Source organism: Curcuma longa, unplaced genomic scaffold (assembly GCF_044706935.1).
Source record: "Curcuma longa cultivar G26 ecotype Majalengka, Jawa Barat unplaced genomic scaffold, ITB_CL_G26_1.1 contig_23441, whole genome shotgun sequence".
Taxonomy (NCBI): domain Eukaryota; kingdom Viridiplantae; phylum Streptophyta; class Magnoliopsida; order Zingiberales; family Zingiberaceae; genus Curcuma; species Curcuma longa.
In genome coordinates this window covers 1-56,635 of record NW_027432166.1, presented here as the reverse complement: position 1 = coordinate 56,635, position 56,635 = coordinate 1, and the positions used below count along the sequence as shown (strand labels likewise).

Sequence of the window (56,635 nt, the reverse complement as noted above, 5' to 3'; positions counted from 1 at the left end):
AAATATCTTATAATTTATTGTAGTTGGGATTCAAACCATCAATATTGGGGGCAAATCAGGTGCACCCTTGCAGCACAATACACTAGGAATTTGATGCATGGAATGGTGATCGGATATCAATTAATGACCTTAGCTGCATTTTGATGTAGTAAAAGGAAAAGGCTAAAATTCTATCAAGAAAGGTCAACCAACATAGCTTCTTATTTTGAACTATATTGCTTATCATGAAATCTTGTCCATTTAACGGTAGCATCATGACGAGAATGACAGCATCTTGGATCATGCAAATCCAAGCACTGTCTCTGCTGTGCATGTCAACCTCATCCTCTTTGTATCTTCAAGGTCATAGCTTGTCAGTGGATGGGTCGCCTTCTGTCTGCATATCGAAAGAGAAGTTCCCAGGTATTAAGCCAACCCAAAAGTATTGACACCTTAAGGAAATGGATGGAACCATGACTTGTGTTCCTCACCTACAGTGGCCATGAAGATACTAGAGCAGCTTAGGAGGCCTCATGACGGTGGCTAGAATGATTAAAATCCAGTTATAATGGTTTTATGGTTGTAGATAGCAGTTGGCCCCTACTAGCCATCCTAATGGCTTTGGGGACTTGGGGTTCAACAGCCGGCATGATTGGAGTCCTTCAAAGTCCAAATTGAGTTCATGAAAGAAAAAACATAAAGGAAAAGAACTTGTATTTTGTATTCAAATGAGATGGCTTGTGTCATTTCAGGATGGCTCAATACTCTCACAAATTCCAAATTTGAGTCTGGTCAGATAAATGTTTAAGTTTTAGTTGTTAATTGCTACACTACAAAAATAAAATGAAATAGCGACGGACCATTTCCGTCGCTATTCGATCGCTAATCGAGGTTAATGACCGATTAGCGACGGAAATCGTCCGTTGCGTAAAATTCGGTCGCTAAATAGCGACTGAATTTTAACTTCGGTCGCAAATTTGTGACCGAAAAATTTTCGATCGCTAAATAGCGACTGAATTTACAATTCGATCGCTAAATAGTGATCAAAAAAATTCGGTCGCTATTTTAGCAACCGAAAAAATTTCGATCGCTAAATAGCTACTGAATTTTAACTTCGGTCGCAAATTTGTGACCGAAAAATTTTCGATCGCTAAATAGCGACTGAATTTACAATTCGATCGCTAAATAGTGATCAAAAAAATTCAGTCGCTATTTTAGCGATCGAAAACCGAAAAAATTTTGGTCGCTAAATAGCGACTGAATTTATAATTCGATCGCTAAATAGTGATCAAAAAAATTCAGTCGCTATTTTAGCGATCGAAAACCGAAAAAATTTCGGTCGCTAAATAGCGACTGAATTTACAATTCGATTGCTAAATAGTGACCAAAAAATTCAATCGCTATTTTAGCGACCGAAAAAATTTCGATCGCTAAATTCGTCGCTAATCATGGGTTTTTTTGTAGTATGCAAAGTATTGTTTGGAAGTTGCTGATACACAAAAGGAACTTGCTGAAGCTGGGGCAGCTGCTGATATCGTCAAAGATCAATTCCTCATAACTGAGGAGAAGATTAATCAATATCTGAATACCGAACGTCAATACTTTCAAGATCAATATAGGCTACTTAGAGATAAGCTTGAAGTTTTTACAATCCAACGTAAGAAAGTTGATAGAGTATTTCGTATGGTATCGGTGGCGGTAAGTGTCGTTGCGGTAATGTTTTGGATGGTTTACTTGCGAGAATAGTCTCTTTTTTTTTTTTCAAATCACGCTGGAGGAGGAGATTGGAGAGATCGGCTAGAGGAGAGACACAGCAGAGGAGAGACGCAGCGAAGAGAAAGTGAAGATCGGGACAACAACGTGTGTTTAGAGTTCGGGAGGAAGTAAAGGAAAAAAATGGGTTAAGAAAATAATTTAGTGACCGAATCGGAGTTCAGTCGCTAATTTAGCGATCGAACACTGGTTCAGTCACTAATTAGCAACCGAACTAATGGTTTGTCGCTAATTTAGTGATCGAACATCGGTTCGATCGCTAATTATACAAGTGGTGTTTTTGAAGTTGAGCCTCATCAATGCCCAGGTTTTAAGTTTAGGAAATCCATATTCATGGGACTTTCTCCTCTCGATACATAAAACCGACTTCCAAAACCTAAAACTAGTTCTTCTTAATGACCTTATAACCGACACTAAAGCCGGCGAGGACCCCAAGAACAAAGATTAAGGCCATAGTCCTAAAACCTCCGATGCTCACAGAAACCTGGACTTTGCGTTCGGCGGCTAAAATCTTAGTCATTTCCAGCTCATTGACAGCAGCGACAGCAACATTGCGTTGATTGTCGAGTTCCTCCTTCATGCGTCGAGTCTCAGTATGAAGATGCGCAACGTAGGCTTCCATACGCTCCTTGTAGGTTGCGGAAGACTCACCCTCAATATCGGGGAAATTGGGAAAATCGATAAACACGGCCATGGCGAAGGAATGATTGGATGGCCAGCTCACCGCAGCTGTGGGAATGCAAAGGAAACAAGATCCAAGAAGAATGAGAGCTATCCAACCAATTCAACCCAAGAAATTGGACAACCACCTCCTCCTTCGGTTTGGCACCGTTATTGGAGCTCGATCCAACGGCGTCGGCCAGTGCTTGCTCAGCTTCGACGACGAGACGAGGAAGAGCGACGTGATCGGGAATAAGGAAGGAGAAATCGCGATTTAAGGTGTACAGTGTCGGATCCCTTAACAGCTCCTTAACGGGTCAAGATCCATATCCAATAAGCCCCTATCCACTAACCCTTTAATAGCGACGCGTTAATTGGTGTATAGCTTCTCCATTACTAAAAAAAGCCCACAAATAGCGACGGATTTAGCGATCGATTATGTTTCGGTCACTATTTTAGCGATCGATTTTTAACTTCGATTGCTATTTAGTGATCGAATTACAATCGGTTGCTAAATTAGCGATCGAAATTTATTCAGTCGCTATTTTAGCGATAGAAATTTAATCGGTCGCAAATTTGCGATCGAAGTTAAAATTCAAATGAAATGTCGGTCGTTAAAATAGCGATCGAAATTTAATTGGGTTGCTAATCTTAGAATTGGACGACATGGGAAGAATTTAGCGATCGAATTTCGATTCGATCGTTAATATTTAGCGATCGAACTTCGGTTCGATCGCTAATTTTATTTCCTAAAATTAGCGACTTCTTTTTCTCTACTCCCTCCTGAACCCTAAACACGCTGATAGGATCCCTGGATAGACTAAACTAATTCTTACCGACTTTCTCCTCTCGACTAATTCCTGTCACAGGACGCCAAAACTACATAAAACCAACTTCAAAAACTAAAACAATTTCTTACCGACTTTAATGCCGACTTCAAAGCCAGCTTTAAAGCCGGTGAGGACTCCAAGGACAAACACAAACGTCATAGTTGGAAAACCTCCGACGCTCACAGCAACTTGGACGTTGCGGTCGGCGGCGAGCATCTTAGTCGTTTACAGTTCATTGACAGCAGCATCTCGTTCTTTGAGAGCAGCATCTCATTCTTTGAGAGCAGTATCACGTTCTTTGATAGCAGCATCGCGTTGATTGATGTATAGCACGTCCATCACTAAAAAAAGCTTACAAATAGCGACGGATTTAACGACCGATTATGTTTCGGTCGCTATTTTAGCAATCGATTTTTAACTTCGGTTGCTATTTAGCGACCGAATTACAATCAGTTGCTAAATTAGCAATTGAAATTTATTCAGCCGCTATTTTAGCGATGAAAATTTAATCGGTCGTAAATTTATGATAGAAGTTAAAATTCAAATGAAATGTCGGTCGTTAAAATAGCGATCGAAATTTAATTGGGTTGGTAATCTTAGAATTGGACGACACGGGAAAAATTTAGCGATCGAATTTCGATTTGGTCGTTAATATTTAGCGATCGAACTTTGGTTCGGTCGCTAATTTTATTTCCTAAAATTAGCGACTTCTTTTTCTCTACTCCCTCCCGAACCCTAAACACGCTGATAGGATCCCTAGATAGACTTAAACTAATTCTTACCGACTTTCTCCTCTCGACTAATTCCTGTCACAGGACGCCAAAACTACATAAAACCAACTTCAAAAACTAAAACAAATTCTTACCGACTTTAAAGCCGACTTCAAAGCCAACTTTAAAGCCGGTGTGGACTCCAAGGACAAACACAAACGCCATAGTTGGAAAACCTCCGACGCTCATAGCAACCTGGACGTCGCGGTCGGCGGCGAGCATCTTAGTCGTTTGCAGTTCATTGACAGTAGCATCTCCTTCTTTGATAGCAGTATCGCGTTCTTTGATAGTAACATCGCGTTGATTGGTGTATAGCTCCTCCATCACTACAAAAAGCCCACAAATAGCGACGGATTTAACGACCGATTATGTTTCGATTGCTATTTTAGCGATCGATTTTTAACTTCGATCGCTATTTAGCGACCGAATTACAATCGACCCCTAAATTAGCGATCGAAATTTATTCAGTCGTTATTTTAGCGACGGAAATTTAATCGGTCATAAATTTGCAACCGAAGTTAAAATTCGATCGCTATTTAGCGATCGAAATGAAATGTCGGTCGTTAAAATAGCAACCGAAATTTAATTGGGTCAGTAATCTTAAAATTGGACGACACGGAAAGAATTTAGCAATCGAATTTTGATTTGGTCGTTAATATTTAGTGACCGAACTCCGGTTCGATCGCTAATTTTATTTCCTAAAATTAGCGACTTCTTTTTCTCTACTCCCTCCTGAACCCTAAACATGCTTATAGAATCCCTTTAAAAACTAAAACTAATTCTTATCGACTTTCTCTGTAAGATACCGGAAAATTTTGCCATGGATACGAAAAGATTCGTCTCGCGAAGACGAACCAAACGAAACTTGTTTGGACCAGATCGGAGATCGTTTGACCCCTGAACCAAGTGAACCAAACTTGGGTTGGTTTGCTACAGTACCGGTTCATATCAGATTTGGTTCGGTTTGGGTTCAGCTGATTTAGGCTGGCTCGACCAGATCAGTTGAGTTGGGTTTAAAGGAGTAACGGGTTATTGGATCCTACCCTACTCGTTAAGCTAAAGCCGTCCTATAAGAATGCTACAGTGGGATTTCCGCCCTCTTCCGATCGCGAGCTCGCGGGGCTTCCTCTTCCGAACGCCTCCCTTCCTCCTTCCTCCGCCGACGCCAACTGAAGGAGGTGCCAACGCCGGTGCTAGATTTGAAGAGGATCGCCGGCGATCGGAGCTGTGATTGGTTGGTCGTTGTTCGAGCGGAGGTGCACCAGCAAACCGAGGCAGATCGGGCAGGGCGGCAGCAAATCGAAAGGGAAGAAGCCGAATCGGTAAGGATTGAAACTAGGTTTCGGTTGGTGGTTGATTTCTGAGCTTAGATTTAGGTTTTCTGATCTTCAGATCTTGATCTAGATCTTGAATCCAGAGCTTGAATTGGATTGGCCGGCGGTGGGATTTGGGTTGCGATCGGTCTCAAACAGGAAGAAGAAAACCGAATAGGTAAGGGAGGTAAACTAGGTTTTCTTGCTGCGATTTTCTTGAGTTGAGATGGTTTTCTTCTCCACAGCTTGTTGCTGTGATTAGAACGAGCTTGATCTTGAGCAGCTTGAAATCGGAGCATTGTTCTAGAGCTCAGATCTGAAGAGTTAGGGCACTATTTTGAGGTTAGTTCTTGTCATTGGATCTGATGCTTGTTTTGATATGTTTTGGTGAGATGGATCTGTTGAATGTTAGGATGGGTGGGTAAGTATTGTATTGTTGGTTATTCTAATTACAGGATCTTGATTGGTTGCGGTTATTTAGATTTCCTTACGATTACACGCAACCTATCTTGGCAGGCGGGTACCTTGATTTATCTTTTATAGATATGTCTTTATTGATATGTGTATTGCATGCTATCAGTAATTCATGATCTTGTTTGTATCTATCTTACTTGATACCATGATCTGCTTTCTATACCAGTCATTAGTGCTATTTGATAGTATTAGATACTTACTCATATTGTGGTTATCAGTTACCTACTCCTTCTGAGATCATCTGATACCCTTGCCATGTTTGTTTATCTGATACTTATTGAGTTTGATACCACCTGATACCTGTTCACATGTCTTAGCTTGGTTTATTTTATTCTGTATCGGTGTTTGTGATAGACCTGAGACTTTACCTCATTATGGTTATTAGAGCATAGAACATGGACTGGTAGTTGGATAGGTGGTGCATGGACTATATTTATGGATTTGTTGTTGGATATATGCTGCATGGACTAGTGTCATACATCATGCTTGCATATATTGCATACTGACGTGCGGGATTCCATTATTGTTGAGTCCGGCGTCAGTTACATGCGGGCTACCAACCAAAGGGTGTATGTAATTGCATGTCTTGTGATCATCTGCTCCTGCTCCTATTTTAGTCGAGTCGCTCCTATTATAGTGGTAGCACAGTTTGAGCCCGTATATGATTTACACACACACTCCACTCATGGGTTAGTGGAAACCTTTAGGTTGGTGCATACTTGCCCTGATCGGAGCTCCGCTAGGCCACCCAGGATAATGGTTTCATAGCGTGGTAGCATTCCAGGGATCCCTCCTCTGTCATTGTGACCAGGAGATGAGAGCTTGCTCGCCCACTTATGATTTGGGTACCAGGATAGGTGTACACCTTGAGGACATCCTGTCCACTCGGTCACGCAGGAGCCGACAGAGTGCACAGAGGTCACAGCCCTACCCACTCGACGACTTCACCACTGTGGATGAGTACTCAGACGGGTTTTGACTCCCACGCGACCTCACCACTAGAGGGGTGACTGATCCGACTGGCGTCAGGGGTGACCAGGACATGCATTGCACCATGTGCATACTGCACTATTGCATTTGTTTGTGATTGCTGCACTTGTTTGATGCACTTGGATGACATGCATGCACAGGATACCTATGTATTGATATGAGGACTACTTTTAACCTTGTCACTTGATTATCAGAATCTGGTATGTACAGTTCTACTGTTGTTCAGTTTTCATATCTATTTACCTTTCAGTAAACTGTACAGCATGATATTACTGTTGATAGCTTTATACACATATCTGCAAGATACTCGCTGAGTTACTTTTGGAACTCACCCCGTTTACTTATATGTTGTTTCAGGTTGATGCCGTCTGGAGAGCTGCACTGTTAGTCCCGAACCATGTTTTGGTTTATTTTACTTTACAGTTTACATGTACTTGGACATGTTGGACTTTTGGATGTGACATGGACGACGGCGAGACAATATATAATTAGTACAAAATTGAGTTCATGCACGCACACAATCGGCCGGTGCTAATCTAAAGTTACAACACACGCTAGCTACAACCTAATGACAAAAAGAAAAATAAGAAAAAAATGCTACATCCTGAAAGCAAGTTATTTTGAAGTTAATTTGAAGTTGTCACCTTTCCGAAGCCATGAATACTTTAATCTTTCGAGGATATACTCAAAGCGGTGTTTTCAAACTGCCACCTTTTTTCAGTTAATCTTTTTGGTATGTATCTAAGAGATTGTTTCTATGTTCCTAGACCGCTACGTTTTCGAAACCATAAATCTCTTCTAAGATATACCTAAAGAGATTGCCCCAAACTATCATCTTTTTAACGCCACGAACACTTAATCGGAAAGTATCCAAAGTTGTTCCCAAATCAAGCCATGAGCGCTTAGTCTTGAGGAAGTTCGATTTGGATTGCAACTAGGAGGCCAAGATGAGGAGGAGGCGACGAGTGGAATCGAAGAAAGAAGAGAGAATGGCGCGAACCGACGAGAGTTGCGAAGGGAATGGGAGTATGCGTTCGTCCGCTTTGACAGCAGATGCCATCTCTTAAGGCTCTGTTTCTTTGGAGGCGTTGATGGACGAAGGAAAGGAAACCTCGTGGAAACAAATCCGCAGAGCGGAGGGAAAGAAAAGAAAAGAAGAGAAAAGAATCACTGCGGAAGGGAAACCTTCTTCCGTCCTCCTCAGACCCGCGACAGCACTTCAGCAGATGGAAAAAAGCCAAAAAAAAAAAAAATTAAATTAAATGGGAAACCCTCTTCCGTCCTCCTCAGGCCCGCGACAGCGCCTTCAGCAGATGGAAAAAAGCCAAAAAATGTTAAATGTATTTAATGAAAAATATTTTCGAGCTGAATCTTCAATGGAGTTCCTTTTCAATGGATCTTCAAATTGTTGAACTGTCTTATCCCAAGTGGTAAGCATGGAGACATCTGTTGCTTGAGGTTTCGAGTTCGAATCCTCTTAGCAACATATATTTGTTGACTGAGGTACTGTGCGATTTAAGTCTTAGTTCGGCTAAGGTGCTGTTTAGGCAGGGCCATTTCAACGGTAGGACATCCGGATTGTAACTCAGGAACCCGCGGTTCGATCCCCAGCTACGACGTATTTGTAGGAATTTTTCTCCAAATGGGGAACACAATCAAAGGATGCTGGGCATCTAGATTGGCCGCCGTATGTGCTTCCCGATTTACCCTGCCCATGTTTCCGTGGGACCGAACCGACCACCCCAACGATGTGGCTAATGGGATTATCAATTTTTTTTTTCAAATTGTTGTCATGCCGATGTCGTAATGGATGCTTCTTATACAGCACTAGCGCCCAGTGCTACATAGCAAGCGCAAGCGAAGCAAGTGATTATGCTTAAAGTATTCCTAATCCAATGGAGTTCTCCTTTTCTTCTGCAAAAAAAAAAAAAAAAAAACGAAATTCACCACTCAGTTCTCTTTGGATGTAAGATGTTGTAGCGTTGGTATAAAAGATTCTTTTCATGTGTTGTCCTGATATGTAAGCTTGATGTAGGAAATAGGGCATTTTTGAAAAATCGAGAGGTGTATATAAGCTGGTTAAATCTATGATTAGTGGAATGACTATTTGACAACAACAAAAAAATGCTGTGAATTCTTTAGATCTGTTTATTAATTCCATGCCAAATTTATTAATTCCAAATTACATGATAATTCCAAATTACATGCCAAATTTATTAATTTACCTTAATAAAACTTAAGAGCGAAAGAAATCGTGTTTTTGAAAATTATTTTTTTTTAAAAAAAAAGTGGTTATAGGTATAAATAGAAAAGTGTTTACATTCATTTGAAGGTCAAATCTTTCTAACTGAAATCGTATCGTGCTGCCGTGGGGTTTCCTTTTCGCGAATTGCGTCGGCGCAATAAACCCTAGGCGCAAATTTGGTGCGGTGAATAGATCAGTCGATCCTCGTCGAAGTTCCCTGCGGCTGACAACTCCTCGTCGAAGTCCCTTGCACTTACTTGATCCAAATCTCGTTCCGGATCGAAGGGCCCATGGCAGCGTCCTTTGATAAGAAGACCCCCAAGCTCCCTGTTCCAGGACTCCGGAATATCCTCATCACTAGCGCCTTGCCCTACGTTAACAACGTTCCACACCTCGGCAACATCATCGGATGTAACCTGCTTCATATAATCTAAACTTTCTTTGTTCTTATGGATTGAAGATAGAAAGTTGACAGCTTTTTTTTGTTTGATGAAGGCGTTTTGAGCGCGGATGTATTTGCCAGATACTGCCGGCTGCGGGGGTACAACACTATATATATGTGTGGAACAGATGAGTATGGGACGGCTACGGAGACGAAAGCTATGGAGGAGAAATGTTCTCCGAAGGAGATATGTGACAAGTGAGTTAAATGTGATGTATTTATTGACTTTGAAATTATGAAGTTAAGTTTTATATCATCTTATCTTTTATATATGCTAATTTGCATTTGTGCGCATGGTCCTGTTCTGTTCCTGCTTTCCTCTTATAAAGTATTACCATTATAATGCCTTCTTTTTATTGGAAAATTATGGATTCTTAAATATCTGTTAGTTATAAACAAAACGATCGTCTAAATTCTAAAGACAACAGTAAGTGTCAGTTCAACTCCAGGATATTCTGATTTTGGATACACTGCACATGGAGTTGATCTCATAATAATTATGCCATGTGTGGAAAAAGAAAATTTCAAACGAGAGCACTTGATAGATCATTATATGTTTCAGGATAGGTTATTACTCATGTTAAGATTTCTCCTTTGAAGAGTTAGGTGGCTGTGTGCACTGAACTTTGCCACCACAAACTGGCTGCAATTTGTTCATTATCATTTCAGAAAGAATCATTTGAAGCTAAATAATTATTTGATATGTCACATTCATTCATTTAAGAACTTATTTAACCGATAGGTAAAATTAAATAGCTTCTTGATCAGCATCACTTTATGATATAATTAAAGATGAGTAGTAGTTCAAATGCTAGATAAGTAAAAAGGTAAATGACTCTTGAAGCTTGACTTGTTTACAAATTTATGTATCCAATTACTACTTGTGTTGAGACTGTATAGCATTACACTAAGCATCTGATTATCTGATACACATATATGGTTAAATACATTTGCATAAATACCTATAACCTTAACATCTTGTTGGATTGTGTTTAAGCATTTCTTGTTCTTCATTTTGTGTCTGTCCATTGCTTCTTCCTGTAAATAAACTTCCACTGCCCGCTACAAAGATTTTATCTTTGTTTCAAAATGATAAGCAATGTGAATAAAAAGAGGTTTAGTAGTTAAGTCCTAAACAAGCACTTCCTGACTTCTATTTTTTCCGCATTTTCTAGGTATCATGCAATTCATAGGGAAGTATACAAGTGGTTTGATATAAGCTTTGATGAGTTTGGACGTACATCCACTCCTCAGCAGACGGAAGTGTGCCAAGCAATTTTCCAGAAACTTATGGACAATAACTGGCTCTCAGAAAACATCATGCAACAGGTTTGTTTATGAATTGTAATTAAAGTACTTGAATGACAAGTTATTCCTTCATGTGGTTGTTTCTTTTTTTTTTAAAAAAAAAAGACATCACATTTTGAGAGCATACACAGTTATATTGTGACACATGCCAACGCTTCTTGGCGGATCGTCTTGTTGAGGGTACATGCCCTACATTGAACTGCAACTACGAATCGGCACGAGGTGATCAATGTGAAAATTGTGGGAAACTATTGAATCCAACTGAACTGAGAGATCCAAAATGCAAGGTGATATCTTTTTCCATAATTCAATTTTAACTCTTGGTTTCATCAGATTCCTATCAACCATTCTATGGACTCTGAAATTTGTATTACTGCAAACCTGAATTTTAATTATTGTCATATCAGGCATGCCACAACACTCCTCATGTACGCGATACTAATCATTTGTTCCTGGAGTTACCCTTGCTTAGAGAAAAGTTGGAAGAATATATTAATTCTACATCTGTGGCTGGATCTTGGAGCCAAAATGCTATCCATACTACAAATGCATGGCTCAAAGAAGGTTTAAAACCTCGTTGCATTACAAGGGATCTTAAATGGGGAGTTCCTGTGCCACATGACAAGTACAAAGATAAGGTGAAGAAAGTACTTTTGGCAGGTTCTTGTTGTCATTAGTACTATGAATGTGTAGCATCTTCATAAACATGGCATCATCATCCAAAATTGTCTTGTCTATTTGGGGATGGCTATTTGAATCTTATCCCTACACTGAGCTCTATATATAAAACGAGGCTACCTTCCTACATGAATCTTCATACACGACTTAATTTTGATAGCGTCCACTATCATTGTGGATGAACAGTTATACTCTTTATATTTCCACCAAATTTTCTTAGTTGAGTATTTTTGCTACATTTTCATGCAGGTGTTTTATGTGTGGTTTGATGCTCCAATTGGCTATATCTCTATCACTGCATGCTACACTCCAGAGTGGGAGAAATGGTGGAAGAATCCTGAAAATGTTGAGTTGTTTCAATTCATGGGAAAGGATAATGTGCCATTTCACACAGTAAGATAAATTCTTAGTGCTTTTAGTTGACGCAATAATTTTGGCAATCACTGTAATTTTTGTATTACATTTGCATATTCACATTTCCTGTGCCTGGTAAAATATAACATGATTTGAACTATACTCCCAAGTATAATTTGTGATTTAAAATAAATGATTAGCTATTTAATTAGATGCAGAATTGGTTGGTTAAGAATAGGGATTTTTCCATATTGATGACATGGAACTCATTATCATTGGCTACTAGCTGAATGCCTATGGTTATCACAATTGTTTGGTATTTGCATTCAGTGAATATCATGTTGCATCAATATATGTTACTGGCATTTGGTTGGATCTCTACATGACACATGCCATGATGCATTTATTATAAAAAATATTTAAAATTAATTATCTCCATTATGGTATTATCTAAATTCTTGTTGATAAGAAATCCATAAAATTTAGTGTATAGCTATCGCACAACTGTTATGAAAAACAAAGAGGCAACAAGAATCTTTGTTGATTTTTTTTTGCTGTCATAATAATGATCACACACTTAGTCATAGCCATTCAAATCCTTTGCACTTTATTTAAATTAAACAATTTTTAATGTCTTGCTAATTCTCTCATAAGTCATAAGCTTTTTGCAACCTTTATTTTAATATGGTGGTTTGGCTCGTACCCCATTTATATTTGTATTAATTTGCTGGATCGATAATCCCAATTATTAAACTGAGATTGAGTTGGAGGAATTGAACTGGATGTGCACGAACCCTATTCTACGGCAAATCTCTTGCCCTCATGCAGGATGGCTAAGAAATTTGACCCAAAGATATAATTGGCATATTCACCTTCTCACGTGCCAGATAATGGAGCAGGTGATAATTTTTTTTTTTCAATTTCAAGCAACAAAGGAGAACAAATGAAAATTGATGATTGACTGAACAACTGTTTGATCGTTAGCTTTTAGCCACAAGAAAACGGGACATTGGAAAATGCATGCCCAAATAAGATTTGGATACACTTGATCACATCCTTAGTGCTCAGTCAAGATCCACAAGTTTAGGATCTAATATGGGAGTTGCAACTGGATCTAACGAGAATATATTTTTTTTAAAAAAAATCAACCTTTCCTGTAATTTAAAAAATTAAGAATAATTAAAAATAATACAAACTGGTGCTGCTGTGGATGTGATGACCGCTGGGAGGATGCTGCATAGGAGGCAGAGAGGGAGGGAAGTTGGCAGGCGGAGGGGACAAATGGCAGGTAAGAGAAGCATGGCGAGGAGGCCACACCACCATCATCAATTCTATGTCTGGGTACAAAAATTTACATATTATAATTTAACAATGTACAAAAATTATTTCAGTTCAGAGGTAGACATCCATAGGAATACCAAATGAATCCTATTAGGTATATGATCTTTCACTATTCATACCTTGAGACCATTATGTGTTTAATTAATTTGTATCTTTAACAGAATCTATTTATGTTTATTTCTTGGTTAGATAGTCTCCACTCTTGCAGGGATAGCTCAGTACCTGTCCCTGCAGATGGATTATGCAGATTTAGTTGATCTTTATTCTAATTCTATGTCTGGGGTAAAGGAGATGTAATACCATATCACATATGCAAAATTGCATGCGTGAACCTTTTAACTTACGAATTATTTGGGTGACTTTGACAGCATAATTCTCGTAGTTGGCTTGGTTTATTGAGGTTCATGATGGAAAAGATTATATATATATATATAATGTGTATTTGATGCCCATAAATTTAATATAAAACATTGATTCCCTGGAAGTGCATGTCTTTTTTCCCTGTTTTCTCCTTTTTACCTTCGAAAAAAACCTTTTGAAATTATCAAATTCCTGTTGCATTTCAGGTGATGTTTCCTTCTACACTACTTGGAACTGGTGAAAGGTGGACCATGATGAAGACCATAAGTGTTACAGAGTATCTAAATTATGAAGCAGGTACTATTGCCCAACCTTGTTAGTCATTATTTATTTAACTGAAGGTATTTCTCATAATTGCTATTTTGGCTTGAATTCTTTGTGAGGACACTAGTTTTTCATTGAATTCTCATTTAATTACACAGTTACAAGATTTGGCATCTTATAGAGTTTAGATACTAGTTAACCTGTTGTTCAATTTTATATTAACTGTCTGTGTGCCTCACTTGTATGCAACTGCAAATAAAGCTCCCCTGAGTAAGTTTCTTGTCATAAAAGCTCCACTTCATTAGAGTAGCAAACCATTCTTTTGCACAAATCAATAAAATATATTAATTTAGTTATTTAACTATTAAATATAAATACTAAAATATTAAACTGTCTTTTTTATTTTAATACAAACATAATAATTTTATATTTAAAATTTCTTTGAAATATTTAGTGTAGAAATCCTAGAAAGACCCTATGTTTCATAGAGAAAAAACTGAGTCAGTATTCCTTTTTTAAAACTCTCTGTGAAGGCTCTATAAGAGAAATATTCCAGCATTACCCACATAATTACGTTTTGTTAATTACATGGTTCATGTACAATCAAGTTTGATAATAACATAACAAAAGTTTTAAAATCTCATGTGCTGGGAGTTTTGGTCTCCGACTAGAACTGTTGTATCGTGCTCAATTTTTAAAATGCTGATTAATTATTAAATAAAATTATAACTTTTAGTATAGATTTTCTTTTAAGTTTAATTGTCTGTCTGTGGGTAATTTTTTGACTAGTAGGCAATATACCTTTGTATGCGTGCTTTGCGGAATTGAAGGGAGTCACCCATGAGAACTCCGCTACCAATTCTCATATACCAACAATGATCCACGAGGAGAGAACATAAAATATCCTCTTAGAGGGAATAAGAGAGTCTTTTTAGTAGTAGGATTTGCTTCTTTGATACAAACCAAACCATACAACTTGACATGTATTCTTTTCTATCTAGATAATTGGCTCCCAACTAAACTAATTACTGTGACTGATTCCTGCACTTCAGTTCTATACAAAACAACCAATAATATTTAAATAAATGCAACCTCGAAATAACTAACCTAACTGATTCTATCAGGCACAACTGAACTAAATCTGGGTGTTCTTTGTTCTTCACCATGATATGAAATTCTGGCAGATATTTGACTTTTGCATGTATGTTGTTGGTTGATATGCTCAAGAACTGTGAAGAACTTAAATCACTCTTTTGTTTTTCTTCCGTATGTCAGGAAAATTTTCTAAAAGTAAGGGAATCGGAGTTTTTGGTAATGATGCAAAGGATACAAATATTCCAACTGAAGTGTGGAGATATTATTTGCTGACAAACAGACCTGAGGTGCTTTTTAACAAGCCTAATTTTTTCCAATCAACTTCAGTGAAAATTACATTTTGCTATAGTTCTGACTTCTTTCTGTGAATTAGGCTTCAGACACATTGTTCACATGGGCAGACTTGCAGTCTAAGCTGAATTCAGAGTTACTGAATAACTTAGGCAATTTTGTTAATAGAGTATTAAGTTTTATTGCCAAACCAGAAGGTTAGTCATTATGAATTTCCTTGAAATAGTATACTTGCAGTACCCTAATTCTTGCAAATTAGTTTTGTTTTATCTGATCATATTGTCTGAATTGGATACTTATGGATCTTCAATTGTCCAAGTGGTAATTTGAAGTAAATATGTCAGACTAAAGTGGCAATGTTTTGTCTTATTAACCTAAGATTTTCTCTTGTTGGAATACTGATATATAGGCAGTTGACTAGTAGGCACAGCAAAATACATTATCATAATATGTTGTTGTCCTAAAGAAGGCTTTTGGCCTTGAGCTTGGTTGACTTGGTTTTTTTTTACTATAACCTGAAATGAGGCTTTAAGAAGTGTCAAAATCCACTCAAACAGTGAACAATTACAGTTCTCTAGTTGACATTAAGCTAATGGAGAACAGTATGTTATATTTTTCTGGATCTTCCTATCTTCTGCCAAGTTTCTTCTTAGGTGAAATCTTGATGTTATACTTATCCATTTTCTTATGTTCAATTTATATGTTTTAAATCATCCTAATTCATATTTATGAGCATTTATGTGTCATACAGCTATTCAACCAAAACAGCACTTCCTTTTTCATGCAAATAGCTATCAAATTTACTTATGACTTTTCACACTATTTATGATATTGATGTTTTACTGTTTTCAATTATGAAAATCGCTATTTTCCTGTGGACAGTTTAGTAATATTACCTTGTCTGCACTGTTGATCTAAACCTGAACTAATGAATTCTACTTTCCTGGTCCTTGTGCAGGAGCAGGATATGATTCAATCATTCCTGATGCTCCTCATGCTCAGTCACATCCGCTAACGAAAGATTTAGGAGAAAAAGTTGGTAAATTGATTGAACAATATCTGGATGCAATGGAAAAGGTGATTGATTTTCAAGTTTGGTTTTCAATTGGATGCTGAAAGCATTTATAGATAAACATCATTTACTCTAGTGCTGTTTGGGATAGGTTCATTTGCATTTAGGAAAAGCAGTTTAAGCCATTAAAAATTGCATATTTGTGGCGTCTTTTATAATTTCTCTGCAAAATAATTTTTTCAGGATGTGCATTTGAGTACAATTTTTCATGTAATATATGATTTTTATAATTAAACATTAAATTAAAATGCATGTTAGCTGTGATTGTGAATTTTTTTAGTGTAAAATACTTGATCACATGATTAATAATTTTATTATTCATTTCTAAATTATTCCATTATTGATATTTATCATCAACTCAAATTCAATATATTATTTTTCGGTTACAAGAATATAATAATTTTTTGTTATAGAAATTGGATTCCTATATATATTTTTATTAACAAGGACTTACTTTATATGATTTAGTTTTTCTTTTTTTAATTACCCATAATTAGTAATTATTATTTTTATACTACTATTAAATACTTGTTATTTCGTTATGTATTATTATTAGTTTTTATATGTTGTACTAATTTTCATAATAATCTAGAAATTTCTTTAGGTAAATGGTTTTCTCAGCCGAACCATTTCACATTTTCTTGCCCAAACCACTTCACATGCTTATGAAAAATAAGTCAGGCAAGATGGTGTATCAAGAAAAATGCACTTTGATCATGCACTTTGTAAATACCTTATCTTCATCACAAATTGCTCTGAGACCTAAAAGTACCTTGGAAATTTGCTCCCAAACTCAGCCTTGGTTCATGCCTCGTGTCAATGACTACTTTATTGTCCTGTTCTATACAGGTTAAACTGAAACAAGGCTTGAAGATTGCTATGAGCATATCAAGTGAAGGAAATTTTTATTTACAAGTAGGTCCCTTTGTTTTGATCTTCCTACAGATTCTCCTATTGCAGATTCTATTGTTCTTTCTTGACCGCTAACTATTATTTTTGTTATGTTAAACAGGAGAGCCAATTCTGGAGACTTTACAAGGAAGATCCCTCTTTGTGTGCCACTGTGTTGAGGACCTCTGTTGGACTTGTTTATCTTCTTGCATGTCTGCTGGAACCATTCATGCCTTCCTTTTCTATTGAAGTAAATCGCTAAATACCCACCTATTCTTATCTTTCTACACACAAGAACCTTCTGATTTTGGATTTTGTATGGCTCATATCAACCAAATATGTGTTCTATGTTGGTATTAAATAGGTTCTAAGGCAGCTTAATTTATCACCAGAGCATAGTCTCTCATTTTCTGATGAGAAAGGAGAAACTGAGAAGGCAAGCAGACCTTGGGAGTTCCTGCCATCTGGGCACCGTATTGGGAAACCTGAACCACTTTTCAAAGAACTGGTTTGTATTAATATGTTCATAGCTACTCTCTACTGTTTTTTGTGATGTAAGTATATAAATTACTGAATTTATTACCATTTACTGAGTTATTAACCTATGCTCACTCATGCAGAAAGATGAGGATGTTGAATCTCTGCGGGAGAAATTTGCTGGTAGTCAAGCTGAAAGACTTGTAAGAGCAGAAGCTGATGCAAATAAAGTTGCTGAGCAACTAAAAAACACAAAAATAACAGGTAGAGAAAATCTTTTATGAAATCACCCATCTTTTTCCTAGCAACATCCTTCTAAACATTACTTGCATTTTCAAAATAAATGACCATTGTTGAATGAGATTTAAATATCTGAGAGTACACTCTTTCTCTGCCTGATTCTATTTTGCAAGTGAGTTACGTTGATGTTTGAATGTGGATTTAGTAATACTTTTTTACTGATGAAATATACAACACGTTCTGAACTAATAAAGAAAAGCTGGGGACTGTAGTCTGTAGGTAGCTTAAAAATGCTACTTGTGAAATAGAACAATACTAGTTGTTCCTATGATGTTTCTTTTTGAAATTCTCTTTGATACTAGACATTATGATTAGGGTGTAACTTTCCCCTGATATCATGCCAAACCCAACTCAAGTTTTGTTATCTTGGAGGAAAGAGAAGAGCACTAGATTTAGTGTTGTATATGGTTTTCCAATTTTTGAAGTAATAATAAAACTTGACCTACTGAAGTTAAAGCCTATCCTAGAGCTCAATAAGTTTCTTTAAGTTTTTCATGTGACCTGCTGTAGGAAATTCTAAGAAACAACAAAACAAGCCTTCTGGCAGTACAAAAACAAAGGCTGCTGAAACAGAGATTTCTGTCTCAAGACTTGACATACGTGTTGGTCTCATCAAAAAAGTTCAGAAGCACCCAGATGCAGATTCACTCTATGTTGAAGAAATTGATGTTGGTGAAGAATCCCCTCGAACAGTTGTTAGTGGTCTGGTGAAATACATTCCTCTTGAGGAAATGCAGGTTTATTTTGGTTCCCTCTTCAATTTTTCTTCCATTTGGATGTGAATTTCCCATGTTCTCTAAATCACTGGTGCAGAATCGGAAGGTTTGTGTCCTCTGTAACTTGAAGCCTGCAACCATGAGGGGCATTAAGTCACAAGCAATGGTATTGGCTGCATCAAACGATGACCACACAAAGGTAAGTCGTTAACTCTGCCTCCATTCTTACAAGTCTTTGCTTTTGCTAACCTGTTTGTTTTTTTAGTACTATAATATTGGTTGGTTTACCTGGGAAATTATCAGCTTTACAAGTGGTCATTCATCAAGAACAACTAATGAATTCATTTTCTTTCCAGGTTGAGTTAGTTGATCCACCATCATCTGCCAAGGTTGGTGAACAAGTGACGTTTCCTGGATACTCAGGCGAACCAGACAGCGTCTTAAACGCCAAGAGCAAAGTTTGGGAGAAATTGCAGGTTGATCTGCAGTCTAATTCAGAGCTGGTAGCCTGTTATAAGGATGCCCCTTTTACAACGTCTGCTGGTGTTTGTAAAGTCTCGTCTATCACAAATGGAGCCATAAGGTAGACAATCTGCCTTCAACTATTCGTATCAAAGATCTGACTTTTCTTTTGGCATTGCAACTAATTTATACATTAATTCCAATTTATGTACCTGTGGTTTGATAATATGATAGTGCTTTTCGAGTAGTTTTTTGTATTATGCGTTTTCTTTTTTGGTATCAGTAGTTTCTTGCCGCAAATTTTAGTTGTATTTCATTTGCATTGAAAATGATCTGCAAGGCCAGTGAACTTTACGTGTAATGCTTAATGAAAGTAAACAGATCTTGATTTTGAGACATTTGAATTCGAAGATCAAATGAAATCAAATCTAATCCTCATCAGTTAAGAAGGGATTCGACGTTTTGTGTTTACTTTGAGATAAATGAAATAGCTAAATTGAAAAGACAACGAAACAAATGAATTGCATTATTTCTGCAAGTTTAATTTTAAATTTCTTAATATTATTTATGTAAATTTTATACCGAAAATATGTAATTAATATTTTTCTAAAGATCAATAAGGAGCAGTATTAGGTTGGCATTAATATTTGATCTCTCACCTTCTAATTAATTCAGATTTTCATAAGATAATATTATTAATTGGACTAATTGCACGGAATTACTGGCTTAATCGTTAGCTTTAGCATCCCCATGTGCGATCTCAATTTCTCCCTTCTGAATCGTCGCCTCCTTCCCGAACAATTCCTCCATGTCCTCCAGGCTCCTCCCCCTCGTTTCCGGCAAAAAGACGTAGAAGAACACCCAGCCGGCGGAGGCGACGCCGGCGTACAGGTAGAAGCTGCCGGCGATGCTGATGGCCTTGTAGAGTGAGAGGAACGACATGGTGACCGCCCCGCTCATGAGCCTGTTCATGGCCGCCCCCAGGCTCGCGCCCTGCGCTCTCAAACGCAACGGGAAGATCTCCGAACTGTACACCCACGCGATGGGTCCCAGGCCGATCGAGAACGACCCCACGAACGTCAACTCCGTCACGATGCACAGCACCACCGCCCATGTTGCCACTTCCTCCTGCCGCTCGACTGCTCGCAGGCACGATGCCAGCGTCAGCAGCGACGCCACCATTCCCCCGGCGCTGCTCAGCAGCAGCGGCCGCCGCCCTACGCGGTCCAGCAGAAAGGTCGCGACCAGGATGCACGAAGTTTTGGAGAAGCCCACTGCCACCGTCGCCCCCAGCTGCTGCGTCTTGCTCCGCAGACCCGCCTTCTTGAAGATGGTCGGGCTGTAGAGCACCACCGAGTCGATCCCCGACGCCTGCTGGAAGAACTGCAGCCCGAGGGCGGCGAAGAGTATCCGCCGGACCACTGGCGTCGGCCTCAGCAGCAACTCCTTCCACACGCCCTCCCCGCGGCTTTGCCGCTTGGGAATCGACGCAACCACGTCGTCGTCGTCGGCGCAGTCCATAGGAATCCCCGCGGCCTCTTTGATCGCCGCCAGCCTCAGCTCCGCCTCCGCCGGCGTGTCCGAGGTCTTTCTCAGGACCTCCTTCGCCTCGCCAATCCGCCCCTGGATCACCAGCCACCGAGGGGACTCCGGCATGAAGAGCACGGCGGCGGCAAGGAACACCGGAGGCACCGCGCCGACGGAGAGCATGACGCGCCAGTTGAGGTGCTTCGGGAGGCCGGAGAAGGCGAAGTTGGAGACGTACCCGAGGAGCACGCCGAAGTTGATGAACACCTCCGGGAAGGAAGTGAGGAAGCCTCGGGAGGAACTAGGGGCAACCTCGGCGGCGTATACAGGTGCGATCATGAGGGCGTACCCGACGCCGATTCCGGCGACGAAGCGGCCGAACATGAGGACAGCGTAGTTGGGAGCAAGGCCCATGGTGAGGGCGCCCGTGAAGAAGATGGCGCACGCCAGGATCATGGTGTTGCGCCGGCCGATCCAGTCGGAGGTGCGCCCCGCGGCGATGGACCCGATGATAGAGTAGATGTTGATGATGCCGGCGAGGATCTCGATCTGCGTGTCGCTGATCTTGAGGTCGTCCTTGATGAACATGTTGGCGCCGCTCATCACCGCAACATCTGCGAATCCAACAAACGAAATATTTCCATGAAATCGAATCTAAAAACATAATTAAACGACTGCCCATTCGGATCGAAGGAAGCATGCAGTAATTAAGAACCATATCCCAAGACGATGGAAGTCATGGAGGCCAAGATAGAACAGCCTAATGCATAATAGTTTCTCCGAGGCTTCACCGGCGCCGGAGCCTGCTCCATGTCTTTTTTGTGCTGCTGCGAATTGATGAAACTCGAATAAAACAGAGAACTGCACCGCTTTTAATGAGGATGCTGCTAGAAGTGAGACTTGTGGTCAGTTTTTCATGGATGAAGTTGACGAGTTGGACCGAAGCCTGATATATATTATACATTTTTTTAAAATAATTTATGGACTTCATCGTATTTATATGCGATTTTTTTTTCTAATTTACAGGTGTCACTTTAATTTTAACAAATTCAATTACATATCATTAAATGTAAAAATTAAAAGGACATTCTTCTTATTAGAATAATCAGAAAGAAATTCTTGTATCATGACTGTGTAATTATGAAATTATAATTTTTATAATATATTATTAACGTTGATAAAAATTATTGTAATTTATAATTATTATAATATAATATTGATCAGTTAATCAATATTATCAATATTGATTAAAAATAAAATATTAGTATCGTAATATTTATGTAATTGATATATTATAGTATTATTAGTATGAATTAAAATATTATTATAATATAATATTTATGAGAGATGAAATATTTATATTGTAATAATTATATATCATAATTATTAAAATATAATATTATGAGTATCGATTAAAATTGAAGGGTTTAATGGTAGTTATTACAATAGCATCAAATGTAAAAATAATTTTTTTAAAAAAATACTGACGTGAAATAGGACGTTATTATGACAATAAATGAAAGATGAGTGTACTATTCTAATAAAAAAAATCTTTTTATTTTTGCCATATTTAATTAAGTGTTGTTATTTAATTCAAAAAGGCGTCACTAGGCCTTCATTTAATGAAATGATAATAAATACTTGATTAGTTCAATTGAGTTCTTACATTTAATTTAAACAACTACTTACATTTATTTTAATTATATTTCTTTTATTTAGGTCAAATTGTTTTATTTAGTTAGTTTATAGTTTTCATATTAAATTATGCTCTTTAATTAATTATATGGGAGAAGAATGTGTTTCTCATTTGTTATTAAATTATATTGTAGGTAATTTAAAAATAATTTAGATACCAAATTCATAAATTATATTATAAGTTCTTTTTATTTATTAAATGTTATCGAATAAAAAAATATTTTGGTAAAATTAAGATGCAAAAGTAAATAAATAAGTAATTAAAAAAAAACTCTTCATGTTCTCCATTTGGAGAAAAAGAGCACTTCATCAACTTAAATTTTTACACTAAATTTATCTTTTTAAATTCAGCTAAACCGTTATAATCAATATTCATCCACTCAATTAGATTAACCATCGAACTTTTACATATAATTATTTTTATATAATTAAAAAATAAATTGAATTTTCTATATAAATATGTTTAATAGCATTTAAATAGATGAATAATAATAGTTGAATGATGAATAATAGTAGTGTACTACAGTGTACAATAAAAGAATTGGAGTTCAATTTAAATTAGGATGAATATCAAAATTATATAAATTATATTTTAAATTTATTCGATAGATAAATTTAAAATATAATATTTATTTATTTACCTAAAAAATATTTATTATGGTCTGGAGAATGCGTGGCCCAAAGCTCCAAATATGGGAAGGGTGGCTCGTCCCCATCAAACAGTACGTAAATATAGCTACGGCTGCTGCTTCATTCATCCAATTAACCTCATTTTTCTGCCTCTCATTTTTCTACGTGAAGAAGTTTACAAGAAATAAACTTCATACTTCAACACGCCTAGTAAACTAATTCAAATGCTTTTAACTCAATCAACACATGGGCAGTTAATTACAGCATCTGCAACTCTAATTATTTCAAGGGATTAATTAATACATTTCTTGTAACTTTGAAATTTAGCAGCTTTAAGAATATTAACTGTGCCACAATATTTAAGCACACTATTAGAACCACATAAAAAGTAGTTTAATGGACAAAGCACCTGTTAATACGGGTTTCTAAAGAAGGATCTGATTATATTGGATCTCACTAAAAAAAAAAAAACATGATTAGCGACAGAATTTTCGATCGACTAAATTCGATTAACGACTGATTAAAAAAATCACAAAAAATTCATCGTAAATAGATTTAGCGACCGAATTCAAATTCGGTCACTAAATAGAGACCGAATTTGAATGGCCACTAAATCCGAATTTGATCGGTCTAAATTTAACGATCGAATTCAAATTCGGTCGCTAAATCTATTTACGATGAATTTTTTTACGATTTTTTTTTTTATCGGTCGTTAATCGAATTTAGCGACCGATTAGCACCGAAAATTCGGTCGCTAATCATATTTTTTTTTGTAGTGTCTATTGTACATAATTTTGATTATCTTATATTGTAAAAGATTATTTTTGTAATTGAATCCGTGACCACAAGATCATACAACAACAATTTAACCGAGAACCACATAAAATCTCTAAAAAAAAAAGACAGAAGTGCAAAAACAAGAATTGATAAATGTTTTCAACATCAAGGGTCCCGGAGATTTGTTTGCATATGCGGACTTTGGTAGGCCATTAATTGGATTTTGTTGGATGCCTAATTGCAACTTGCTTTGACTCGTGGACTTAACTTGGACTAGTAAATATTGAAACTATTTTTTAAAAAATAAAATAATAAGAATGAGTTTTTATTTTGGTATTATTCATGCACCTCTAGTATATTTAAAGCTAAGTTGTTGAAAAAAAATGCTAATTTATTTTTTTAGAAAATGAATCACCCATGTGCAATTTTGATTTTGTGTTCCCCCTAGCTACTAGGTACATTTGTTTAATTAATGTTAATTGCTAGATAAACCATGTTTTGTTTCTGATTTGTGAGTGAGGTTGATCGAGGGAGTGGTGGTCAAATTCCATGGTATGATTGGGATCCTCCAAAAGCCTTGTCACACTCTTTAATTGGACTGATGTGAGGAAATCACAAAGAACGACGAAAATTCAACCTTCACTTATTGCACTTCATTGTCAAAGTCAATGTGGGGAACAAATAGAAGAGGAAAGGTCTTCATCATCGTGACATGGTTTGCTAATAAAATTATTATTGATTATAATGTTGTAGAAATCTTATCATGAGAAATTGAGGTGAAGGCCGAGAGTTGTAGTCAAACACACACCAGAGGATGTCGAAATTGTCCAACAAACTTATCCATGCTTAAGCCATGATTGTATGTTTAAGCTCAGAGTGAAGAACTCGGAGTGTTCTTCTATAATGCAACTAGTGAATTTTCACATAATAAAATAAAGTAAATGAATTTTTAATTCATCTATTTGTTATCTCAAGTGCTTAGACTTGAGAGTTAAAGAAAATTACTAAGTCGTTACCATTGAGAATTATTTGGCTTTAATTACTGCTATATATTAGACATGGGAGAGACTCTCATAACTCCACCCCTCTCTACCATGAAAATAAAAGTGTCATATATAGAGATAAACAGATAATACAAAATGATATATTTCACAAAAAAAAACTAAAATAGAAAGAAATTGATTGTCATAAAAAACCTGATCATACACCTGTTGCACATACCATCAAAAAAGCTAAGTGGTTGTTCTTTTCACAATGTCACATACCAAAGACAGTGGTTCTCCTGTTCATAACGCCACACAACAAAGCCGGAAAGACCCCATGAGATTCTTGGAATGCAAATTGATCATGTTCAAGACAGCTCCAATTTAAGGGGAATGGTAGCCATTAACTATCTGACAACTATATAATTTCCATATTATGAGATTCTCTTGATGTTTAACTCATAGAAGAATGTGTATATACAGGGCTCATTGCCCAAAGGTGAACAATACAGATTGATATATTTTCCTCATTTCTTATAAACATCATACGCAACACATAAATAAAAAAAGTTACCTCAAGGTTAATGTCAGATCCAGATTTCTTGAAATATGTCAACAGCCTTGTGCCATATTCCCTGAGCAACCTATTACCTTTAAAATTTTAAGTCATCTAAAAGACTTGGAGCAAGTAGATTATGAAGGAAAAATATGTAGAGACACAAAGAACACGAAACCATAAAGTGAGCAACACAAAGATGTTTTGCCATGAGCTTCATCATCATGGAATTCTTATCTGCACTGATTGGATAGATAGTATTGACCTTCTGTTAGCCTTTTTTCTTATTGAGCTCATCTTGATGGATACTTTTCCCAGAGAGAGATTCTGAAATAGGAATTACTGATTTTTTATCTATATGATCGCAAGCTTGATTGCCGTGATCCTTCAAAGCTTTGTCAGTGGGCCATCGGAACTCCCATATTGAGAAACTCCCTGCTAGTGAAGATGCAAACCAATGCTGTGGGCGTGAGGAAATTGAGGATAAGCAACTGAAAGTAGTTCTAAGCCTCCTCTCGGCATCATTGGTCTGTGAATCAGGGTCCTGATGAATGGCTGTCACCTTAAGAGACTCTGGAAGGATGCAATTGCAGCAGGAACCTGCATAATAAGAATAAATCTAATCATATCTTTACGATTCATTAGTGATAGGAGGGTTAAGAATCAGCTTGTTCTACATAAGCATATGTAATGTGCCCGACATTCTATGGTTGTGTGTAAGATCAAACTTCATTGTGTTTTTATCCTGAAATACTGAACATAGTGTTAAGGTAATGTCAGATCCAAAGAAAACAAACTCTTGTGCCTTGGTACTGCACCAGTTTGAAACTGCATTTCTCATGTAACAGCAGATCAACAATCTAATGTTCTCTCATTCAAAGTGAAGCCACAATATGATAGATCTACCTCACTGCATTTGATTGCAAGAAACTAGTGACTAATGCTAATAGTTATGGAAGTAATTACATAAGCAACAGAACTGATGGGGATTTTTTTTCCCGTTATTTGTATCGTGTTTGTCATCGCCTGATTAGACATTCTGAAAATATAGTAACTCAAGGAAACGTATTTGCATAATAACTAATAAAAGAAAACCAACCCACTTGCAGATTGCTGTGTAACTTTCAGTAGTATTGCAAGAGGAAAAAGAAGTTGTAGAGATGTGAGCTAATTGAGAAAAATGCTTACCGATATTAGCAAGCCGGTTTACCCACTTTGGAATTGAATTACCAGTCAATTTAAAGATGATGTCCTTGCAGAAGTGGTTGCAGTTCTTCGCAATTAGATGGTAAGCATCGCCATTATAATTTTGAGATTCTAGCTCCACAAACTCTCTAATTTGTCGTGGATTTAACTGAGTTGTGCCCATGAATATGGATTTCCTAAACCTAAAACCTGGGCATTGATGAGGCTCAACTTCAAAAACACCACTTGTTGAATGATCATGTGCTCCATATGCATATTCAATTCCGTGTACTGCAATATGAAGGATTACACAAACGATCAAAATAATCCAAATACGGAAGATACTTCAACACCTAAAGATACTGAATCACTGGTAGCCATCAAGTGGCAGGACAAAATAGTGAATGATAACATTGTTCAAATGAAACATCATATGGAAATTGCAGATTTTAATTCATCCTCTAGCTAAACAAACAATGACAACTTACAGCACCTTCAACTCCTGTGTGATATATCCCAAGACCTAACCAGTACATGTAGCCATTGATCGGTGTCAAGTCATACACATTCAGATAAACTGGAGCACTTCCTGATGAGGTGCTTGTTGACTCAAGTTTTGGGAAGACACAGAAAGGAATGGGAGATTTCCTGCCCGACGACCGAAGCAGTACCATGGACTTCCAATCCTTTCTAGATATCAGCTTCATCATTCTTGACATGTAAAAGAAGAAGAATTCAAGTTAGAAAAGCCCTTAGATACATAGTAAAAACAAATAAAAGCCAAGCTAACTCCAACACCTCAAGATGGAAAAATAAACATGCATTAGTGGAAGAACTAATTACCAAACAGTCAAGTGTATGCCTTTATCAAACTGTCAAAATGCAATGAAGGGAACTAAAGCCAAAATTCAAAATCCTAAGGAAAAATCAGAATTAATAATAATAATAATAAAAGGAATCAGAACAAGGTCAAACTTTCCTTTGCAACAAATTGTTCTATACAAAGTCCTCTGCAGAGTCACTCAAGAACAAATGATTCATCGAGAAAGAAATTAAAGAATTTGACAATGTTTCAGCAACTCACTAATATCTCAGGAGAAAGAAGGAAGACAGATTTTGCTCTTAGAAGATAGATCAAACCATGAAGCTGTGCACTGTCTAAGAATTTGGCAACTTAGCCTAACAACACCTAGAAATCTGCAAGGATTAAAAGGAAGATTTATATTGTCGAGGAGGCAAAAAATAGAACAGCTAATCTGCATTCAACATCTGGGGAGTCAACGCACGTTTCCGCAAGAAAAGGAGGATAAAAAGACAATTCGTGTCTCGAAACCCTAACAAATCCAACAAACAGTGCCGATCAAGTTTTCGGACGAAGAGAGAAAAAGACTAGGAAGTCCTCCGTTTCATCTGACAAGTACCTCATTGCTGTAAGGTCCAGAGAATCCTATGCAACTTTGAAACCAACAACTTATTCCATATTGGACACTAGACAAGAATTTTTAAGAAGCTGCTCACATACAAATCCGATCAAAATGAGATAGAACTTTGTTTTCCAACCATGGGAATCTGTAGAGTTTGAAAATTTTAACCCCAAACCTTAACCTTTTCTAGTCAATTAAGCATGCGAGGCCCCAAGAACTAATCTTTGAACAGGAAAGGAATGTGAAATAAGGAAGGAAAAAAAAAAAAAAGGAAGAGGAAGAAAGCCACAAAGCCCTACACACGAGGAGACTCGAATCAGCAATGGCAGAGACCGCTGTCAGCAACAATCGAAGACGCCATTTCGGTGGATAAGGACTGCCACCACTCAAGTCGCTGCAATTCCATCCACGAACCAACAACCATTCTTCAGGGTAAAAAGGGACCAAAAAGAGATGAGAAATGCTTCAAATTCAGAGGGGGAAAGCTCTTGCAGCTAAAACTATCAATCTATATATTTTTATTGAAAAAAAAACATATATATTTTCTAATTTGGATCCCTTCGTTTATTATCTCACTCTACACTTTCGTTTTTCCTCGATTACAATCTTTGTTACATAGTCGATAATTTTTCTTTAAAATTCATTATTGATGCCTGAATCACGTGTGTTTGTTTTTTAGACAATTATAGCTCGATAACACACTTTCCATTGAGGCAAATTCAATGGACAAATGATCTAAAATTGCAACGACTAGATCAATAAATTAATCATGCAGACAACTCAACCACTATCATGTATCCAAGTCAACTTTCCGGAAAATAAAAGAGTCGTAAAACTAATCAATCTGTTGCACGTTGAACTCGAGACTTAAGAGTTTTGTTTTGTTTTTATTTTTGATTTGACATCAGTTTAAGTCTTGTAAGGAGGAACTCCTTGCCGCCCACATAGAACTTCTGGAACTACGGCTCGATCTTCTGTCTGACAGTGTAGATCTTCAAAAATACCGCATGCAGTTTAGACCAAAGATAAAATGCGCATCTTTTTTATCGTATCGAAAGGAATCTCACATTAATTTTTTATCACAATTACTCGATTATCTCTATTATATTATTTTTATTTTTTCTTTATAATTCTCATTTAAATTTTAAATCAAAAATATATTATAATAACTACAAAACTATAATTATTATATAATTATAGCAATTATAATTTCATAATTATTACAATTTTAAATATTGATAAATTTTAAAAGATCATAATTTTTTTTATTTTATATTAAATTACGCATAATATTTCAAATTAAAATTCATTCAAAAATCTACAATTTACTAGAGGTAATTCATAATTATGCTTAAGTCTAAAAAATATTATTTAATTAGTTTTCATGTTATAGGCTAGATTTCATCTTTTTAATTTATTTAGATGTGATTAAATTTTTAATTTAAATTTATTTGAAACTTTTATATTTGTATATTTTTTTAAAAAATTTAACTACTAAACATCACTGTTCCGGTTGAGAAGTGCGTCTGGACACGTCACCAGACCTCGCTCGCCGTGGAAGTGGAGCAGGAGGAAGGGAGGAGAGCGATGCGAGCTCCAAGGGCTTCAGGACCACCACGCCGAGGAAGGAGATAGGACCAGCCACCTGGAGGCCCTGAAACATCACGGAGAAAGAGGTCATCCTGGCGCCGGGGAGTCCCCGGACGGCCACTCCGACGCTCAAGTCAGCCCACGGATATAGGAAGAAGATGAACAGTAATGAAAAATACTGTAATGAAAACACTATCATAAAGGGAGATGCCCAGCCCCTAAAAGATAAGGCTGATGAGAGAGAAGGAGCGGAGGCCGCGAGCGGAGCTCAGCCGCGAGAGAGAGAGAGAGAGCGGAGCTCAGCCGCGAGAGAGAGAGAGAGAGAGCGGAGCTCAGCCGCCAGAGAGAGAGCGAAAAAGGCGAGAGAGAGAGAAAAGGCCCCCCCCCCTCTTTGATACCTTCGGAGCCTTCTTATAAACTTGAGAAGATCTGGATGAGATCTGTGCTGTCAAGACCAAGACATTGCCTCGAGAAGAACAGTTTTGAGATATCTCATCCCCATTAATGTTAGTCTGACAAGGGATGGCTTTGGAAGACTTTTTCTGACAAGTCATTGTCAAGTTAAGACTTCACATCACATCTAATTATTATTGATGGAGACTCAGAGTGATGTTTGACTATTAGAGAGAGTTTATGACGGGACTGTTGAGCCGAGTGGGCTGAATGTCGAGTGGCCTAAATGGAGAGTGGCCTGAGTGCTGAGCTGCCGAACTGAAGGAGCAGGGCTAGGCCGAGTGGCAGAGCTGAGCTGCCGAACGGGTGGTGACAGGGCTGGGCTGCCGAACTGTGACAGTACTGCTGAATGGGTCGAGTCTTAGATGGGGGCTATAACACCCACGTGGCCGAATGGGCGATCCGGCAGGCGAAGGCCGAATGAGCGATCCGGCAGACTAAGGCCGAATAGACTGAGTCCTTGGTGAGGGGCTATAACATCCGTAACATAAGCCTCCCCGCTAGTCTAGTCGAAGGAGCGGAAAGTCGACTGACTAGACCAAGTAGTAGCGGCAGATCGTATCCTGTTTCCATTCAGAGAGTAAGATTGAGTCGATCTCGGCCGAGTTGTCGACAATGCCTGAGTTAGGTAGACCTGAGCTTGCTATGCCTTCTGTTACTTAACCCAAGGTATTTGATCATGCTGGATCTGATTTTGAGTTTAGCCTCCCATGCATTTTGCTTTTTGAGATCACGTTGAGATGGGTCCCACTTTAATTTTAACTGCATCCACCGATTTACCCTTTGCTTGCTATCGCTGACTTTCCCCCATGCCACCGTGTAAGGTTGCCGACCTCGCGTGGCCGGCGGGAGGGGTAGAAGAAGGGCAGTGTGCCATGTGGGATGGGCTGCAGAGGATGGACTGCAGAGGAGATCAAGGGAGCTTGGCATAGTGCCGCATGGGCGATCGGCAGCACACCATGCACAGCTGCCGATCCGAGTGAGAGATCGGCAGCACACCCTGCGCAGCTACCGAGCCGAGTGGGAGATCGGCAGCACGCCCTACGCAGCTACCGAGCCGAGTGCTTGGGCGAGCAGCGGAGAGAGGAGTTGGCCGCCGCGATTCGGCCCGGGCGAGGCTGGCGGAGACGTCGAGTGCGGCAGCTCCCGGAGATTCAATGTTCCGCTGCAGGTGGTGATGGCAGAGACACTTGGAGGGTTCGGCTGGGCCGATCATGCGATAGAGACATGCGGCACACTATTTGTCGCTGACGCGAGAAGTAAGGAGAGGGGCCCTATCTCTGTTATTCAGCAGCACGAGAGGGACATGCGTCGCATGAGAAGAAATAGATGGTTGCCAACTCGGCACAGGCGGCCCCTGTCAGAAGTTGCCAATATCTCGTATATTTATTGGTATAAGAGATTCTTCTTTTATCTCCTCGTTTTTGGGGTGAGACTTTGGATAACTAAAAGATTGAATGGGTCTAGAAAGCTAGCTTGCTCCTAAGCTAAGTGCTTGCTTACGCTTTGTGTAGTGGCTGGCCCTCATGCCTCCTTGGTCGAAGAGCCCAGCTTGGGAAGCAAAGAAACTTGCGCAAGGATCCAACGTAAAGCACTTTTCTTCTTTTCCTGCTAATCAAATTAAGATCTTTTTGCTGAATAACCCAAAGATCGGCGCCGACCAGGATAGTGATGTCGTGGAAGTCGGAGAACCACCTCTTGGCGCTATGAGAGGCGATGAGCAGAAGCCAGCTTTTCTTGATGCCGTGGTGGCGGCCCTCTGTCGTGAGTCGGCTCGGGCAAGCAGAGAAAAGAAAGAAGTTGCCGGCCTACGCAATTCGGCTCGGGCCAGCAGCGGAGAAGAGAGACGATTCGGTTGCCGCCATTCGATTCGGCTGCTGTTGTGATTTGGTTCGGGCAGGCAGCGGAAAGAAGAAAGACTATTCGGCTGCCGCCATTCGATTCGGCTGCTGTCGCGATTCGGTTCATACAGACAACGGAAAGAAGAGGGCTGTTCGGCTTCGTGATTCGGCGATTCCGGCGATTCAGTTCGCGCCGGCAGCGCCGAACTTGCTGTCGCGACTCAGTTCATGCGGACAGCGGAAAGAAGAGGGAAGAGCTTGCCCCCGCGATTTGACTCGCACGGGCAGTGGCGAGTCGGCGATTCAGCTCGCGCAGGCAGTGACGAATCAGCGATTCAGTTCGCGCAGGCAGCGCCGAACAGAGCTCGCTGTTGTGGTTCGGCTGTTGTCTCGATCCGGCTCATGCAGGCAGCGAAGAGCTCGGCTCGTGCAGGCAACGAAAAGAAGAGGACTCGCTGTCGCGGGCGTTTCCGGTCTAGGATGAGGCTTCTCGTGCCGCGTCGAAGAAAACGGGCGCGGGCGAGTTGTCTGCGGTGACGCGAAAGGCAGGGGCGCAAAGTCCTGTTTGAACCGAGGCGAGCGGGAGGTCCTCGAATCGTGCAAGCCGAATGGGGAGTCGAATGGGAAGTCGACGCCGAATGGGGAGTCGGCGCCGAATGGGGAGTCGGCACCGAATAGGGAGTCGGCGCATCGAATAGGGAGTCGGCGCTCCCTCTGGCAGCATCTCCTTGCGGCGCCAAGGTGTCGCGTTTCGGTTCGCACAGGCAGCTGAGAAGAAGGCTGTAAGCGAGGTCCAAGGGCGCGGAAGACGAGGGCCGGCGAAGCTTGCCGCGAAGGGCGAGGTTGCGGGGCTCCGGCCGAGAGGCTTGTAGGCAGTGGAGAGAAGAATCGCGATTCGGCGTTTGCAAACAGCGGAGAGAAGAATCGCGATTCGGCGCTTGCAACCTCCGCGATCCTGCTCGTGCTACCTCCGCGATCTGGCTCGTGCAGGCGGCGGAAAGAAGAAAAGAGCTTCGGCTCGTCACAGTCGGCGGAGAGAAGAACGCTTGGCATTTGCCTCAGAAAAGAACTTAAGGACCTGCTGCCGGATGCACCTGCTCTTGTTCATACGGAGGCTGCTATCGATAGAGGCGTACCCGCCGGAGGTGCGGAAGATGCAAACTTCCGCAAGCAAGGAAAGGGATGAAAGATCTCATGTTTGCCGTGTCCGAACCCCTCACAAACAAGAAGCTGCTTGTGTGGGTGGAGGATCTAACGACTAGGGAGGCGGCTCTACTCGGATACCCGATAATATTGATGTCCTCCGTGGAGCAGGGATTAGACGCGCGGCAAGGGGTGGCGTCGCATGGGATGCGCCTCGAGGGGGCAACCGAAGGGGAGAGAGGACGAAACTATTGTCATATTCTGTGCTTGGGAGGCAGGATAGCTCACGTGGGGGAGGTTAGCAAGGTATAGTGGGGCCCATTTTTGACTTTAAGCCACTTCTAGTGGAGTGAAAGGGAACGGCTGTCCCAAAGCAATGATGTAAATGAAGTGATTGATTTGATGTAAATGCATGTGGAAGAATGGCTGATCCAAGGTAATGATGAACTTCTGTGTAAGCAATGCAGTCGGTTGGTGCCGGCTTGGTAAACTCTTGGTTTTGAAGTCGGCAGACTGGGTGCCACGGGCTGATATTTGTCGATGTGGAGTTAGCCAAGACTCTTGCTGATCTACTGCACAAAGAAAGGGGGAAGAGAAGCCAAAACTGACGTAACTAACTGCTTGAGACTTTGAGCTGTCAAGGGTGTGACAAACCGAGAGCTACTGATCATACTAACTGACTCAGCTGTCAAAGTGCTTGAAGGGTAGAGTCAGTTAGAGTGCTGATTGAGTCTTATCGAGTCAGAGAGAGTATTGGCTGAACTGAATAAGTCAGGGAGAGTCAGTGAGCGTTCCACCGGCTGAGCTGACTGGGTGAATGACTGAGCAGAGTCTCTGCATGAATGAAGTTGAAGCCGAGATGGCGGCAGAAAGACCGATAGGATAGCTGAGAAGCTACGTGCTGAGAAGCAGAATAGAGTGCTGACTGCTCTCATATTCTGAGTGAGCTAATGAAGCTGAGAGGGCTACTGAGTACTCAGATCCTGAGTGAACTGTCGAGCAAAATCGCTGAGCAGAGAACTGATGTGAGTTGACTCCATGCCTGTAGTAAGGCTCGGTTGCCGGAGAGAGCTCGACCCCGGCTGTACGAAGCACGGGGGAGTTTGAAATAGGAGAAGGCGGCGGCGGGCGAGGAAGTTGGCCCGTCTCCGTCATTCGGCTCGACCCCGGCTGTGTGAAGCACGGGGGAGTTGGAATCATGGAAGAATAGCGAGTGTTTCGGGATTTACCAGACTTGGCGGCGACGGGCGACAGTGGTCCGTGACCACCAGGAGTAAGCTCGACCCTGACTAGGAGGGGAGGTTGAGCCCTGAAAAGGACAGTTGCTGATGGAGTAGGTCCGAGACCTAATTTGAGCTCACCTTGGCTCGAGCCGAAGGGAGGTTGAACCCGGAAAAGGGCAATTGCTGATGGAGCAGGTCCGAGACCTGAAACCCGGAGAAGGGCAATTGCTGATGGAGCAGGTCCGAGACCTGAAACCCGGAGAAGGGCAATTGCTGATGGAGCAGGTCCGAGACCTGAAACCCGGAGAAGGGCAATTGCTGATGGAGCAGGTCCGAGACCTGAATTTATGTCGATGGAGTAGCTCGACCCCAACAATGTCCGAGTCGGGGGAGGTTGAGGTTGCGGCAGAAAGATGCCCTGCAAAAAGCATATGCATCAGGCTTAATACTATGCGGCAATATGTACCCGGATCGATCCTCCTGGCACATCGATGAGGCTGCCGAGCTGAGCAGATTGGCGAGTCGTAGGCTGAGCCGCTGAGAGGTCAGTCGGCCAAGATGCGGGAGAGATCGGCCGAACTGTGGAAGAGACCATCCGAATCACAGTAGAGATCAGCCGAAGTGTGGAAGTGGTCAGCCGAATCGCTGTAGAGGTCGGCCGAGCTGTGGAAGAGCCCCAGCCGGGCTGTAGAAGAGGTTCCCTGGGGCGCCGAGCTGCCTATCAATTCAGCCGCACTAGGCTTGACCGTGGGCCTAATGGGCCGGGGTCTGGTAGGCCTGGGTCTGATGGGCTTGAAGGGCTGGAGCTCGATAAATTGGAGCTTGAAAGATCGGATCTTGGTGGGCCTGAGGATGTTGGGCTTGAAGGACTTGAGGATTCTGGACTCGCGAATAGTGGGCCTCTGTGGGCCCATAGTGGGCCTCTGCGGACCCATAATGGGCCTCCGTGGACCCGATCAACTGGCGCACCGGTGGTGGTGGAGCATCGTCGGCGAGAGATGGAGGTCTTGAGGGACCAGCTTGTACCTGAGGTTGTTGTCTGGAAATTGCTAGGACGGCCGTGGCGACCGCCCTGTTGAAATCTTCCTTCGACATAGCGATGAGGCGAGGCTGAGGAGGTTCGTCCGTCGGCATCTTAAATCCGGGCAGAAATGTGTTCCCACAGACGGCGCCAAATTATGTTCCGGTTGAGAAGTGCGTCTGGACACGTCACCAGACCTCGCTCGCCGTGGAAGTGGAGCAGGAGGAAGGGAGGAGAGCGATGCGAGCTCCAAGGGCTTCAGGACCACCACGCCGAGGAAGGAGATAGGACCAGCCACCTGGAGGCCCTGAAACATCACGGAGAAAGAGGTCATCCTGGCGCCGGGGAGTCCCCGGACGGCCACTCCGACGCTCAAGTCAGCCCACGGATATAGGAAGAAGATGAACAGTAATGAAAAATACTGTAATGAAAACACTATCATAAAGGGAGATGCCCAGCCCCTAAAAGATAAGGCTGATGAGAGAGAAGGAGCGGAGCTCAGCCGCGAGAGAGAGAGAGAGCGGAGCTCAGCCGCGAGAGAGAGAGAGAGCGAGAGAGAGAGAGCGGAGCTCAGCCGCGAGAGAGAGAAAAAGGCCCCCCCCCTCTTTGATACCTTCGGAGCCTTCTTATAAACTTGAGAAGATCTGGATGAGATCTGTGCTGTCAAGACCAAGACATTGCCTCGAGAAGAACAGTTTTGAGATATCTCATCCCCATTAATGTTAGTCTGACAAGGGATGGCTTTGGAAGACTTTTTCTGACAAGTCATTGTCAAGTTAAGACTTCACATCACATCTAATTATTATTGATGGAGACTCAGAGTGATGTTTGACTATTAGAGAGAGTTTATGACGGGACTGTTGAGCCGAGTGGGCTGAATGTCGAGTGGCCTAAATGGAGAGTGGCCTGAGTGCTGAGCTGCCGAACTGAAGGAGCAGGGCTGAGCTGCCGAGTGGCAGAGCTGAGCTGCCGAACGGGTGGTGACAGGGCTGGGCTGCCGAACTGAATGACAGTACTGCTGAATGGGTCGAGTCTTAGATGGGGGCTATAACACCCACGTGGCCGAATGGGCGATCCGGCAGGCGAAGGCCGAATGAGCGATCCGGCAGACTAAGGCCGAATAGACTGAGTCCTTGGTGAGGGGCTATAACATCCGTAACACACATGATCAAATTATTTATTGGACATTGAAATATAAATTTAACTAATTAAGACGTAAAGAAAATCATTTGTTTTTTTTAAGTGTTTAAATAATTTTTTAGGGTTATATAAAAAATTCGTGACAAGGAGAAATAATAAATTCATGACAAGGAGGTTTATATAAAAAATAGTTTTATGTGGTTATATTAACTTTAAAACTATTTTTTTTCTAGTAATCCCAATTCTATTCTCTAAAAAAAATTCAATGTAAAAGAATTAAGTTTTTTTCTTTCAAAATGAAGAATATTTAAATATTTCGAACAACAAAGTTAATTTTGTCAGATCAAGTCCTGATTTGTAAGTTCATTGTAGTTTCTATCATTAAAATTCTCTACAATATCATATAATTAATTAATTAATAATTATTTACTATTATTCTAAACATTCAAATCTAACCTGCAGAATCGACATGGAACTCAAGCGAACCGGTAAAAAGCTTCGGAGTGCCGCTGCGGCGTTGCTTGTGGATAGGGGTGAGTAAAAAATCGATTAAATTGATCAAATTGAACTGAATTTTTAATTAGATTAGGTTATTTCAGAATTGTAGTTATTTTTTTCTTAAAAAAATCAATTAATTCACTTCATTTTCGATTTTAAAATTTTAAAAAAATAATTTATAAATTTTAAATAAATAAATTTATAAATTCTGAATTCATTAGTAAAATATTCATAATATTTAAAAAAAATCGATTAATTCGGTCAAAAACTGAATTAACCGATAAAATATCGATTTTAATTTATTCGGTTTTTATTGAAAAATTCAGGATTTATTTGGTTTTCGATTAATTCAGTTCGATTTTAACCGAATACTCACCCCTACTTAGTGGACGGTTAAAACTCGAAAGCGACGCTGCGGTTTACTCCAGAAGATCACCTCAGTTATCCTTCTCTGGCCGTGTCTCCAAGCAACCTTAGTCTTCGGATCAAACCCTCAGAACAGGTACTCCTCTTCGATCCGATCATTGTTTTCTCCTCTTGCTGTTCAATTTCTTTTGAGCGATTGCTTTTGTGGCCTATGTGGCGATGATCCTCGGCGGGGAAGACAAGGCTGCGGAGGAAGTATCGTAGGAAGTGTGGGAAGGGTTTTCAAATAGTAATCTTGTATTACAAGGAACCAAGTTCGGAGCTTTGATTACCTGGAATGTTTAGTATTTACTAGGAATAGTAAATTTTAATGTTGTGTATAATGTTATAGTCTTATATGATTGTTAACCTAGTTTGGGATTGTGCTTGCCTATGTTATTTATTATTCATTTGAAAACGATAAAGTGGGAGGGTATGCAGAGCATTCAATGAAATGTATAGTTTATCTCGAATGTGAGTATAAAAGATTCTCCGTCCTATTATTTCATTCATTCCATAATTCAATTAATAATTTTTTTTTCTCTTTGAAAAATTTCTTTTTTCTCTCATTAAATCACCAATTGAAGCACCCGACCTTGCAAGATCCCAGTTTAGGTAGACAAACTTATCTCATATTGCCTCAAATCCCATTCGATCATATGTGCATAGGAAATTTCACTAGCAACACATTAGCTGTTCTTGTACTCAATACTCATAGTTATCAAAATTGTATAATTCATGATTTGTATCACAAGAACAGCTAATGTGTAAAAGAATGTCTTGTTGCCTTGGGGCACATAGTTGATGTGATTGAGAATAAGATGTACTGCCTTGTCAATGTTTTTTCCTCTTCTATCTTCATGTAACATCAAAATTGTCTTCCTCTTCCGCTCTTTAATTGTGTTGATGTCATTGGCACTGATTGTAGACAATATTGACTTTCCTACTAAGTAGTTAAGGTAAAAGTATTTGACGTCCATTTACATCTCTCTCTATATTGGATTTCCGGACGCCACTGGACCCATCGAGAAAGATTGAAGTATCGACAGAGGAAGGTAACTCCCAGCACATTTCTAAATTCAGCAATATAAACCACGTTCTAGGTTTCCAGCTTATTTGGTTATCATCTTTGCCAGTAATGTGTCCGTCATTTTGTTTTTCAGAATTTCTGCTCCATCGTTTGATTTTTCAGTTTTGGGTGCTGTCATGATGGTAGCGGCTCATACTCTTAGCGAGTCAGTGGTTTTCCATTACGGCAGCACTATGACCTTAGGTATCATAGTGGTGGTTCTAATAATTCTTTTTCAGGTACCAATCAAGTCAACTGTCAAATCTATTATTGTTATCTTATAACTTCTTATATGATGTTATACTATTTGTTGTAGTTTTATTTTATCTCTCATAGTATGTCCTATGTCCTTTTGTTTACTATGAATTATTTCATATTTCTAAGCCTCCTCTCGGCGTCATTGGTCTGTGAGGTTCCTGATGAATGGCTGTCACCTTAAGAGACTCTGGCACTTAAAAAAAATCCACGATTAGCGACGAATTTAGCGATCGAAAATTTTTTGATCGCTAAAATAGCGACTGAATTTACATTGCAGTTGCTATTTAGCGACTCAATTTTTTCGGTCGCTATTTAGCAATCGAATTGTAAATTCAGTCATAAATTTGTGACCGAAGTTAAAATTCAGTCGCTATTTAGCGACCGAAATGTAAATTCAGTCGCTATTTTAGCGATCGAAATTTAATTGGGTTGGTATTTTTTAAATCGGACGATAAGGGAAGAATATAGATGAAAATTATATTCGAAAATTATATTCGGTCGATTTGAGGTCATTTTTTTTTGTTGGTTGTGGCCAGGAACTTTTCGATCGGGGTAGGAATGTGCTCCCCTGATCAGTGGCAGAAGCTCTCCAAACCTATTTGGACTAAGTCGATGTCGCCATACGAGGATAGGATATTGGATTTCCGGACGCCACTGGACCCATCGAGAAAGATTGAAGTATCCACAGAGGAAGGTAATTTCTCTCCCTGCACATTTCTAAATTCAGTAATATAAACCATGTTCTAGGTTTCCAGCTTATGGGTGCTATCATCGTATGGCGACATCGACTTAGTCCAAATAGGTTTTTTCAGAATTTCTGCTCCATCGTTTGATTTTGCTGGTTCTGAGTGCTGTCATGATGGTAGCGGCTCATACTCTTAGTGAGTCAGTGGTTTTCTATTATGGCGGCGCTATGACCTTTTCTTTTTCTTCTCATAGTGGTGGTTCTAATAATTCTTTTTCAGGTACCAATCAAGTCAAGTGCCAAATCTATTATTGTTATCTTATAACTTCTTATATGATGTTATACTATTTGCTGTAGTTTTATTTTATCTCTCATAGTATGTCCTATGTCCTTTTGTTTACTATGAATTATTTCATATTTCTAAGCCTCCTCTCGGCGTCATTGGTCTGTGAGGTTCCTGATGAATGGCTGTCACCTTAAGAGACTCTGGCACTTAAAAAAAATCCACGATTAGCGACGAATTTAGCGATCGAAAATTTTTTGATCGCTAAAATAGCAACTGAATTTACATTGCAGTTGCTATTTAGCGACTCAATTTTTTCAGACTCCACGATTAGCGACGAATTTTCGGTCGCTATTTTACATTGCAGTTGCTATTTAGCGACTCAATTTTTTCGGTCGCTAATTGTAAATTCAGTCACAAATTTGTGACCGAAGTTAAAATTCAGTCGCTATTTAGCGATCGAAATGTAAATTCAGTCGCAATTTTAGCGATCGAAATTTAATTGGGTTGGTATTTTTTGAATCGGACGATAAGGGAAGAATATAGCGATGAAAATTATATTCGGTCGTTAATATTTAACGACCGAACCGGAGTTCGGTCGCTAATTAGTGATCGAAATATGGTTTGGTCGCTAAATTATTTTCTTATTCCAATTTTTTTTCTTTACTTCCTCCCGAACCCAGTTTCTTATATTGCGATTTGTCATTTGAGGTCTTTTTCTTTTTTTGTTGGTTGTGGCCAGGAACTTTTCGATCGGGGTAGGAATGTGCTCCCCTGATCAGTGGCAGAAGCTCTCCAAACCTATTTGGACTAAGTCGATGTCGACATACGAGGATAGGATATTGGATTTCAACTGGACCCATCGAGAAAGATTGAAGTATCACATTCCCTGCACATAAATTCAGTAAATAAACCATGTTCCAGGTTTCCAGCTTATGGGTGCTGTCATCGTATGGCGACATCGACTTAGTCCAAATAGGTTTTTTCAGAATTTCTGCTCCATCGTTTGATTTTGCTGGTTCTGGGTGCTGTCATGATGGTAGCGGCTCATACTCTTAGTGAGTCAGTGGTTTTCTATTATGGCGGCGCTATGACCTTAGGTATCATAGTGGTGGTTCTAATAATTCTTTTTCAGGTATCAATCAAGTCAAGTGCCAAATCTATTATTGTTATCTTATAACTTCTTATATGATGTTATACTATTTGCTGTAGTTTTATTTTATCTCTCATAGTATGTCCTATGTCCTTTTGTTTACTATGAATTATTTCAGATTTTTAAGCCTCCTCTCGGCGTCATTGGTCTGTGAATCAGGTTTGATGAATGGCTGTCACCTTAAGAGACTCTGGCACTTAAAAAAAATCCACGATTAACGACGGATTTAGCGATCGAAAATTTTTCGATCGCTAAAATAGCGACTGAATTTACATTGCAGTTGCTATTTAACGACTCAATTTTTTCAGTCGCTATTTAGCGACCGAATTGTAAATTCAGTCACAAATTTGTGATCGAAGTTAAAATTCAGTCGCTATTTAGCAACCGAAATGTAAATTCAGTCGCTATTTTAATGACCGAAAATTTAATTGGGTTGGTATTTTTTGAATTAGACGATAAGGGAAGAATATAGCGATCAAAATTATATTCAGTCGTTAATATTTAGCGACCGAACCGGAGTTCGGTCGCTAATTAGCGACCGAAATATGATTCGATCGCTAAATTATCCCTTTGGCATATCCCCGTGGTAGACCTCTTGCGCGGTCGGCCGCTGGGTGTGGTGGCACGGCCAGCCGCCGGGTCTGGTGGTGGACTCGGCCGCCGAGCTGGTTGCGCGGCCTGATGCTGGCTTGGTGGCGCGGCCGAAAACATAGGGCAGATGGGTTGCTTTACTTGATAACTCCTGAAAAAAAAATAGCAATCACTTTGATTATTTCTTTTATCCTCTAGAATCTTTTCTTCTTAGTTTTGCAGTACTATTTGATAATAAATCATGTTTATATGGAAATTGTTGTAACTTATTGGCTTGATGTCACTGATGCTAACCAGCAAGATTGTCATTATAAAAAATTCAGCATCTGTTTATTGGATATTGGAGAAGACGTAAAATCGAATTGAACCGAACTGAATTAATCAAAAATTGAATAAATCGATTTTTTTCGAACCAACCGAACCGATCAAATTTTTCAATAAAAATCGAATAAACCGAACCGATATTTTATCGGTTAATTCGGTTTTTGACTGAATTAACTGAATTAATTGATTTTTTAAAAAATATTATGAATATTTTACTAACGAATTAAGGATTTATAAATTTATTTATTTAGAATTTATAAATTATTTTTTAATTTAGTTTATTCAATTTAATCGAATAAGAAATTTTAAAATCGAAATCGAACCGAATTAATCGATTTTTTTAGAAAAAATAACTGAAATTTTGAAATAACCGAACCAAATTAAAAATTTGATTCGATTTAATCGGTTTATTCAATTTAATTGATTTTTTGCTCACTCCACACTGGACCATCGAGAAAGATTGAAGTATCCACAGAGGAAGATAACTCCCAGCACATTTCTAAATTCAGCAATATAAACCACGTTCCAGGTTTCCAGCTTATTTGGTTATCATCTTTGCCAGTAATGTGTCCGTCATTTTGTTTTTCAGAATTTCTGCTCCATCGTTTGATTTTTCTGGTTTTGGGTGCTGTCATGATGGTAGCGGCTCATACTCTTAGCGAGTCAGTGGTTTTCTATTACGGCGGCGCTATGACCTTAGGTATGATAGTGGTGGTTCTAATAATTCTTTTTCAGGTACCAATCAAGTCAACTGACAAATCTATTATTGTTATCTTATAACTTCTTATATGATGTTATACTATTTGTTGTAGTTTTATTTTATCTCTTATAGTATGTCCTATGTCCTTTTGTTTATTATGAATTATTTCAGATTTCTAAGCCTCCTCTCGGTGTCATTGGTCGGTGAATCAGGGTCCCGATGAATGGCTGTCACCTTAAAAGACTCTGACACTATAAAAAAAACTCACGATTAGTGACGAATTTAGCGACTGAAAATTTTTCGATCGCTAAAATAACGATTGAAAATTTTTTGATCGCTAAAATAACGACTGAATTTACATTTCAGTCGTTATTTAGCGACTGAATTTTTTCGATCGTTATTTAGCAACCGAATTTGCTATTTAGCGATCAAAAATTTTTCGGTCACAAATTTACAACTGAAGTTAAAATTCAATCGCTATTTAGCGACCGAAATGTAAATTCAGTCGCTATTTTAGCGATCGAAATTTAATTGGGTCGGTATTTTTTGAACCGGACGATAAGGGAAGAATATAGCGATCGAAATTATATTCAATCGTTAATATTTAGCAACCGAACCGGAGTTCGATCGCTAAATTATTTTCTTAACCCAGTTTTTTTCCTTTACTTCCTCCCGAACCCTAAAGTCCCGATCTCTCTTCGCTGTGTCTCTCCTCTGCTGCGTCTCTCCTCTAGCCGATCTCTCCAATCTCCTCCGGCATGATTTTCCTGACGGGATCTTCTTCTCCGATGTCTTAGGTAAACCCTAAATTTTTCCCCCCTTGTTCCCCTTTGGCGTGTCCCCACGGTAGACCTCTTGCGCGGTCGGCCGCCGGGTGTGGCGGCACGGCTGGCGCCGTTGCCGGGGAACACTAGTAGAAATTGTTTGATTTGAGCTTATGAATAATTTTCTTTATTGTTGCTTTGATCATTATTGGTTTCTAAAATGTATGGAAATTCATTTTATCAACAACCATCTTTTCAACAATCTGAATAGTAAAATTTCTATTCGCAGGAATCATATCAAGGCTTTCAGCAACAATTTCAAAGTGGACAACCTCAACATCAAATTCAACCGCCTTATCAATGTTTTCAGCAAGTTGATCCACAATTTCAACCCCAATTTCAGAATTTTCAGCACCCTTATCAGCCCCCACAGCAGTTCCAACAAAATTACAATAATTTTCAGCCCCAAATTCAGAATTTTCAAACAACTTTCAGCAGCCCCAAAATCTAAATTTTCATGGCGATAATTTTCAGCAACATTCATGAAACTCTCAAAGGAATTTTCAGCATCAAAACCATCCATTTCAACTCTCAAATCAGTGCCAATAATAATTTTCTCAAAGTGGACAGATTTTAGAGAATTTTCAGCAGCCCCTTATTTTCAAGATCAACAACATTTAAATTCAATCCAAGACGATTATGGGGGTTCTAGTGAGTGTATTCAACAACAACAAAGGCTTAAGAAGATGATGCAACAAATGTCAATGCGACAACAAAAATTGCAAAATCTTGAAAGGCTAATGGTGTTGAGTTGCAAGGGTGCAAACATAGTCCCACATCTAAAGCACATGGAAAAAATCATGGGGATAAAATGATGGAAAGTATCTCCATTGGCATGAGGCCTTTTGGGGAGAGCCCAAGAACAAAACCATGAGGGCTTAGGCCCAAAGTGGACAATATCATGCTATTGTGGAGATATGGACATCCTTTTAGACCCTACAATTGGTATCAGAGCAAGACCGCTCTTCACCGGACTAACCGCCGGATGAGCCATGATCCAGATCTAACCATGTGCTTTGAACCTTAAACAAAGGAAGTGGGTGCTCCCGTGTTTGAATCAAGAGGACCAGACACCAGGTGAGAAGTCCTAGTAGGTCGGATGGACCAAGGGGCAAAAAAGTCCTAGTTGCGACTAGGTGCAAGTCCTAGTAGGTCGAGTGGACCGAGGAGCAAAAAGTCCTAGTTGCGGCTAGGTGAAAAAGTCCTGGTGGGTCGAGGATTCAGGGGGGCCTGTGGTCCTTTGTTTGAGGGGGGGATTGTTGAGTTGCAAGAGTGCAAACATAGTCCCACATCTAAAGCACATGGAAAAAATCATGGGGTTAAAAGGATGGAAAGTATCTCCATTGGCATGAGGCCTTTTGGGGAGAGCCCAAGAACAAAACCATGAGGGCTTAGGCCCAAAGTGGACAATATCATGCTATTGTGGAGATATGGACATCCTTTTAGACCCTACAAATGGGACAACTTGTAAATAGCATGAATCAATTGCAGGCTCAAAGATCAGAAATTTCAGCAACTCCTTCTCCCACACAAGTCAGCTCTGAAATGGATTTTACAGCAATTAATTGTGAACAAAATTCAAGAAATACAAAGGTGCAGGTTGATTTCATTTTGGATGATGGAGAGGATATATTGGTTATTCAGGAAGTTGTTCTGAAACCTAGTCTTGATTCATTTGCAATTGAAGATGTCCAAATGGGTGTAGGGGATTGCACTGAGCCCCAGGGATCACTACTTTTGATTGAGGAATCAGAGGATTTTGAGGATACATGTATGAGTGTAGGGGGTTGCATGGAGGCAATACCCCGAGAATCACTTCCTGTTAGTATACATTCACTTGAGTCAGAGCAGGAACCCTCATCTGAGGAGGATGAAGTTGTGGAGCCATGTAATCAGCAATTATGACTTATTTGTGATCACTCCAGTATTTGTCATGCTTCAGGTACCTCCTATTCATCCATGGTTAGTATTCATGCCCATCATTCAGAAAATGTCATAGAGGTACCAGTTTTTAATTTTATTGAATGTGAGTCATTTCTTAATACATGTTCTACGCATTTTGATATTGTTATTTCTTCTTTTTCTTACTCCACATGCGTGTGGAAGATAAGTTCTTTCTTTGGACTTGCAGATGTATTTAAAAACTCAGATTGCACACTTCCAAGGTTGATAAAGTCTCCTTTAATGCTGAACAAGGCCACAACATTTCAAGCAACAGTCGAGCTACCAATGTGGGTACTCCATCTGAATCATCTCCGACCACCAGAGAGAATACTTGAAGAGATTATATCAGAAGGAGTTCTATTTTCATCACCCACTACAGTTCAACCTCCAGGGTGGAAGATATTACTGAGTCGACTTCGACCACCGGAGACACCATCCAAGGAGGTGAAGAATTTTGAAAAAGTAAATCAATACATTCATGGTCATATTCTAAAGTTGCTTACTTCTCCCCGATCCATTCCATTACCGGCATGGATTTTATTGCTGAATCGTCTACAACCGCCAGGACTTAGGGGAGTTTGTTCCAACTTTTTACTTCCTTTTCATTGTTAATACCATATGTAATTTTTTACTTTGCATTTTCAGTTTAAATCAGTAACAAAAATCATTTTCATGAGCATTTTTGATTAGTTAACTCATTGTGAATACCTTTGCATGCATGGTTTAGGGTAAGGAATAAATGTATCCCCCATAGGACTTCTTTACAACATGTTAGAAGCTCTTGAAAGAGAGTTAAATTTGATTGATTATTCTAGAAATTTAAATCCATGGATGCACATTTTTGAAAACTTAGATTACCCTTAGTAGTGGAATCTAGAAGGATGAAATTGAGAGAACGTGATTTTTTCTGCCTAGTGAGGTTAACCATTTTATGTGATGCACTTAGGTGATTGTCACACTAGAACTTGCTTGTTTTCTTTCAAGGCTACAATATCTATGATGGGTCCTCATTTATATAGGTTTTTAAAATTTTCTCATAAACCATACAATTCCATGTTTCATTCATGTTTCACCATTTTTCTTTAACACTTTTCATCCCCATTTTTTGCTTAATTTTTATGCTCTCTTGGACATGAGTATTTTTGAATGTTGTTAATGTTCCTTTGCCTGAGACGGATAAAGATTTAAGTGTGGGGGAGGAGGTGTTCTTTATCATGAAAATTTTTGAAAATTTTCAAAATTAGAGCAAAATTGGAGCTACTTTTGGATTTAATGCTACAAGATTTTGGATCTTCAATTTTTTGTGATTGACCTAATGTTTTGAGATGAGATTTGAAGTGTTGCAAGATGATAAGTTGATTAGATTCAATTGAGAATGAAGAAAAAAAGAATGGAGGAGAAGAAGGAAAAAATTTGAGAAGGGTGCCAAAACAAAAGAGTAATGTGCCAATTTTGATTTTTGAAGCTTCATATGGATCAGTTTTGATGGCAATTGATTGATCTATATTTCTGGAAATGTGTGAAGTTGAGAAAGCCAAAGAATTCAGATTCAAAAGGAAAAAAAAAAGAAAAAAACAATGAAGAAAAGAAAAAAAAAGGGAAGATTGTAAAAGGGAATGTATTGGGCACTTGAAATTTAGTTTTATGACCGGGTTGGAGAGCAAAAAGAATGTTAAAGACATTTTTAGAACTGAGTTTGAAAAGGAGTTCCAATTGTAAAAATTGAGCTTGTAAACCAAATGGAAACCAAGTGCAAGCCATATGTGCCAAAGCAAGTAAACCATGTGCCAAGTTTGAAATTTTTGAAGCCCTTGTGTTTATGTTGAGAAGCTATTTTGAACTCAATTGAAGAAGTGGGATTGAAATGCAATAACTGTGGGCACAAATCGGATTTGAATCAAATCAGATCAGAGAAAAAAAACAGAATGAAATTCAGAAAAAAAGAGGGAAAAAATTGAATGTTTCAAGATGTATCAAGTTATGTATCAAAAGCTCCGATAAGTGATAAATTCTTGTGAATTTGATTCATTTCAAGCATTTACTGAATAACAAGTTGAGAATCTAATCCAATTTGTTGATGGCAGCAAGAAAAAAAATCCAGAAAACAGAATCAAAATCAGAAAAAAAAGAGAAAAAAAAGAAAAGAAAGTGTTGAATGTATCAAGGAGAGTTTCAAGATTCTGATCAGTGATTGGGCCACAGCAAAACCTACTTCATTTCAGTAGCTTTATAAAGAACCAACTCAGATTCTCAACCTTCAAGATGCTGCTACAAAGAAAAAAAAACAGAATCTGCCCTTTTATTTCAGCTGAGTTTTGAGCATTTTTTGAGCTACTGATCTGAGCTCTAATTGCACAGAAATTTGCATGGATATTAGCATTATCAATCAAGTTTCATGATGGAAAAAGAATGGAGGAAAAACAGCAAGAAACAAGAGAGAACAAGTAATGTTTCAAATCCAATTTCAGTAATTTTTGGAATAGAACGTGCCAATGATACATTGAAATTGCGGGTGGGGGGGGGGGGGGGGGGGGGGGGGGGGGGGGGGGGGGGGGGAGGGGGGGTTCGTGTGAAGTGAATTTTGGTTTCTGATGATTGTATGCTAATTCTTATCTCTTGTGAAACCTAAATGTGGAATTGGGTTAAATTTCAAAGGAAATCAAAAGATGGCACATATATGGCAACATTTGAAGCAAAATAAAAGAGAAAGAGAACTATGTATCAAGGAGGAGAATTTCAAAGATTTAGATCAGAATTTCTTCATGGATTCGAAGAACACACTGAAACAAATGGAATACAAGAGAAATTAGGAAGGAAGACAAGGTTCATTAATAGCATTTACTTATGCTCATGTCTACACCTATGTACAGTCTAAAATAAACAAACATCATTTGAGTCCCAGACAATGGCGTCAAAATTTTGATGTGGGTGTTTTGTATGAGAATTATTTTATTTATGTATTTTAATCCCTTTATTTACTTGTCACTTACACCCATCAAAATTATTTATTTATTTATTTACCAAATCTCTTTATTGGCGTCCTAAGTAATACAGAGAGGTCTGGGTCGTCTCTCTCGGACTCAATCACAGGATGTTATTTTAGAATTGTTTCGGGGTTTTATTTGTGTTTTATTCATTCCTATCTACAAGCAATTTCATTTATTCACAATTAAATACTATAATAAATAAAAGAATCCTAAATATACAATAGCATACAACAATTTTTCCATCTACATGAATTTCAATTTGTACATGATATACAAACATACATGATAAATTCTACATTAAGCATGCATCATATAACAACATACATGTGCACATGAATCAATGTATAAACAAGCCTATAACCGGTTTCAACATCACACACACTCCTTGACATCACTTACAACCAAGCATTCCATGTTCTAATTCATGATACAATTCTAATTCATTGCATTCCACAGTTCAATGTACATCAAGAGACAAGGTGAACTTCCAATACAACAAGTCTAACCAACACTAAGCAATGGATACAATGGATACATGTCATCTCTAAACTGACACCCTATCAGCATCCAAACAAAAACACATCAACAATAGATTAGAAAGATATTACACATCCTACTCAACCAAACAAATTCCATGTTCTATTCATGTTACAACGTCCCCCATTTTGCAACCGCAATTCTGTCAAACACAAATATTATAAACCTCATGTTCCAACAATCTTCATATTATCAAAACCGAACCAAAAGCCCTTAACACTCACATGATCATTCTATAACAAGAAATTCAACCAAACAACATATTCATACAACCAAACCAATTAAAATCCATGTGAAACAAATTTGAACAGCATCAATTCAGACTGTTGATATACAGCTCATGCAATTCCAACCGAAGTCATAGCAAGAACAATCATAATTTGGGAAGTTCATCAATGCAATCTGTTACAACCAGAACAAACAACCCAAAACCAATTAGAAATTGTGTTAGAAATCACGTTTAGAACAGAAGTTAGGATTAGTTTAATGTTATGGTTAAGAACAAAATTTGGCATTGGGGTTAGAATTAGGAACTTATTTACAGTGTACAGGCAGAGGAGGGTTTAGATTCAAGCAAACAGAACAGAAAGAAGAAAACAACAAAACACCAGACAAGCAAAACATAAAAACCTAACAAAACTGAATCGCAAACTAGGGTTCGGGGACTCCTTGGTTCATCACAGATCGAAGCCAAACAAAATGGAAGAAGATTCATGCTGGTGGAATCGAATCTCGCCGGGTGGTGATCGGGAGATGCGGACGAAGAAGACAAAGCTTGGACTCCAAACCGCAGCTCTTTCCCTGCTGCAAATCGCAGACAAAGTCAGAAACCACAATTGAAACCCTTACCTTGAGCTAATCCGGTGACAGTGGAGATCGAAGCAACTCCGGTGTTTCTCTGCTGCAAATCGCAGACAAAGACCGGTGTGGATTCCCAGCTACAAATCGCAGATCAAGTCCGGCCGCCTTCGAAGCTTCTGTGGAGCGGGAAAAACAGGCTGTCGGCGGCCGTCCGGAGCTGGGCACTCCGCTCACAACTCTGGAGAACGACGACAGAGAGGAGAGCGGATTCGGCGACGAAACACCCTTCAAGCTTGTCGGCACCGCTCGGCTCTGACCAGAGAATCGGGGGAAGAAATGCCGCGGAATGGGAGTGGAGGAGGCCCGGTGACGAAGAAAAACAGAGGAGAAGCGAAGGAGACAGGGAAAAAAATTGCGGATGATGAATGAACAGTGTCCCGTTTGCGATCTCGAGCCTCCTCTTGCGGCGTGAACCAACGAAACCCTTTTAATTGCTCCACTGAACCGGCAGATTGAGTGAGTGAACCGCAGCCTTGATTTCCCATTGAACCGGCGGTTGAATTAGAATTAGACGGAATCAGCAAGTGGGCTGGGCTGAAGAATTGGACCGGGCTGGCTTGAATAGTGGGCTGTTGAAGTGGATTTGGATTGGCAGATTTGAGGGCTGATTAAGCCCAATTTGAATCTTTTAACCCCTTTAAAACTTGGTTGAGCCACATATGGATATGACTTGAACTCGAACTCGAACCAAAATCAATTTTTCTCCTAATTGAATTTCCTGCAAAATACGTTACCACCAATTAATATCCATAAATGCCATAAATCATCAATGCAAATTATAATAAACACCATAAATTCCTCTAAAATAAAGAAATAATTCAAAATCCTTATTAATGATATGAAATGTTGTTCAAATTGATCCATTCTAATCCTAATTTACCCGTAGAAAATGCCCCTCATCAGCCACCACTGTTCATCGTCCCCACGAGAAGCCACCCCTGTTCACCGACGTACGTGCACGGCCAGCCCCTTCCTCCCAAATTTCTTCTATTGCATTCCTTGATCCACGAGGAGTCCAAGGCCGGTTCGTTGGGTAAAATCCAGCAGCTGGAGAGTGCACGACGGCGAGGGTTTCACCGGCGGCGTTCTTCTCTGTTTCGGCTTGTTCAAGGTATCCACCGTGAAATCCAAAGCGGCCAATTGACGAGGGGTTCTCTGAGGTTCGGCGAGCGCTCCCGAATCGTCATTGAATTGATTGGAGCAAGAAGAAGAGAGAAATCTGATTTTTTGCAGCTCCAAGGAGATACTGTTGAGCTCTGTTTGCACCGTAGAGGGTTTCTTCGAGGTAATTCAGCATTCGGGCAGCGAGTACAAACACCAGATCACTAATCGACCGTAGAAAAGCTCATCGTACCACTAGACCAAACTATTTATTGGACATTGATATATAAATTTAACTAAGGCATAAAGAAAACCATTTGTTAATTTTTTTTATTGTTTAAATAATTTTTTAGGGTTGAAACTCTTTAATTTTGGAGAAATAATAAATTTGTGACAAGGAGGTTTATATAAAAAATTTTAAGTGGTTATATTTACTTTAAAACTATTTTTTCTACTAATCCCAATTATTCTCCAAAAAAAATTCAATGTAAAAGAATTAAGTTTTTTTCTTTCAAAATGAAGAATATGGTGTTGGATATTAAGGCCTTAACGGACCAATACGATTTTTTGAAAAAATTAGAATGTCATCAATTGATGAAAGTCGTAATTGACTTCGAAATCAAAATCTACGTTTTGCGTAGATAGACTTAGATTATTAATTTGCTCCAAACCGATTAAGGGTGAATGAGATATTAATTGTTTAAAGTCAGTTCAGAATAACATTAATTGTTAATTAATGTTATATAAGGAAATGCATGAGGTATAGTCCTACATCGGAGAATTTCGATGGGCTTTCCTTTCTTAATGTTGCTGTGTTAATGGAGTTAACATAAAAAACTCATATGCTTTCTTTCACGGACGAGAGTCCGTGGCCCCGCCACCTGCCATGTGCATACACACGCAATGAGCGCTTATTGCGTGCGCTTTGTTGTGAAGGTTTACAAAATAGCTCTAACAACAAAGTAAATTTTGTTAGATCAAGTCCTGATTAATATTATTTTTTAGTAAAAAATGAAATATGTCATTCTTATTATATGTGAGAAGATAAATCAAAAAATTATAGTTAATGAAGAAGCATGAACTTAAATTTTATTTAAATTTAATTCTTATCTATTTATAATTTTATTTTGTTGTAATCAATTCTACTATTATTTAGTATTATTCTAAACATTCAAATCTAACCCCATTAAAATAAAAATAGGAAAGTCAAATCGGACCCCAACCTGCAGAATCGACACGGAACTAAAGCGAACCGGTGAAAGCTTTCTGAGCGCCGCTGCGGCGTTGCTTGTGGAGGGTTAACGCTAGCAAGCGACGCTGTGGTTGACTCCAGAAGATCACCTCTGCTATCCTTCTCTGGCCGCGTCTCCAAGCAACCTTCGTCTTCGGATAAACCCTCAGAACAGGTACTCCTCTTCCAATCATTGTTTTTTCCTCTTGCCGTTCAATTTTTTTTTGAATGATTACTTTTGTGGCCTATGTGGCGATGATCCTCGGCGGGGAAGGTAAGGCTGCGGATTCGTGGTTTGTGATCTAAAAGATGCTTGCTCTAGATATCGTAGGAAGTGTTGGGAAGAAAGTTTTCGAATAGTAATCTTGTATTACAAGGAACCAAGTTCGGAGTTTTGATTACCTGGAATGTTTAGTATTTACTAGGAATAGTAAATTTTAATGTTGTGTATAATGTTATTGTCTTATATGATTGTTAACCTAGTTTGGGATTGTACTTGCCTATGTTATTTATTATTCATTTGAAAACAATAATGTGGGAGGGTATGTGGAGCATCCAATGAAATGTATAGTTTATCTCGAATGTGAGCGTAAAAGATTCTCCGTCCTATTATTTCATTCATTCCATAATTCAATTAATATTTTTTTTCTCTTTGAAAGTTTTCTTTTTTCTCTCATTAAATCACCAATTGAAGCACCTGACCCTGCGAGATCCTCAGTTTAGGTAGACAAACTTATCTCATATTGTCTCAAATCCCATTGGATCATATGTGCATAGGAAATTTCACTAGCAACACATTAGCTGTTCTTGTACTCATAGTTATCAAAATTGTATAATTCATGATTTGTATCATAAGAACAGCTAATGTGTAAAAGAATGCCTTGTTGCCTTGGGGCTCATAGTTGGTGTGATTGAGAATAAGATGTACTGCCTTGTCGATGTTTTTTCCTCTTCCATCTTCATGTAACATCAAAATTATCTTCCTCTTCCGCTCTTTAATTGTGTTGATGCCATTGGCACTGATTGTAGACAATGAAGATAGAGTCAATATTGACTGTCCTACTAAGTAGTTAAGGTAAAAGCATTTGATGTCCATTTCCATTTCTCTCTCTCTCTATATATATATATAGAGAGAGAGAGAGAGAGATTGGCAATGATCTATCTCTCTACATAGATAGATAAATATTGCCAATGATCTAGCTATCTTATATGTGTGTGTGTGTATAAATATATATATTGGCAATGATCTATTTATATACAGAGAGAGATATAGATTGGCTTGATATGAAAGACGACTAGTTGCAAAACTTTTGGTGCTGTATCTTCGAAAATCAAATTGTGTACATTTGGACTGCGAACGCTACTATATCCGCATTTACTATATTTATTAAGTTTCGTGCATTAGCATATCCCTTCTGATTTTGATTATATTAGCAAGAATAAGGCAGAGAAACATGGAAGCTGCTAACCTTTATCTACGACTAGCAAAGCATCCCCAAACAATGTAGACTGAACAACAAATTTAGATACCTAGCAGCATGCAATTATTGTGTATTATTTGATTCAGGGAGCTTAAACCTGTTATGACTCGAGGCTAACAGGATGGCTTTGGGTTAGATGTAGGGGTGTATATGTCTTAGCCTCAGTGTGCACATAGGCTGTATTTCAGCTGCTTTATATATCTGGGGTGGGATGGAAAACTTCACTATTGAGTATTTTCATTCATTGTTTATCTATTAATTTTTTCTACTAGCTATTGTTTTATCTTTTTCTGATTTGATGCTATTTCGATCCTGAAAATATTCTATGGATGTGCATTTCATATTTCTTTCATGCTCAAAATGTTAAACCTGAGTTTCACTACTGCAGAACGGAGAACGTGTCTGATTAAGGGGATGAGTGCTGTTCAGCCTATTTTGTATCCAGCTGGAGGGATCATCCTGATCCAGCCAAATATTAAAAATGTTGGAAACTCAGCTTTGGGATATCCATATTTGAAAGCTTCACATCCGCATGCTTCTGCTTCATGCAAATTTCTGCAAGATAAGTTGCACCCAAGATTAATATATAATACCTCGAAGAACAAAAGAAGTGCTTCAGTACTTGTTTTTGGAAAAAAAGGAGACTCTATGAGTGACAACGAGGTAGCTTTTATTTTTCATCGTGCATCTGAATGCAACAAGTATCTAGTATTTTTTAAGTATACAGATGTGCTGGTGCCAATTTAAGGACACATCTTGTTTAACAACCTTTCATTGTGAAGAAATTATTTTTTTCACATAGCAAGATGCATTCTAAGAAACCATATTGCAAACAAGCATGTTAACTGAGTCAATTTCTTTTCATTTTATGTTTCTTTTAGTAATCTAGTCGATTTATTCACCATATTTCTAGTTTACCCGACATGTTTTTGGATTTGCCTTTTTCCTAGGAATTACTAAAGAAAGCTCAGGGGAATTTTAGACGAGAGCTAACAGTGCAGGACTTGTTGAGGGAGTATACTAAGAAAAAAAAGTTCAGTGGAAATGGCGGTGGTGGAAATTCTTTTAGGGGCGGTGGTGATGGTTCAGGTGGGCCGGAGGGCGAAGGATTTTCAGCGCAATACGAGGAACTCCTTCAAGTGATTTTGGCAGCTATTGGTGTTATATTACTGGTAGACATTACAAATCTTGCTCCTCTGTTAATTTGCGACGATTTTTTTAAATCTCTCAACAATATGTATCGACATTTGTTTTCTTCAAATGCAGTACGTACTCATAACTAAAGGCGAAGAACTGACTCTTCTATGTAGAGACTACATCAACTATCTCTTTGGGGCTAAAGCCAGTGCCAGATTGATCCGGACCATGGAGAAATGGCGCACTTAAACAGAAGCAGCATCTGGAAGGGGATCATGAGCAACGATTGGTTATTATCCAATCTGAGAACACCACTAGAGAGAGTTCTGAGTTGAATGTCTTTTCCAGGGTTATTATCCATGACTCTCATTTCTGAATGAACTGAACTTGATCTTACTCGGATCTCATCTTAACTTGACTGATCTGATTTGTTGAACTCCATCTCAGACATTATTGTTGTCAGACATTATCATACACCAGAAGGATTTGATTATTGGTGGCAGAGTTGATATATAGAAACGTCTCAACATTCATGTCATAAGCTCATCCATGAATAACAATTCAACATCACTTTAAAAGGGCCTTTAATTTTCTAATTCGAACTAGATTCTCATTCTCAACATCTAGTAATGCCTAATTCGATTTTAAAATTGATCGAGCCTAAAATGTTTCTTTTTTAAAAAAAAATTGTAGAACACAAATCAAGAATCTACCCTATTTTGCTATTTTGTATTTATTGCAAACTCTACAAATTCTGGTCTTGACATTGCCAGGTGGTTATGTGGTTCATGTGAACCTAATTTTTAGGTAACAGTTCCAATGTTTTGGAAAACATTTATTTGATGAGCTCTAGGGATTACTTATTATCCTTTTGAAACAAAACAAAAATAAAATAATATAAGGGAAATTTTCCTGGCCATTTAAAAAATCCTTTAAATATAAACAAATTTTAGAACAACAATCACAGAGACTTTGTAATCTAACTGGCTCTTTTTCTGGATTTTGCATGATTTTGAAGTAGGAATTTGAACAAAAAATCAGTTGTTCTAAAATCTGGAAATTACATTAATTAAGCCTTTTCTTTAATTTTCCATAGCCTGTTCTGGGTATGGCACTGGTCTACCCAGACCTGTTCTGGGTACTGTCAGAGATAGGATTGCTCGATATGACTTGATCCGGAGGGAGGTTCGTATTATGGATCGGTATGACTTAGTCCAGAATTGGTATGACTTAGTCCAAAAGATTAAGATCCAGTTTAATTCGATGATACGTCAAGTAAAAGACATGACTGAGAATTGACTGACTTGTCTCACACCCCGATTGACTCGACAACCCCAGCTCAGTATTCCTCTCAACTCGGACTCGTGAGCCCGAATTGGGAGTCAGCTCAAGTCAGAGTCAAATATCCAACTCAATATTTGGCTCAGTTCAGGATCTCATACCGACCTCTCTCAAAGTTTAACTCTGGTTCGATACCAAATCTCGAGCTCCGACTTCAAACTACTCCACTAATTCTTCTCCCGGTCATATCTCATCTCAGCCTTAGTCGACCTTAGCTTGGGCTCCCTCTACTCTGCCCTCTTTGTCTCATACATCGCGCTCAACCAACTTCGCTCTAATCAGTTCCTCCTTTAGATGGACAGACTACCACCAAAATGACACAGGCAATTATGTGATATAGTGGGTAACTTATCCCCCCTTTAATATGGCATGATGGCACAATCTGATGTCATATCAATATGGATGATAAGACTTTTCGCTACTTGTACAATGATGAGATAGTCTCCTTACCTAGATAGAACATTTCATCTGATAAAATTCTCACTAAGGGATATTGTCCTTAACTTACATGCATCTATATATTTCCTCTCTGTCTTGTGAAAATAGGTACGCACACGCATGCACGCTAATAAACTCACTTACTCTCATTCTCTCTCCTTTCACTTTTGGATGAAAGTGTCTGACTTGAATGTTGAAGCAGTTGAGCTAGGATGCTCCTAGTCTTCGTTCTCATCCTTTTCCTTATTGTCGTGCAGGTCTTAGTGGTGCCTCATACTCACCCAACCTTGTCCTTCGCTGCTCGTAGGTACCACCTTGACCATCAACTTCTCAGCCAGGTGATCGACTGCTCATCCGAAAGGCGATATTCTCAACCGGAACAATTGTCATAAGCCTTCAGGTAGACCCGACCACGGGCCGGGTCCAGCCTGAGCACCGGCCTGGGTCGACGGGCCGAGTGGCCCGTTGGGCCCGTTCCCCGGGCCGGGTGGCCTCCGGTCACCCGGTTAGCCGG

At 39.2% G+C, this 56,635-nt stretch overlaps 4 protein-coding genes across 6 annotated transcripts; 2 read left to right on the top strand and 2 right to left on the bottom strand.

Moving 5' to 3' along the window:
- Positions 1 to 9,142: 9,142 nt before the first annotated feature.
- LOC141818124 (putative methionine--tRNA ligase) lies at positions 9,143 to 19,342 on the top strand. Its single transcript, XM_074705693.1, has 17 exons — positions 9,143 to 9,445; positions 9,530 to 9,674; positions 10,652 to 10,805; positions 10,916 to 11,071; positions 11,192 to 11,422; positions 11,712 to 11,855; positions 13,724 to 13,814; positions 15,057 to 15,163; positions 15,250 to 15,364; positions 16,126 to 16,244; positions 17,089 to 17,154; positions 17,252 to 17,380; positions 17,495 to 17,638; positions 17,751 to 17,871; positions 18,418 to 18,644; positions 18,721 to 18,822; positions 18,980 to 19,342. The coding sequence occupies exons 1-17, from the start codon at positions 9,325 to 9,327 to the stop codon at positions 19,208 to 19,210; spliced, it is 2,403 nt and encodes an 800-aa protein (XP_074561794.1). The 5' UTR covers positions 9,143 to 9,324; the 3' UTR covers positions 19,211 to 19,342.
- A 372-nt stretch (positions 19,343 to 19,714) lies between these two features.
- LOC141818125 (polyol transporter 5-like) lies at positions 19,715 to 21,517 on the bottom strand. The gene is made up of 2 exons (XM_074705694.1): positions 21,328 to 21,517; positions 19,715 to 21,226 (listed from the first exon to the last, which is right to left on the bottom strand). The coding sequence occupies exons 1-2, from the start codon at positions 21,422 to 21,424 to the stop codon at positions 19,812 to 19,814; spliced, it is 1,512 nt and encodes a 503-aa protein (XP_074561795.1). The 5' UTR covers positions 21,425 to 21,517; the 3' UTR covers positions 19,715 to 19,811.
- A 3,711-nt stretch (positions 21,518 to 25,228) lies between these two features.
- LOC141818126 (deSI-like protein At4g17486) lies at positions 25,229 to 27,598 on the bottom strand. Of its 2 annotated transcripts, XM_074705696.1 has the most exons (4): positions 27,523 to 27,598; positions 26,932 to 27,149; positions 26,442 to 26,729; positions 25,229 to 25,853 (listed from the first exon to the last, which is right to left on the bottom strand). In XM_074705696.1, the coding sequence occupies exons 2-4, from the start codon at positions 27,146 to 27,148 to the stop codon at positions 25,525 to 25,527; spliced, it is 834 nt and encodes a 277-aa protein (XP_074561797.1). In that variant the 5' UTR covers position 27,149; positions 27,523 to 27,598; the 3' UTR covers positions 25,229 to 25,524. The 2 variants fall into 2 exon arrangements, with proteins under 2 accessions (XP_074561797.1, XP_074561796.1); XM_074705695.1 differs by lacking the exon at positions 27,523 to 27,598 and having other exon boundaries at positions 26,932 to 27,157.
- Positions 27,599 to 37,195: 9,597 nt separating this feature from the next.
- LOC141818127 (uncharacterized) lies at positions 37,196 to 54,692 on the top strand. Of its 2 annotated transcripts, none has more exons than XM_074705698.1 (4): positions 37,196 to 37,273; positions 53,594 to 53,868; positions 54,156 to 54,377; positions 54,472 to 54,692. In XM_074705698.1, the coding sequence occupies exons 2-4, from the start codon at positions 53,620 to 53,622 to the stop codon at positions 54,589 to 54,591; spliced, it is 591 nt and encodes a 196-aa protein (XP_074561799.1). In that variant the 5' UTR covers positions 37,196 to 37,273; positions 53,594 to 53,619; the 3' UTR covers positions 54,592 to 54,692. The 2 variants fall into 2 exon arrangements, with proteins under 2 accessions (XP_074561799.1, XP_074561798.1); XM_074705697.1 differs by lacking the exon at positions 37,196 to 37,273 and adding an exon at positions 51,732 to 51,899.
- Positions 54,693 to 56,635: the final 1,943 nt, after the last annotated feature.

Coding starts and splice junctions, on each gene's coding strand:
- LOC141818126 (XM_074705695.1), bottom strand. CDS start 27,157: ATGTCAAGAATGATGAAGCTGATATCTAGAAAGGATTGGAAGTCCATG. Junction 26,730..26,931: donor ATATCACACAGGAGTTGAAG/GTGCTGTAAGTT, acceptor TTCATATTGCAG/TACACGGAATTGAATATGCA. Junction 25,854..26,441: donor AAACCGGCTTGCTAATATCG/GTAAGCATTTTT, acceptor CTTATTATGCAG/GTTCCTGCTGCAATTGCATC.
- LOC141818124 (XM_074705693.1), top strand. CDS start 9,325: ATGGCAGCGTCCTTTGATAAGAAGACCCCCAAGCTCCCTGTTCCAGGA. Junction 11,856..13,723: donor ATAATGTGCCATTTCACACA/GTAAGATAAATT, acceptor GTTGCATTTCAG/GTGATGTTTCCTTCTACACT. Junction 16,245..17,088: donor ATCTGGATGCAATGGAAAAG/GTGATTGATTTT, acceptor TGTTCTATACAG/GTTAAACTGAAACAAGGCTT.
- LOC141818125 (XM_074705694.1), bottom strand. CDS start 21,424: ATGGAGCAGGCTCCGGCGCCGGTGAAGCCTCGGAGAAACTATTATGCA. Junction 21,227..21,327: donor TTCCATCGTCTTGGGATATG/GTTCTTAATTAC, acceptor TTGGATTCGCAG/ATGTTGCGGTGATGAGCGGC.
- LOC141818127 (XM_074705698.1), top strand. CDS start 53,620: ATGAGTGCTGTTCAGCCTATTTTGTATCCAGCTGGAGGGATCATCCTG. Junction 53,869..54,155: donor ACTCTATGAGTGACAACGAG/GTAGCTTTTATT, acceptor CCTTTTTCCTAG/GAATTACTAAAGAAAGCTCA. Junction 54,378..54,471: donor CTATTGGTGTTATATTACTG/GTAGACATTACA, acceptor CTTCAAATGCAG/TACGTACTCATAACTAAAGG.